At 40.8% G+C, this 72,089-nt stretch overlaps 2 protein-coding genes across 2 annotated transcripts; both read right to left on the minus strand.

The window, feature by feature from the left end:
- Window positions 1–1,046: 1,046 nt before the first annotated feature.
- Window positions 1,047–18,948, minus strand: MRPS6 (mitochondrial ribosomal protein S6). The gene is made up of 4 exons (XM_008701853.2): window positions 18,932–18,948; window positions 15,168–15,307; window positions 9,139–9,270; window positions 1,047–1,649 (listed from the first exon to the last, which is right to left on the minus strand). Exons 2-4 carry the CDS (start codon window positions 15,263–15,265, stop codon window positions 1,460–1,462), a joined length of 420 nt encoding a protein of 139 aa, XP_008700075.2. The 5' UTR covers window positions 15,266–15,307; window positions 18,932–18,948; the 3' UTR covers window positions 1,047–1,459.
- Window positions 18,949–31,085: 12,137 nt separating this feature from the next.
- SLC5A3 (solute carrier family 5 member 3) lies at window positions 31,086–45,358 on the minus strand. Its single transcript, XM_008701852.2, has one exon. The coding sequence runs from the start codon at window positions 42,302–42,304 to the stop codon at window positions 40,148–40,150; it is 2,157 nt and encodes a 718-aa protein (XP_008700074.1). The 5' UTR covers window positions 42,305–45,358; the 3' UTR covers window positions 31,086–40,147.
- Window positions 45,359–72,089: the final 26,731 nt, after the last annotated feature.

Below are 72,089 nucleotides of genomic sequence, written 5' to 3' on the forward strand. Positions count from 1 at the left end.
CGCTCTCTCCTATTAACTCCAGAGCTCTTCACGCTCGCCTCAGGGCCATGCAGTCAGCTGAAGAGTCAGGGTGCCGGAGGACGCGGGCTTCCCTTCCCTGAAGCTTTGGGGAGCAGAGCAGACCGTGTCTCGGGCTAGCTATGATACCGAGCTTACCACAGAAAACACAGAACACCCAGGTACATCTGAATTTCAAATAAACACCACATCATTTTTTTCCTCTGAGTATGTTCCACGCAATCTCTGGAGCATACTTATGGGAAAAAAATGCTTCATTGTTTATCTGAAATTCCAATTTCACCGGGCACCCTGCATTTCTATTTGCTAAATATGGTAACCTTAATTACACCCACTTCAAGCAAAGACTAGTTGGTTCTTAGTCTCAAAAGTATACCAACATCCCAAAACCAACCTCTCCCCTGCCAAAACAAAAAAACCCTCAAAACAAAACTTGTCTTTTTATGTCCAGGACATGTTTTTTTAAAAAGGAGGTCCCTAAGTATTTAATAAAAAACAGAAAACAGGAGACATCCTTTCTTGTAAGCCTCCCTACTGAAGGGCTCAGCCTGCCACGGGCCACGGGCTCTGGTGCCCATTGACTCTCAGGGCAACCCCAAGTCACAAGCAACTGGCTTCCAACTCATCGGGGTAGGGGACAAAGGCAGGAAGAGCAGAGTTCAAAGGTCTCAGAGAGGCCCATGGGGCAGAGGGACAGGAGAGGAGGCAGGTGCTGAGGGCAGAATGAGAGGAAGCAGCGCCGGAGCTCAAGCCACAGAACATATGTGTCCCTCTACACAGAACAACACCCACCCCGTGACAAGTGAACTGAGAGAGAAAAGAAAAAGTTACTGCTTTTACAGAATGCCCAGTAGCTGAGGGACAGACACATCCCTGCCCCACCGTCACCCCTGACTTCTCCCCCGTCTCTGCACTTGGGCTGGGACCTCACGGCCGGGGTTCTGGGCAGACGCGAGCTGCAGGGCCCCGGGCAGTTCACGGCGCTGCGGCAGGTGAAGAGACAAAACACCTCCCCAAGGTTTTTTTTAGAAATTATGTTTATTATTCTGGTCAAAAGTTACTCATATAATGCAGTGGTCTTAAAATTTTATTTTGCATGGTAATACAGTCTGAATGACTAGCTTGCAATCCAAAGCAGTTTTTAGAAGCTTTGCTCTTCAAAATGGTGCTAGTGGTGTTGTAGGGCAAAGTCCTCATCAATAAAGAAATGACATTAATGAGAGGAAATCAAGAATGATGTGCTGGCACCTCAGATTACAAAGTGGCTCTAAGCAAGCCATTCCCCAACTTCCCACAGCAAGGGGGTTCGTGAGCTAAAAATACCTTAGAAACATCAAATGGCACCTATAACACTCATGTAAGGGTCAAGTTTGTACATTTGTAATCCATGGTACTCAAAAGTGAGAGAATTAAATACAAAGCTAAAATCTGGTAAATCTTCTCACTTCCTCTTCTTCGTGGAATATAGTTTTTCTTCGAGTGGGACGGGGACAATCCCTTCACACTTTTTCACTTCCTGGGTTAGAGGGTGTTTTACAACATTCGGTCTAATCACATCAGTGTCTCGAGACAAATGTTCCATTATGCTCTCAACAGCTGTGGCTGGTGCATAAAAATCCACCAAGAAATACCTGCAATAAAATAAAAATTTGTGAATTCCTGCATCCTGAAATACAACACTTCCCCTATTCTGGTCAACGTTTTCACTTTACTCCTCTCCAGATAAGATCAGCTACAGAACACACACACACACCTTTGTCAAAATAGAAACTACCAGCTGTCCAGCTAAACAGAAGTGTTTGCCCAACCTCCCTCTTCCCTATGGCCGGTCCCCTTCCACTCTTGTGAAAATCTAATCCAAACAAATTTTGTGGTAGCAAAAAGCATTGTGACACTACGTACAGTGCAAAGTATAGAAAGTACAGTAAGATTATGGGTCTAAGGAACAAGAGTGTTCTATTCAACAAGGCTGAATTTCTCAAACCATCTTTGAGAAAACATCTATTAGGTAAGTCTCCTGATTTTCTAAAGGATTTTACAAGTAACTTAATGCACCCGAGAGGCAAAGTACATACCAACGGCCACACTTCACAAACAAGGGAAAAGATTCTGAAAGGCCTGGGACTCATCTAAGACTATCCTGCAAGTTAGAGCGGTGACAACAGAAAGAAAATCACAGGACTCTTAGGTAAAGGAAAGAACTGAACATTCCTCCACTCACAGCAGACTAATCCAGAAGGGCATCTCATCCAGCCCACTGTTCTTACCACAACAACAACTGCATCAGTCAGCTGGATGACACTGCAAAGGAAGAAGCATTGCTCCCCCCTGCCCGCGCCCTCCTCTCAATTCTGGAAGTGTAAGCCTCCCTTGTACTGTTTGGGTGGAACCACAGTGCTGTGAAAGGACGGTTTTCAGTGCAAGAGTTCAGAATTCTGCAATGCTCCAGCTGGCTAAGATGACCTCTGACATCGCTTACTTTGTTCTAGCCACACTCTCCTCCCCAAGCATATTCCCATCCTAGGTCTTTGCACTCACTGTTCCTTCTGCCGGAAATGTGCCTCGCCCGAGTTCCACCGAGCTCACCCCTCACTTCCATCATGTCTGTGTCCAAACGTCACTTTGTCAGAGCGGTCCTCTTTGATCACATCTCCTAAAGCAACATCCTCCTTGCTGGCCCACCCAGCCTCATTACTCCATCTGCCTTACTCAGTGCTTTGCTGCTTCCCAAAGTGCTTATCACCACGGATATAGTACATATTTGTTGTCTATCTCATTCTACCAAAAACATAACTCCTGTAAAAAGGACTTTGTTGCTCTATCCCCAGCACCCTGAACAGAGGCTAACATACACCAGGTCCGCAGTAAATATCTGACGACAGTGTTAGCATGAAACATGGAATTCTCACAGAAAGCAGAAGAGACCAAACTGAAAATGGACAAATTCAACAAGGGAGTTATGAGAAAAGGGATGACGTTTTGTGTAATTCTGTACAAAGAGAGTTCAAAACATATAAAACAACTTCTGAGGTGAACATTCACCCTTAGCTGAGCCTCACGGGAAAGTTATTCAAGTAAACAATTATTAAAAGTGAAAAACAGAAAAACATACACCATGCAAAAACACTAATCAAAAGAAAGCTCAAGCGGCTATAGTAATATCAAAGTAGATTGCAGATCAAAGAAAATTACCAAGGATAAAAAAAGATAATATATAATGATCAGTTTACCAAGAAGACACGACAATCCTCAATGTGTATGTACCTGACAACAGAACTTCATCATACAGGAAATAAAAACTGAAAAGAGAAATAAATCCACAATTATGGCTGGAGACTTTTAATATTCCCTCAGTAATTAATAAAACTTGTATACAGAAAAATCAGCAAGGATATAGAAAAAGTAAGCACCACCATCAACCAACTGGATCTGACATTTATAGAACCCTCCCAACAAAAAGAGCAGGATACACATTGTTCACAGTTGCAAACAGAACATTTACCAAAGTCAACCATATTCTGGGCCTTAAAATGAGTCTCAATTAATCTAAAGGGATTAGAATCTCACAGAAGACACTTGGGGAAATCCCCAAATACTTGGAAACTACACAAACATCTGAATAGCCTATGGGTCAAAGAGAAAATCAAAAGGGAATGTGAATTGAATGAAAATGAAAACAACAAATCAAAGTTTGGGGAATGCCACCAAAGCAGGAAATTTATAGCACTACACCCATGTAAGAAAAGAGGAAAAGCCTCAAAGCTCCTACCTTAAGAACCTAGAAAAAAGAAGAACAAATTATAAACACAAAAGTAAGACCAAGGGGGGGGGGGAGAAAAGGAAAGAATAAAGATCAGAGCAGAAATCTCTGAAGCAGAAAACGGAAAACAACAGAGACCATCAATGAAACCAAATACTAGTTCACTGAGACCAGTAAAATTGATCCAGCTCTGGTCAGACTGATCAGTAGAAAAGGGTACTATTCAGGAACGACAGAGATGAAATGGCTACAAATTTTACAGATAATAAAAGGATGGAAAAAGACTACTATAAACAAATTTTGCAATAAATTTGACAACTTAAATGAAATTCCTTGAAAAATGCAAACTACCAGAACTCCTCCAAAAAATAGATAACCTGAATAGCCCTATATCTATTAAAGAAATCAAATGTGTAGTTAAAAACCTTTCCACAAAGAAAACCAAAGGCCCAAACGGCTTCACCAGTGAATTCTACCGAATGTTTGAGGAAAAACACACCAATTTTGACACAAACTGGTCCAGAAAATAGGATAACACTTCCCAATTTGTTCTATGAGGCCAGCATTACCTCGATGCCAAAATCAGACAAAGACATTACAAGAAAAGAAAAAACTGATCAATATCTCTCACAAACATAAATGAAAAAAAGTTCTAAAAATTTTAGCTAATTGACTACTAAAATATATGCAAAGAATAATACAGCATGGTCAAGTAGAGCTTATCACAGAAAACAAGACTAGTTTAACATTTGAAAACCATCAATGTAAATCACCATATTAACAAACTAAAAAGGAAAAACCATAATATGGGTATTGAGGAGGGTACATGTTATGATGAGAACTGGGTGTTATACACAAGTAATGAATCGCTGAACACTACATCAAAAACCAATGATGTACCACATGCTGGCTAACTTGAACCTGAACATAATAAAAAAAGAAAAACCATAAGATCATTCCAACAGAAGCAAAAAAAAATAGCATTTAACAAAATTCCATATCCAATTCCTGATACACTCTTAGCAAAGTAGAGCTACAAGGGTACTTCTTCAATCTTACAAAGGCTATCTTTGCAAAACCTGTAACTAACATCATACCAACTGGTCAGTCTTAATGCTTTTCCCTGAGACTGAGAATAAACAAGGGTGTCTGTTCTCACCATTTCTATTCAACATTTTACTGGAGGTTCTTGCCAGTGCAATAAGGCAAGAAGAAAAGAAAAGGCATCCAGATTGATAAGGAAGCAGTAAAACTGTCTCTATTTACAGACGAAATGATTGTGTATATAGAAGAATCTAAGAAATCTACAAAAAAGATACTAGAACATCTGAGTTTAGCAACGTTGCAATCTACAAAAATCAACTATCTCTATATACTAGCAACAAATAATCACACCTTGAAATTAAATATGAAATACTTAAGGATAAATCTGACAAAAGGTGTGCAAGACCTGTACACTAAAAACCATAAAACATTACTAAAAGAAATTAAAGAAAACCGACATAAATAGAGATATATTTTATTCACGGGTAGAAAGATTCAAATTTATTTAGATGTCAATTCTCCAAAATTCATCTACAAATTCCTAAGGATCCCAATCAAAATCCTAAAAGATATTTTTGTTAGAAATTGATGAACTGATTCTGAGCTACACAGGGAAATTCAAAGGACCTACACAGCCAAAACAACTTTGATATCAAGAATAAAGTTGAAGGATTACTATCTGATTTCAAGACTCATTATAAAGCTATGATAATCAAGGTAGTATGGTATTTGTATAAAGATATACAAATAGATCAAGAGAACAGAGTCACAAGACACAGGAGGGAAATTGTGGGATGACCAATTTGTTTATTATCTTGATTGTAGTGATTTCACAGATATATATGCATGTGCCAAATCCTATTAAAGTGTATGCTTCATGTGCAGTTTATTGTATTGTTAATTATATCTCTATAAAGCTGTCGATTTAATAATGGTGCATGAACAGGAAGCAGGACTTGGTGAATGACTTGATATGGGTGATAGCGATGAGGGAGCAATTACAGATAATGAAGACTCCCAGAGTTTCTCAAGAAATGAAATAAAAATGGTGAAAACTGCTGCGCCCGGGGGGCTCAGTCAGTTAAGTATCCAACTCTTGATTTCGGCCCAGGTCATGATCTCAAGGTTGTGGGACAGAGCTCCGTGTCAGGCTTCGCACTCAGCAGGGACGTCACTTGAGGAGTCTCTCTCTCCCTCTCCTTCTGCCCCTTTCCTACTCTCACTTTCTCTCTAAAATAAATTAATTAATCTTCTTAAAAAAATGGTTTAGGGGCGCCTGGGTGTCTCAGTTGGCCAAGCATCTGCCTTCGGCTCAGGTCATGATCCCAGAGTCCTGGGATCGACCCCATGTTGGGCTCCTTGCTCAGCAGGGAGTGTGCTTCTCCCTCTCTCTGCCCCTCCTCCTGCTCCTTCTCTCTCTCTTGCTCACTCTCTCTCAAATAAATAAAATCTTTTTTAAAAAATGGTGTAAACTCCTCCATCATCAGGCAAACCTCTTGAGGAAGTAACTTGTGCATTTGCTCACTGATGAGATTACCATTTGGGCTTACTCTGAAAATTACACACCAAATGGCCAAATTTTCCAAGGCATGATTCCACTTGTTTATTTCTACTCCACATAAAAGGGACAGGTTTGCAATCACCCAACTTAAGAACTGCTCATTTGTTCAACATTTAATTATTGATTACTTACCTTGAGTAAGACTCTACGATAGAGCCTAAAAAGTTAGTGTGATCAATCTTAAATTACCTTCTCTTTGCCAATCCCCAGCCCTTTATCTAACTCCCCCAGCCCGCAATAACTATGGCCGCCTGGTGGCCAGGTCAGGGAACGCTCTCATTCAGCATAGCCCTGGCAAGTCTTTCTTCCCATTTCATTCATTTGTTCTTTCATTGTTCTTTCCTTCTGTATTCGTCAAAGTGTACTTCCAAAGTATGACCTCCATCCTCTGTTTACCAACATTCCCACCATACTTAGTTCTATAGCTGCTTCCTCTTCCCTTGCCCTTAGTCTAGTTTCCCTAAAATAGCCTTCCTCTTTTATTACACTTAAAGCCCTGTGCTGATAGCCTGAGGCAGTGTGCTGACGAAATGCCATGTATTACACATAGGATAATACGCAGGAAAGTACTTAGCAGAGGCCTGACATGCTCTGGGCACTCAATAACCCAGGCGATCACCACTGCCAGTCCTGGAAGTATTCCAAGTACCCCCCTCCCTCCAGAAAGTCCACATGGGTCTCCTGCTCTCCAGTTAAGCCTGCCCTAGCAGTCAAGTATTCAAGCTATTCAATGCCCTATCTGGGGCTCAGCAACAATTGTTTTCTCCCATTTTCCATTCAACTGTACCAGAGGCATTTTTGTGGGCTAGCCTCGGTGTCTAAACATGTTTTTAAGAGAAAGTGGGTATGCAGTTGCCAACGGCCAACCTAACTGCCCACAAATCAACTCTCATGCAGTCTTCCTGAACAACACTGTCCACATACTAGTACTCACCAAATCATCCTAAGAAAGACACCCAAAGTTTTTGGATACCATTTGTGATAAGGGTAAAAAGAACACCCAAGGATGGAAGCTAGATGCCTGATACTATCAGAAACCTCTTATTTCAGGAATTAAAAGGAAAGTGTCTTATACAGATAGAACTTCCTAATTTTCCAAGTGCTTTTACATCTTTTAAACAGCTTCTGAGGAAGAAGATGAACAGGAAGTGGACACTCCACTCCATGTGGCGATTCAGAAAGTGAAGAAGAGGAAATGGTGCTGCGTGTTGTTCTGGTCCAGGAGCCCTCTCCTAGCAACACTACTGCTCACGTAGCTTTTAAAGCGGTCCTCCTACACATTGCCTCGAGTTCTGTAATGATTAAGTCATTAGCTCAAAGTCACTCAGGTACTAAGTGGCCATGGCCAGGATTCTAACATAGCAGGTCTTTTGACTCCAGGAGAGAAGCAGCCACACATTGTAGCTTTGGGACCAATGGGTGACAGAAATCACAGAATGTAAGTGGTGGAGAGGACAAAGAAGACAGTGCAGTCCAACCCCTTCGTGTTGCTTATGAGGGAACTGGGGAATTGATCTGCTCCAGGTCACAGTTGGTAAAACGCAGGTTCCAGACTTCAGACCTCACTCACAGTTCCCCACTCTGTCAACCACATCTCTTGGTACCTGCAGCTAGCATTCTAGAGCTTTCTCAAGGATAAGAAGTCCTACCTAGAAAAAGGCCTGGATGTCCTAAGATTAGGCTGTGACTTCATTTCTGGAAGATCCCTGTTACTATTAGAACACTTCCAGCCTTTACCTTTTATCCAATGTGCCTTCCCTCCACCAGTCATGACACTCCCTCTAGCAACCAAACCTAAACAAAAGCATGGCCAGAATGCAAATAGGTTTGTGCCCACAACTACAGCTGTGACAGTCATTTCATGCTTATCACCCTGCTGATCTGTGCCTAGGGCTCGTGTGGGCATCAACTGCTTCTACTCCCATGTTCCTTATTATACTGTGGAAATTTCCACAAAAATGAAACACCACCAAAATAAAGAAGAGGGCAGGTAGCTTCAGAGATGGGCAGATCTTACTGTATTCACCACTCCTGGTAGAAAGCTGAAACTCTTACCCTCCCGCTTTCCTCCCAGGGCATTAAGTGGTCTCTCCCCACCATGAGGGAACCAAGCAGAAATTGAGGGCAAACTCAATCTCCATCTGCCTTAGTGGCCCAAGCACATAGGTCAACAGTCCATTATGGCTTTCCCATACAGAAAAGACCATGACCAATTCCTGGGTGTTGCCAGTATATATGTTGTTGTTGTTGTTGTTATTGTTTTCCCAGCAAAGTGGGCCAACTTAACTGGTCAGTGAACATCTATTATGGACAGACGTCAAAGAGAAGCTAAAAAGGAGGTACGTATGGCCTCGACCTCCCAGAACATTTAGTCCAGCTGGAGAGAGTGGTCACAGGGCTACTGTGCTGGCAGAAACCCAGGCTCCCACTATTTATACACATCCCCCAGTCCTGCAGGAGACTGTGGAAATGACAGTAATGGACATCCGACTCCTGGCTGTTGGGCTTTTCTAACAGAAGGATGACCCGAGGCATGACGGTGACATGAGAGCACACAGAGCACAGCACTGCCTTTCCATTTTTGCACACGAAAAAAGTGAGGCCTACAAACAGCCTACCTACAGTAGTAGGTGGGGCAGCTCCTGATGCCTGCAAGGATCCCTTTCCTGGGACCACACAGGTCCACAAGAGATCTATGAAAATGGGAGTTAGGTTGAAAAAATGACCTTCAACTCCCCTGATACCCACTCCTTACATCCGGAAGGCTGCCACAGAGAAGCCATTCCGAAATCCAGATGAGCTGCTGTTCAAGGAAGGGAGGCAAAAGAGGAATGTCTCAGTATCTCCAGAGGAATCCAAGAGCCTTCCACCCACCGTCAGTCTGGCCCTAGGAGGGGAGGATTGAGAGGATTCAATAACCACAATTAAATATCAATCTTTACTTCTACCCTAACCAAGCTAGGCAGAACCAAAAACAAGACTGAAGTCACAACCCATGTGGACTCTTTCTTACCTCCATCTTCACAATTTAAGCTCGAATAGTTCGGAATTGTGACTACAATTGCAAGTGCCTCAACATACCTCAAAGCTGGCTTTCCAAAAAGGAAAAAAAAAAAAAAAGTTCTCCAAAGAGTTTTTCCTTCTCTAATCAACCATTAAATCAGTAAATGGACAAATCATTTTGGAAAACCCAGTGTAGTCATCGAAAGTCGAATCAGATAATCCATCCCCAGCCCCTCAACCCTGTGCTGCTCAGTGGCACCGTGAAGTGCTTCCTCATGTCAGGTAGCCAGCGCTGACGTCAGCATCACCCCTGCCTGAAACACAAAGCCCAGCAGTGTTTACATTTAAAGGTGTGGTTTCCCATGTGTGGTTCTAATTACAGAATCACTTCATCTACAAGGTAGAAGGCAGCTTCACCCAAGCCTCTCTCTCTTCTACAGAATAGCACCGACCACTTATGCAGCATAACCCGGTCGAAGTGGAAGGACAGAGATGGCGGACAGCAGGCAAGGAGAGAGGGACGAACAGAGGTTCAATCCACTAATGCACCTCTCACTGCGGAGTCCAGTGTCCAAAAGGTGGAGGGAACGATTTCATAGGCAGAACCTGCCCATGTGGTGTTCAAGGTCATAACTGACCCTTCTTTGTACTTCTTAAGACACTCAACACTCCCAATCTCTCCACTACCATGACTGAAACCCCAGGGATCTGAGAAGACCCAGAGAATGCCTTCCCCAGGACAGACAGCCCAATCCTGGAAAACCCTGCCACCAGGAGCGCTTTATCCACAGCACTGGCTTCCCCAGGGAGCCAGCAGCTCTCACTAGCTTTTGGCTCCTCCTCTCTGGGGTCCTACCCCTAGTCTCACTCAGTCACCTTCTGCCTAAGCTGTCGCCACCCCCCACCCCCGCCTGCCCCCAGGTTGTTGAGGGAAGATATGTGTCTTCTTGCGGTGCTCCTACACGTAACGGTCATCATTTGTTTTTTTATTTCACTTTTGTCTTAATCCTGTTATTTACAAGTTTATCGTAAAAGCGCTTGCCTGAATTTGAGTTATATTCTTTGTTTCTGTTTCTCTCAGACACAGGCGCACACTCACAGCCTCCCCTTCCCCCTAGCAGACAAGTGGAAATTTCCACTGAAGCGCTCAGTGGCTCACGGTGGGTGGGGGGTGGAGGAGGGGGATGGCAGGGATTTGAAACCATGAAGCATCTCCGAGCCCTTCAGAGGGTAGGAAACATCCATCTGAATGCCAGTTTCTCGACTGTATCGGTTAAACCTTGCTGGATTCAGGCTTCGCTGAGACAGTGAATTCTTCACCTTAAAACCAAGGAACCCTCTGCATGGAAAAGCCCTATTTCTTTTTATATCTGTTGGGTCTCATACATTTTTAAAACCACTACACCGAGTGCAGGATCCTTACAAATCTCGAGACGCTGCCACTAGAAAAGAAACCTCTAGGCCACTGCAGCTCTGTCCTGAAACCCAGTTGTGGAGCCCCTTCACACAAGAACGGTCAGGATGCTGGCCTGGACTTGATGCTGGCAGGAAAGCACGAGAACATGGAAATGTTAGCTAACAGGAAAACTACAGAGAAGAATCAATCTCCTCTAGAGAGGGTGCCAGCTCTCTTGGAGTAAGCTGCAGACACATTTGGGGAGCGAGTCAGTAAAATTCCACTGATTCACCACAGAGCCAGTTATTTTTGTCATCCTGCTTACCCGTAAATAGAAGGGCATCTTATTTGTAGGCCAGCAGATCTTATAAGCACCTATTCACATTTTAATACAGATGAGAATGGAGAAAGGGGCAAAAACAGGCAAGAAAATCCTCCTTCGCCACGTAAGTGAGTTCCTTTCCACATCCCTTCTGGAGTAAGTCCTATCTCCGTGCAGTAAAATCAGACCTGGTAAAAAATGGGCAAAGCCCACCAGGGGCATCCTTCTCCAAACAAGCACAAGCCCAACACCGAAATATGCACCACAGTCTGTTCTACAGTTCTCTGGCCTCCACCAGAAAGCCCGCTCAGTCTCAGTCCGGCCCCATCTAGTGGAAAGGGAGCCTTACACTAGTACGTGCAGCCCTGGCGTCTGACATTGGAGTGTTTCTGGCAGCGGGCGCCTGCCACCACGACTCAGAAAATGTCTGTCCCTTTTTCGCAACCCTACCACTGTTCCCCTCTGTAAATGTCACATCACCGTCACCTTTTAGACTCTGAGGAATACAGTAAGAATCTTCTACACCAACCTTTCCTTTCTCAGAGTTGATGAAGGTATTAAGGTGAGCATCTGAAGGTACAAAGCAGAGAAAATCTATGGGCCCCCAGGAGACCAAAGCAAATCCAGAGCTGAGAAGGAATCTCAGAACTTGTAAGGCCTACCCCCCACCTTCCTCCCCAGCTGTGAGTCAGGCTCCAATCATTTCCAGACACTGCCTGCAGACAACAGGTGGTGAGTAAGGCCAGAGCCTCCATCTAGAAATCTGGTCCAGAAAACCCAAATTTCCCAACCACCCTAGTGTGGCCCAAAGAGCAATGGGGGCATCTGGTTAATTCCTTCCTGGTCTAATTCACATCACCTGGGAGACAATTTAACTAACATTTGGAATATAACAAGTGTACTTGATTTTTTGGCATATACTGGTCACAGACTTGATATAGTAATAATACCAGTACTACCTCCTCCCCTGGGGAGACTCCCCGGACAACCCTGAGGCAGCAGTATCTCTCCTACCGATGCACTTTTCTACCCTCACATCTTTCTTTTGGGCCTACTTGGCATGTGTGGAGCAGCGGGAGGGATTTGGCGGAAGGAGGCAAGGATGGAGAATGCTAGAGGAAATCACCCAAAAGATGGGAAGCAACTGTAGCAGAGACTGGTTGTCAGCCAGGCCAGGTGAACCCTGCTGTGCTAGGCCCCCGCCCTTGTATCTCTGGCTGGTGCCTAGGTTAGCAATGTGCAGGTAAGTCCCTGACTCGACTGAAAACTCCTTTTGACCAGGAACCACAACAATGACAAGAACCATCCCGAGACCTAGGAATACCACCAGGATATATACATTTCCTCCCATAAAATTTAAGAGCAACAAACACATAATACCAACAGTTACACAATGTGATGTGTACTCTTGGAGGGCATCTAGGCTCACTCGTTAGCCCCCTAAAAAATACCAACCTCAGGATTCAAACCAGCGCCTCACCGAAATTACAGACACATGCCAGGCATGCCTCCAAGGATGTCCCAAGAGTTAAAAACTTTTGAATGCTAAGTTCGTAACAAACAAGTCCACTGTTTCTTTATCACTTCAAAAAATTGAGCCTCTCCAGCACCCAGCACATAATCCCGGCACGTTTGTAACACCCTATGTGGCTAAGTGCAGCGCACACACAGACCTTATCAAGTGAACAAAAAAAGCCTGGTACAAACATCACTGCGGGTAGTGACCTGAGGGGAGGACTGGCTAAAGTCAAGAGAATATCAGACTACCCTTACGCTCGACACTACAGACACCTGAAACACCACTCAATTTTAAATCTTTATACCGGTAACTCCAAAATACATTGCCCCTCATCTCCTCTTTTACCAAAAGTTACTGTGAAGAATATTAACGAGGGTTACAAAAATAAAAGGTAACAAATAAAGTTGATAAATGAAGGCAACTTACTGAAGGGCTTCTCACCATTATTACACTCACGTATGCTGCGCATCTCTAGAAGGGATCAGACTGTGCAAAGAATCCCACACGTAACAGCTTGTGCGTTCTCTCTCTCTCTCTCACACACACACCATTTTTTGGTGGAGCTTATCTATATAACTAGTATTTCAAAGACCACACTTTGGAAAACATTACCTTAAACAAATACATACCAGACATTGATTAATCCCAGAAAAACACGTTTATACCATGAAACTCCCCAACTGGGAAGGAGGTTCTGTGTCTGTATACGACACACATATATGTTACACTTTATGAATGTTGCTCCTCCTTTGCTGAGGAGTCTGAAAGTAGAAGAACCAGAGATAAAATCTTCAAATGTAAATGAATGAAGTGACAGAAAAGAATCCTTGGTGGGGCACACGCACCGTGTCGGGAACCCGGAAAGTAGGGCTAAGTGTTGTCAACAGTTCGGGCTTAGTTCCAGGGCAGTTCGTCCAGGATCTGAATTTACTCCATGCACAAAAGAAAAACAGCACCACCCAACCCCAGCACTGCACACAAAGGCCTGACAACCAATAAGTTAATACAGCGGCTCTCAAAGTGTGGTCCTCAGGAGGCAGCATCAGCACAACCAAAGCACTGGCGAGAAGTGCAAATTCTAGAATGCTGGTCACATTGACCCTCAACAAATTCTCCTTGGAAAGAGGGCAGAAGAAAGCACCCCCAGTGCACAACCCTGAAAGCACATGGATGAAGGAACAGGCTTCTCTCCCTGTTCAGTGCCTTCTAACCAAGAACCTGGCTAATAATCCTTAGCTAAATTTTATATGCTCCTTTCTAAACAAAAAGGCAAAAGGATTCATAGCCTTGCTGTTAAAATGAAACCCCTTTGTGGTTAAGTTTAAAAAAAATGTTACACACCATCTCCATCCCTCTCCGCTATGACTGTGGAAGAGGAATCGCCACTGTGCATTTCACGTTGCCTAGCAACGCCGCAGGCACTCTCTTCAGAGGTGTTCTCAAGAAGCTCAACACCAGCACAAAACAAGGTGAAGCAATCAAAAGACGAAATCTGCAGTATGTGCCCCACCTCGGCAGAGCTTTAAATGCAGTAAGAAAGTCTCAGTGTGAGGCGTGACTGCACACAGGCCTCTCCCGCAGACAGCACTTGCACGAGACCCCCAGCTCTGCGTGGATAAGCGCGGCACCATCCACACTCCGCGCTGTCCACACAGCACTTCGAGAGATGATGTCATTTGATCCCCACGACAACGTGGATGGGAGAACGACCCCTGAGTTCAGTATCCAAGGAAGCAGGAATCAGAGAAGCTAAAGACTTGGTGAGGGCCACACAGCTGGCAAGTACCAGAGGGGAAGGAATGGAGTCTTCAACTCCTGGACTTTCCCACTACTAAAAACTGATTTCCATCTTCTCTATCACCACTTCTATGAAACTCAACAAATTCAGAAGATTTCTCCTCCAAACCAGAAATAATGAGTGTAAAACTAACATCATCAGGGGTCAGAGAAGCTTCAGATCAACTCAACAAGCAAACCGGTAACAAAGAATTTCTACAAGGATAGCTATTACTACAGAGTCAAATCTTCGACATGTTTGCGGAAGGTGCTATATACTTTTGTGAGAAAAAATTTCGTTAACAGAATTGTGATTATTGTTTGGAGTACATAAAACCATTTCTCTATTGTGGGTCAGATGCTGTTATGCGCATTACCCAGAGTACCTTTTGCTTGTTACCTGCAACCCACATTATTTACAAAGGATGCACCGAGCATGTGGACCACACATTGCTCACTGAGGCATTTTAAGGCAAAGCTGAAGAAATGTCAAGGGAAAACAGTGTTTAGGTCGACAAGAGAAGTTTCCCGCAATCAAAGGCTTATACACCTGTTGCTCCTCATAGGACTTGTTTTTGTACTGACTGTGGTTTACTATGGGCCAGCTTTACTGGAGCCCATGGAAATCCCAACACCGTGAGCATATACCCGCACACCACCTGGCGCAACGGAGATCTACTGAGAAATCACAATCATTTCTAAGATGAACTAAACAGCATTCTTTACCGCCTATCAAGGACATTTGTCGAGACTCATGAAGAAACTTACCCTCCTCTACTGTGCTGCCGACTGTGGGCGGAAATCTTATAAGGCAGTGTCCGGTCACCCAGATTTTCCAAGTTCCTCACTATTGCCCCTCTGTCCATCAGGGCTTCTATCGTACGTTTCAAAGCAGCAGCAGTCTCTGGCTGTTTTTTTGTTTTCATTTTTAAAGAGAAAAAAAAAAACATATCAGAATCAATATAAGAACTAGAACAATTAAGTCTGGCCAGTTCCAATCACAACAGCTCTACTGGCAGGGAAAAAAGCAACAGAAACTGTCCAGCTAACTTAAAATTTAAAGAGAGAGACATTTGGCGTAAGGATATGAGATAGCTCACAGATACGAAGGAAAATCTGAAGAACCAGGCCTTGGAGAGTTCAGGAACCAGAGCAGCTGCAGGGGTCTGGGAAGCAGGAACTAAGAAATGGCTTCTTCAGAGCACCTTGGCCAGGATGAATCCGCGCCAATCATTGTCAGTCCTCATATCCCATGACTCAAAATCCAAATTCCAGGGGAAGAGCATCCCATCCTCTTGGCAGGACACTTTGATTGACCATCCCACCAGAACCACAGCCAGTGGGAAAGGGGGTTGTCCCCAAAGAAAAATACGGAGAATTATAACCAAAAGGGGAAAAGGACGAGTAAGACCCAATCTCTGCTCTCTTGGAGCTTACAATCTAATAAAGGGATTAACACAAAAAGCCACCTCAGAAGAACCAGAGGGCAGAACACAGGAAGTGACACAGAGACCGGAGAGCTTGTGAAAGAAGGCACATTCAATTGGGAAAATGAATGCATTAAAGAAAAGTTTGAGAGGAGCCCTGAAAAGTGACAATGGGAGACGCAAAAAAACAATGTAACGGGCTCTGAGTAAAGGAGCAAAGGCAAGAACATATGAGTGCACTGAGGAAATAACTCGCAGGAGCTCCACTGGGTGACAGTCAGGACACAGGAGGGCTGAGAGGTAAAAGGCTGCGTGCGAGCACATATATACTAAATACCTGATAAAAAAAACAAAATTTGAACAGTACAAAATCCCACCACCCAGAGATCAAAGACTTTAAACACTTCAGTGAACTTCTTTGCAGATCTTTCTCTTTACATATGTATACACAAAACAACTTTGGAAGCAAAGATCCTTTACAGGGTAAACCTGCGAAGATGCAGCTAAGGTAACGTGGAGAACAAGAATGAGGCAGAGACGCAGCAAAGGAGAGGCCCCAAGACAGGGAGGCTGGGAAAATGGTACTGTTACCAACAGCTAGAGGGAAATCTGCAGAAGCTGGTTGGGGACAATAAAAAGATGATTTTGACATGCTGAGTTTGAGCTGCCCATAGCTCCTCAAGGTTGACGTCTCAAGATGTAAACCTTAAGCTCAAAACAACAGGGCGGGTTAGAATTACCCATTTAAGAATCATCTGCACAGAAGGGCTGTCTGAAGCCCCAGGAATAGGGAAGATCGTGGAGGGAGTGTGCAGGGGGAGAAGAGAGCAAGAGAACCTTGGGGGAACACAACCATGTGGGGGCTGACAAGGGAACTTGAAGTCAGAGAAGCAAACAGAAAAGGTAGTCAAACAGTACAAGGAAAATCGGGCCCACCTTGTCATGGAAACTCGGGGAAGACGCAGACTCCAGAACAATAGGGTAGAGGACGAAAAGGAAGCAAATGCCACAGTATGGTGGCGGCCTGGTCACACAGCAGGATGGGGCTAGAAGCTAGATGTCAGCTTTCCGTGGCAGAGGTGTGACAGCAATGAAGGGAAAGAAAAAGAACAGGGGCCCGGGGGACAAAGTTTGAGCAGAATGTCTTAGGAGGGGGCGCCTGGGTGGCACAGCAGTTGAGCGTCTGCCTTCGGCTCAGGGCGTGATCCCGGCGTTCTGGGATCGAGCCCCACATCGGGCTCCTCCACTATGAGCCTGCTTCTTCCTCTCCCACTCCCCCTGCTTGTGTTCCCTCTCTCGCTGGCTGTCTCTATCTCTGTCGAATAAATAAATAAAATCTTAAAAAAAAAAAAGAAAGAATGTCTTAGGAGGCAGAGAACGTGAGCAAGTTAGTAGTTAAAGGGGAATGAACCAGTCAAGAGGATAAAATGTAAAATGTTTTAAATAACAACAATGGCAATCTGATTTATTGTGTAACTGCTGTGAGCCCAGCACTGGTCTAGTGTTTTATTGTTACATATTTAATCTTCACGGGGGGGGGGGGGCGGTGTGGAAAGAGCAAAGACGGCTTACCAATTTGGAAACTGGGCCCCTGAGAGATGCCATGACTCTGAGAGGCCATGGCAGCTAGTAAGTGGAAGAGCCTGGTGCAAGGGAAGGAACACCAGCGAAAAAAATCAGGGGATGGGCAGAGGATGCCAGAGGACACCTCGGCAAGGAAAAGGGACACTTCTCATCAGACATAATTGAAGGGATGCAGGCAAAGAGATCACGAAGTGCAGGAGTGAACTTAAGGCTTCCTTCCAGTGACTCATTTAAGATCAAGTGAAAAGAATATTGGAGAATCATTTTAAGGGTGCATTTCAGTAACCAAAGAAAATCCACCATTTCTATAAATTTTCTTCCTGATGAATTCTGTTAAAATGCTGTGAATGCACAAAGTATTAGTTTAAGGTTGAGAAATAAAATTTTTACTTTCATCTCACACTGTAGCCCACTAGGGATTTTTTAGATTCCTACTAAAAATTATACTCATGTATTTAAACAGCTTTATGATAAAACAGACATTTCCCACCTACAATAAGAACAGGGGCCCAAATCACTTCACATTAACACTAACCAGGTAAAAAGTCTAAGGCAATTTCTTCTTACCATTGTATACAAACATATTTTCATATAGTTCTAATCAACATGGAGACTAAATTCTTCTCACATTTCACTAGTGCACAGACATTTCCATATTTCTGCAGAAGCCTCACTGGTAACAGCAGGGTAATATTTCATTTCATTAACAATGCCATTCCTTGACCTGGTGCTGCCCCAATTAACTTACGATAAGGCGACAAATAGTCTTTAAAAATAAAGATGTGGGTAAGGTTTTTTTAAAAAACCCAAACTTGGATTACAGTCTTCTGATTAGCTACCCAAATCATAAATTTTAATTTCAGTTTTGCCTGATTAAAAAGGTATATATCTCAATAACTCCTGTCTTGTTTAAATTCCAATTCAAGTGTTTACAGTATGAAACATGCAGCAACCCCCTCTGAAGAGCTTCTGAGATAAAAAATTTTCTTCTGTCCAAAAAAAGGGTAAAGCTACCTAACAAGAATGTAACTCTAGGTAAATATAAAAATACATTTTATTCAACTTTAGTATGTCAAGGTCAAATTGTAGACTGCTACAATGGCCACATTCATTTCACAGAACCTGAAAGTTTTAAAAGAAAGACGGAGGAGCAAAAATATTTCTTCTCAGGGTATCTGGGTGGCTCAGTCGGTTAAGTGTCTGCCTTCGACTCGGGTCATAATCTCAGGGTCCTGGAATCGAGTCCATGTCAGGCTCCCTGCCCAGTGGGGAGTCTGCTAGTCTGCTTCTTCCTCTCTCCCTCTGCCCCTGACCTTGCTTGTATGTGCGTGCCTAAGTTATTTACTGTCTGGCCAACCTCTGCTCTACATTGCAATGGATTGAGGGATGCTGACAAGGCCTCAATCCACTAACCCAAAATGTACCACAAATAAAAACCATGAGCCTGGGCCACTGAGGTATGCAGACAGAGAACGCCCCCTGGGATGGGTCATCAGGTAGACACACATGGCACCAACCTACCTGAACAACATCAGCCTGGCCGTGCACATCACCACAGGATTCACAGAAGTGACTACAGATTCACAGTCCAACCACCAAGCTCCTCATCTCCTAACCAACCCAGGGTGCCAACTTCAACTTTCCTCATCTGGTGAAACCTATAGCTCTATGAAAACAAAATTCTTTGGCTTCAAAACAAAACAAAACAAAAAGTTCTCCTCAATCCAACCCAGCACAATGTTCAATTTGTAAGAACATACAGCCTACAGGAAATAAATGATCTTGCTGCCATAATTCCCATTCACAAGGTCTCTGAGCCATTTAATTCCAACTATTCTAAGAAAGGTTGTGTGTGCTTCTCATAGGCTTCTCCCATCCCATCTAAAAGCAGCTCCTTAAGACTTTCCTCCAATCCACCATATGGCAATGAAACACAATTTTGGGAAGGCACAGACTGAGGGGCTAAAAACGTTCACTTCAAAAAAACTATGGAAAAGAAACAATGAATGAATGTGAATGGGAACTAGGAAAACTGGATTCCAGTCCCAGCTCATTCACAAATGAGTTACAATCCTGGATGGATTGTTAAAATTTATTCATTTTTAAACCTGTGCCTCAGTTTTCTCACGTGTGAAATCAGCGGTTCCCAACAAATTTTCTGACTCTACAAGATTCGCACAAACATTTATACTGTAATTCTCAAAATATCCTAGGGACATACAAAGTTTGAAAGTTGTCTCCCTCTCTTTCCTTCTGTGCTCCTCATCCTGATATCCTTATCACCAAAAGTGCCCCGCACACCCCAGGTACTCCGTCATCCCATTTCTGTACAGTACTTGTGGCAATCTGTAAATATTCTTTCATCACTAGAATGTAAGTTGCAAGAGAACAAGGACTTTTGTCCATCATGGACTCAACTGTACTCCCAAAGTCTAAAACACTCCACATATCAGGCAGCGGGCACTAGAACTAGTGGTTAAATAAGTAAATTAATATATCAATTCCACCTCTCTTGCTTGCTTCCTCCCTTTTTTCTCTTGAGGCACCCTAAGTTTCCTCCAATCTCTACTACAATTTGAAGCCACTTTTCATATACAACATAGCTTACTGTCACTTAGTAGCAGCAACACTGAAGCAAGCAAAATGACAATACTAGTTTTTTTATATTTATTTTATGTAGTGCCAAAATGCTGTTAATACTAATACTATAGTTTAAAAGAATCCAGAATTCATTTAATAGAAGTGAAACTAAATATTCATGTATTTCAGATAGCAAGCCCAAGTATATATGCAAATATAAATATTAAATTTAGACTGTTCTAATTATTTGCTGATAAGATAAAGTACTATCCAAAAAATTTACACTAAGCAATACTTAAAAAAATTCACACTGGACAAAATTACCAATTTTGGTCGTATTATTAATTACTAAAACTATTGGTATTCAGGCTGCAAAAGAAGACTCCGAGAAAATCCAAAACTTCATATATTTGCAGGGCTACTCTGGAAAAAAATAGGTCATATTTTGATCAGACCCTGAGGTTCAGACAGGAATCAAAGGGTACAAATTATAGAGAAACAGAGCTTCAATATGTAAACCACACACTCCTGAAAATTCCAGCTATATTAACGAGATGGGCTGCGACATGAAGCAGCGAGCCTCCCTCCCATCACTAGAAGTGCAAAGATACAGGATGACCACCGAATCAGTCTTTCCATCAGGTGGGAAACTGGACTGGCTAACTTCTAAAGCCCTTGCCAAGACTAAATTCCAATAATATTCTGGCACCACCCATCATTCTGAAGGACGTTTTGAAGTGAAATTGGGTTTTTAAAAAAAACTACAATTGCACAGTGGCGAGGAACACACTGATGTCAAGTAAGGTTTGGTTGTACTGCCTGGATTTATATTAAGGCCCCAGCTATTCTACCCACTACTGCTTTTGTAATGATTTCCTGAGAGGGTCCCTAGGAAGCCCAGGCTCCTCAGGCTACATTTTGAAAACTATAGTTCTAGAGATTCTAATGGACAAAGTTTCTACAATAAAGATGAGAGCAAACAGATAGGAAAAATAAAAGGAAGGACGACATCGCTACTTGCCAGCAAAATAAAATCCCCCTTCAGTAAGGTTACTTAAACTAAGAAGTCATGGGAGTACTATAAAGTACCATTGGTCAATAACCAATGTTTTATCTAATTAAACATATGTTCGTCCCAGAAGAGAAGCCTGTCAACAAAATATCTTGTAAATTAGACTCTGGCAACAATTAAGATTTTAAAGCCGGTGGCCCTCAGATGCACTCAGTTCCTACGACAGCACCCTCGCAGCTCAGCAGGAAATAAAAGGCACACAGAATGCACCCTGAACAGCGCACAGCACCTAGTACACCTCGCCTTTTTCACTTAACAAAGAGGTGTGCAACTCCCCGGAGCAGGGAAGATTTATGGAAGGTGGAGCCAGGTCAGAAAACTGTCAAAACCTGGGAAAATGTAAATGTGAAAGCCTTTCTCGTTCTCTGCTGCATCTTAATTCCAGGATTTATCTCCTTAAAAAAATTTCCTTGAAATTTTGCATTGAGATTCTGACAGCAATTGAAAAAGAAAACCTGTGAGCACCTTTTAAGAGCAGACCAGGCTTTAAGGGAAGTTCTGTCACTAAGGGACCTTGGGAGAACAGAAGGGACAACCATCTATCTCAAGATGTGTCAAGCGCCGGCCCTGCCTCACGACACCTGCAAAGGCCAACCCTGAAAATGGTTCCACGGGAACTGCTTTACAAAATATTTTTATGTTCAGAGAACCCCTTTTTTGCCCCACAATTTGAATCAACAGTTGCAGTCCTCTAGGTAATTAAGGATTAAAAACTATTAAGCACAGAAGCTATTCTAAAAATTAGTGTAAGATTCAGGAAGGACAAATCTAGAACACTAAAAAAATAAAGCGCTATATAAATGCACGTTCAGACGTGACGACATTGTATGTACTATTATACACTGTATAACTTATGGGTTAAGTGACCAGAATAGTAAATTTTATAGGCTTTTTCAAAGGTCAAAGATAGAAAATGCTTCTAGAAGTAAAACTGTACCGCTCTACTACTTTGCCCATGAATCATATTTACAAGACCATTTATAACAAATATGGACTAACTATCGAACAAGACTTAACAGGCCTTCAGAAGTGGGGAAGGATGGGAAAAGAGAAGGGAACCAACATCCATACGGTGCACTAGGAAAGTAACAAACAGTAGCATGCACTGAAAAACTTTTTTTATAAGCAACTGTCATGTGCTCTAAAAAGTACCTCAAATTTTAGATTAGAAACTGTGCGTTCACAGTACAGACATATCATGTGACCATTTAACAAAGTTACAGAGCCCTAAAAGTGGCTAAAATATAGAGCAAGTGAAAAGCACCCACGAATATGGTATTTAATTTACATGATCATCTTTATGAGACCACCTAGAAATCTTTATTGGGGAATAATTTTAAAATAATTTTAACGACACAAATCAGTTGTAAAGAGGAAGCATATTCCTAATGTCTGGAAAAGGAGGGAGAGAAAACTGAATGTGCATATCACATTCTGTGGGTTATCAGAAATACAGGTTGAACCTGACGAAACTGCCCATTTCTTAAGGCTCCACCTAATTTTTTTTGATCTGGAAACAGTCCTCTCAAAGGCCTCTTCAAGCCAAGTATCTTCTGGGTTGCTCACGGTGAAATCGACCTCCAAAAAGGCAGCCACAGGGATGGGAAACACGAAGTCCCAGCCCTTTAAAAGTTTGCGATACAGACATGAAGACAGACACATGTAGGTAAACTAACTAAAAAGGAAGTTAAACAGAGACAAGACTGACACAAAAAGTACCCATGTTACAAGAACTCCAAAGGAGCAGCTACCTGTGACTGGTGGGCTAGAGAGGGCGGACTGCGGCCGGACTGACAGCAGAATACTTCTTCCAGAGGCAGAAAGAGGGTCAGTTAGGGCGCTCTCAGAGCAGGTCTAGACTAACAGCAGGACAGAAGAACAGGAAGATTCGGATGGAATTTATATCCGGGGCAGAATCAACATGGGCACTGTGTTCGGTACACACAGAAGCCATCGCTTTTATCCACTCAAGGCAGGTTTTTTGTTTAGCACGTTGCGTTCAGTTTCCTCAAACCTTCACCTACACTACAGGTAAAAATGTTAACTTTCTGGGGGCAAATGGCAGGATATAGGAGTTTCAAATGTGTACACCTTTAATCCCACAGCCACTTCTAAGAATTTACTCTGAGAAAACTGCCATAACCATGCACAAAAACTTAGGTATAAAAAATCTCACCGTAAAGTTATTAGGACAGTGAATAAAAAGGTAGTTGTCCATTAATAGAAGACTGGTTCACTAAATTATTTTCAATGAATGAATCAGTATGATACAACCATTTAGAAAAAGGATGTTGATCCTTATATAAGACATAAAAATACTGTAACAAAATTAAAACTCAGCATACAAGGTCAATCCATATTTTTTTTAAATAAAAAAAATACTTATGTATACATACATGGAGAAAAGGTCTGGATGAATATACAGCAAAATGTTACTATTTTTCCCTAGCAGTAAGAAAAGAGGACTATTCTGTTTTTCTTTTTTCTTTACACTTTGCTTTATTATCTGACTTTTTACAATGAGCAATAAAAGGTGTTTTAGAAACAAACTTCTGTTGAGAAAAATTCAGTTTTGTTTTGTTTTGATTTTAAAAGGATTTCTTCCAAGGAAAAAATCAGAGAGGGAGACAAACCATAAGAGACTCTTGATCAAAGGAAACAAACTTGCTGGAGGGGAGGTGGTGGGGGATGGGGTAACTGAGTGATGGACATTAAGGAGGGTATGTGATGTAATGAACATTGGGTGTTATATAAGACTGATGAAACACTGACCTCTACCTCTGAAATTAATAATACATTACATGTTAATTAACTTAATTTAAATAAATAAATAAATAAATAAATAATAAATGGATTTCTTCCCCTTAATCTGTGCCAACTGTTTGTTATCTTACTATGGATGCCATAATTTGCGAATACTGTGTTGAAGTCCCAAACCTGTGCCTCAAACATTTGGAACTCATTTGCTGACTCCACATCCATATAGATTTTTAATAATACAATAATCAGAGAGGTATCGATGGATAGCTCAGTGGTTACTGGAAGAGACTTGCAAGCTGTACTTACAGCATATGAGCTGTTACACTGGCAGCTCCATTTCTTGATAATCAGAGAAAAACCTGAAATTTGTAAGATAGGGGCCTCGAGATCACCGGTTCTAGAATCAGAGCCAACCAAGGAGTTGTGACAGGACAAGGCTGAGTCTGGCCCTGAGAACTCAGTGGCCAATGAAATCAAGGGGATGAGAAACATAAGAAGAACTTGACCATATTCTACAGCCATGTAGCCAGGACTGAGATTCTTGAGACCTGGGACATCAGACATAAAAATGTATTCTTTGGGGCATGTGATGAAAATAAAAAGAACCCAGGGAAAAATGTTAGGAAAAAAAAAAAATCTGAGGAGCAAGAGTCCAATGACTCTTGAGTTCTACATAAATTACTGTGTGCCAGTAACAAAGGGCAAATAATAAAGCAGAGCCACACTTCATAGCTTGGCAGAATTTGCCAATGTAAAGGTAGCAGGATGACCAGTAAAGTGACTTCAGCTGCAAAATGCAGTAGGCATCCAAGGGACCCCTGCAGCCAGCCCACAGTGAGACATCAATACCAGCCTTGGTATCAAAAGGTTAGAAACGAATAAATTTAAAGAACTAACTCACAGAGCAAGAAGAAAGTCATGGTTACATGAGATCCAACTTTATATATGAATTTACTAATTGTCACTTATGGGCCTAGGTTAACAGCAATTCTCTGTAGTTCAACTATAATGCAGTTTTGCTCCTTAAATAATCCACTTGATTCCCAGGTCTCAAGTCAAAGAATATCAATCAGATGTTATTTAAGGCCAAATCTGGAGGCTTAACTGCATACAATCAACTATCCCTTTCACAATCTGGGTAAATCAAAGGAAAAGGGCAGTATCACCAAGGCATTCCTCTAGAGCACACCGGAATCATCTGAGGAACTTTAAAAACGAGAGGCCTATGTCTCATCTCAGATACTTTGATTCAAGTGGCCTGGGAATTTAAGAATCCTGGGCACTAGCGCTCCAGGTGCAGACAAAGGTAAGAACCACATTCTAGTATGAAGTTGGCTGCCTTCTCATCATCTCAAAAATGAGTGATTCGGGCTGAACTGTAGTTTATAAAGGATTTTCAGCAGTGATCTCCTACAACTCTAATAAACATAAAAGCTCCGCTTTTTCACAGTAATAATGGAGCTCTCCCTGAATGTGACATGGAGAAATGACAACCCCAAAACGGAACTACTTGTGGTTAGTATTACTTCAACAGCTGGAAACAATGCTAAAATTAAGATCTCCATGCTTCCTATTCCATAGACATTCGAAAATCCACACCCTTTTACTGTGAGATTTCCACTTCTATCTTCCCCATCCCCCCTCCAGATGCATGTACAGATGAATAAAAGATGGGAAAGAGGAAGACTGGCAGGAGTCCTGGTTACTATGGCAGCAAGTAAATGAAATGCCAAAGCTCATGAAACTGATAGTGAGAGCAGGAATCAGGTATCATCATCAAGCTACCTGTCTTGTTGATTGCTCCCCTTCATGCACAATTCAGTTCCTTGCCTTTGCCTTACAGGTCAGCCTCTTTAGAGAACAGGAGGAGGGCAGCAATGCAATGACATGGAGACTAGGGGAGGTAAGAACTAGCAAAAGATTTAGTGAGTGGAGATAAAAGGGTTATAAAAAAATATTTATATTCCGTGAATCTTCTAAACATCAGTATACAGTTTTAGCAAAAATGTGCTCGTTGACTGGGTTAAAAGAAGTATTTTTTAAAGTATGCGCTGACAGACTCAGAAACTTGGGCCTTGGCAAGAGTCAGATTTGCACACCCTACTGAACAACAGACCAACAGTGTGTCCACCAACCAGGCCGCTGCAGTGGTGCTTAGTTCAAGTGGTAAAAGGAAAGCACTTGAGGGATCACGCTCCTCTGAAGAGCAGGGAGGAGCAGGGTAATGGCACAGTGGAATTAAAGGAATAAAAACATCCTTTAGGATTCAGCTGCCTCCTAGGAGAACTGTGACTTTTGTCTGCGATCCCATGTGTCATCCCTCTCATTCCACACACACCTTGCCAGTGTAACTACGTAGGAGCAGGCCCCCTTCCTGAACCAAACTTCTTCAAGGCTACATCTTACTCATCTTTACTAGACGCTGGAGACGCAAAGAACCTGGCACACAGAATGTGTTCGATAAATGATGAATACTAAGTCAAAGAATAAATGGAAAGATGAGAGATGAAAGTTGTTGACTGCACTTAATTCACTGAAAAGGAAGAAAAGGTTAAGCCAAGTTATAAAATTCAAGGAGAAACAAGATCTTCAACTACAAAGAAGAAAACAGCACCATTTTGTTTTCAAAAGACAGAGATGCATTAATAAAGCTAAAGCGTATCCTGTTGGTTAAAAAAGATGCACCGTCAAGGAATGAGGAATAAACAGGTAAAAGAAACAAAACAAAGACACAGCCAGGCTCATAAAGGTGCCTCCAAACTTCTCAAGATTCTTGGGACATAATCAAGAATCAATGGACATTCTACTCCTAGAGTGTACAGGGAATAGGATACATCAGAACTCAGACTTTGAAAAGCTTTGAAAATTTCTGGAAACTGAGTCAGCAAGTCATGCTGTCTCTACACACAAGATAGAGGCAACAGGATTATACAGAGAGTCTGCCAGAGGGTAGGACAATGAAATTTCGTATTACAACTGGAAGGAGAGTGAAGGCAAGGAAATGGCAGTCCTCATTTTGTTGGGTTTACTTCCCATCCTACAGTCTAACCTCAGTGTGAACCCTGGAGTACTGTATTAAACTTGGAGGCCACATAAAAAAAGGGATACAACTGCCTCAAAGTTGTCCAGAAAAAAAATAAGACTGACAGGTAAAGGGTCTGAAACCCAAGTCCTGTAGTGCATACCCAAGAGAATGGAGAAGATGAAGCCTGCTTTTGAGACTTGAGTATATTTATCTTGAATATTTATCTTCAAATACTCAAAGAGAAGATAACACTTCAGAGGCAGAACCCAAACTATCAAATTAAAGAGGCAGACTGAAGCTAAGAAACCCCTTTAAAATCAGAACTTTCTGAAAGCAAAATGCACATTCTGGGACAGGGGACTGATGAAATTCTAGTTTCCGTGGGTGGTGGTTACACAGGTGTTTGCTTCACACGTACAGCTGATCCCCATCATTTGAGGGAGGCATATATGCCAGTTCACCTACGAGCTCACCCCCAAATCAACACTCCCACCACTTTCGCAGTCATTTGAGGACAAGCGTGTGCAGAGACTCGTGGAAAATCTGCCACCCAATACGCACATTCCCAGCTGAGGTCCAACAACCAAGGCTCTGGCTTGGTTCAGATCTCCCATTGTAAAGCAGGTGCTTTTTTCGCGGCCTACGTAGTGCCATGCTTTTCACATTTTTGTTGGTGCTGTTTAAAATGCCCCTGAGTGAGGTAAAGCGCTTAGGGTCCCTAAGTGCAAGAAGGATGTGATGTGCCTTATGGGAAAAACAATGTATTACATAGGCTTCATTCAGGGCATGAGTTAGGTTGCTATTATAGGCTTTGAGCTCAATGATTACGAATCAAAATACATATTAAATATGATGTCTTCATGAGAAAAAAATGAGGTTATGTATTGATCAGTTAATTAAAATGTGGTGACCAGCCAGAGGCTCACAGGACCCTAACCATGTGCTTCCCCAAGGGGCAATGACTCAGTATTCACTAACTCAGTGTTAGAGGCAACTTTACGGAACATAACTCTGCAAATAACAGTAGCTAACCATATTCACTAAGCTGTACACCTGTTCATGTTTCATGGACTGAGTATGTATGTTCAATTTCACACACAGAAAAATGTTTTGATAGGTGGGCTTCATGCATTATACAGAAGAATCAAATATGCAATTTCTCAGGACCCTTCAAAATGTAAACAATCATTAGCTTTGCATTTACAAAGATAAGCAGAATTTTAAAACTCCAACTGTGCTTCTGGCTGTCAACATGTTCTTTTTGGGAAGGGCAGAAATGGGCTGTAAGCTCTGAAATTTCAACTTTCAAATGCTAAGTGAAGAGGGGATACCAGGACTTCCCAGGGTGCTGGAAGATTCAACACAAGCATCTAATTATACTCCCTCCTGAAAACCTACTAGAACTACACTAAAGGGATTTTTTTTTTTTAAGGTACAATTCTGCAAGACCAAGGAAGATGGGAAAATGGCAATTCAATTTTAGAAGCAAGCAAGTGGATGGAAGAAAGCAGCAACATGGAAAACCGAGAATCAACCACACTTACACTGGAGAATTCCTCAAAAGATCCGAGAATTGGCAACAGTGGGGTATACCTCTGAAAGTGGGGGGGAAGTGAGAGACTAAAATAAAGTTTGCAAAAGTGTAAGGAAAATTGGATCCTTAGATGCATGTTTGGAAGTTTACTCTTGGGACTGGACAAAACAGAGAAACCTGTGGACTGGAAGACACACACACAGCTGTAAGGGGGGGCTCCATACCAAAAGAGATAGAAAAAAAAAAATGCATACTGAATGAGACCCCTGTGCTCTCTCCCCACTTAGTTCCCAGAAGAATGGCCCAAGGCCTTTCATCCTTCAGTCAAAAACTCAAAGAATATTCTCTGGGGAATATGACCTGTTCAAAAGATACCTCAGGAGTCATCCAACAAACAGCCAGGCCACAAGGCCAAACAATGAAGCTGACAAGCTCCACCCACACGTTCGGTAGTCCATCCTGTTCGTTATAAGCCCATACCCAAAGACCAGAATACATTTGAGAAAAGCCTTTAACATGAGGGCTCAATATGGGAGAAACTGGAATAAACATAGCAGGAGGAGAAAACGGTATCTTCAGAGATAAGAAGATACGGCATTCATGGGGCGCCTGGGTGGCACAGCGGTTAAGCGTCTGCCTTCGGCTCAGGGCGTGATCCCGGCGTTATGGGATCGAGCCCCACATCAGGCTCCTCCGCTATGAGCCTGCTTCTTCCTCTCCCACTCCCCCTGCTTGTGTTCCCTCTTTCGCTGGCTGTCTCTATCTCTGTCGAATAAATAAATAAAATCTTAAAAAAAAAAAAAAAGATATGGTATTCATGAAATAAGAGACTATAAAAAAGAAAGATTCAGGGAACAAAGGAGCACTGAAAAATTAAGCATCTGAGAAATTCTTTTTCAACAGAAAGCTTGGAAGGTAAAGTTTAGAAACATCCTTAGAGCAAAACGTCAAAGATAATTAAGAAAATTAAAAAACAAAAGACTGTATGAAATTAACTGGACCAATACATGTGGTCCAAGAGTTGAACAAAAGGGGCTCCAGAAAGGAGAAAACGGAGAATCATCATCCTAGAAATGAAAGACATGGGACTGCCGAATTGAAAGAGCCCCCGAGGGCCAGGACAATGAATGAAAAACTTTCAAGGCATATAATGAAATTTCAGAGCACTGAGATTAGAAGCTAGAAAAAAAATGGTCTTATGCTTACAAATCTCTGAAGAAAAATACTTTCCAATCTATAATTCCATATTCAGCAAAACTTTTAAAGATATTTATTGACATGCAAAAACTTTAAATTCTAAGGATTTGTAGAATTGGAAAAAGAAATGAGTTAATGTGTCATAATTACCTGATTTCTTGCAGTTGGAGAAGTGTGATACACAGAATGGGAGAAAGCTAAAAAGAACCCTCTAGTGCTCTTTTAGAATTGGGAGGCATTGGTAGGTCTGTACGAATTTCCTACCTACGTATACTGAAAAGAGCCAGGAAGAATTGCCATGTTTACCCCTGTAAGAATGAGCACACACAGACCTTGGTTTCTAAATCCCATTCCCTACTTAAATGCCTGATTCCGACGGGAGCAGGGAAAGCACAAGATAACCATGAAAACACCTCACTGTTTTAGGAAATAAGGAAGTGTGCGTGTGATGGAAATGTGTCATAAGGGACACAGAAACTGGCCTGCAGAGTGTCACTGGCTAAATCTGGAAACATTTGAGCAAAATAATGACAGTAATGGATTGTAACCCAGTAAATGAAATCATACTGATAAATAAACGGAAAAGAGGGAAACTAATTTCAGTATAGCAAAACAAAATAAAAACAAAAACTATCACTGTTTTGCATCATCATAGCAGTAACTTTGCTCAGGCAAGAACTACCTATGGATGCTGAAATCAGGGGTTCAAGCTCGATGAGGAATAAGATATTTATATAATCTCCAATTATTTCCCCACAAATTAATGAGCAGAAAGACAATCAGTAACTTGACAGTGGAGAAACCTGGCAGACACTATCTTAAGTATCAAAATTAGTGTGAACAATAATGGGACCACACATCACACACCTCCCGATATGAAGCTCTGAGGACATATTACTGCTTATGCCGTATTCCCACCAAAAATGCATAGTATGAATCTAATCATAAGAAAAAAACCCAGCTTGAGTAGGGGTGTTCACCAAATGGCCTCTAAACTTCAATAATGTCAGTACCATGAAAGACCAAAAAAACTGAGGAACTGGGGAGAGACATAAAACCCGAACTTAAAAAAAAAAAAAAAATGCTAGAAAAGGATACTGGAACAGCAAAATTTGAATTGAAACTTCAAATTAAAATATTGTGTCACTGTTACTTTTCAGATTTGGTAATTATATTGTGATTTTATGAGTGACTGTCTCGGTCTTAAATATACTCCAAGTACTTAAGGAGTAGAGGGGAATGGTGTCTCCAACTTCACACTCAAAAGGTTCAGAAAAGCGTGTATGATTAAGAGAGAATGACAAAGCAAATGTGGCAAATGAACTGGATGAAAAGGATTCTGGAATTCTTCATACTATTCTCACAATTTTCGTGTAATTTGAAATTATTTCAAAATAGAAGTGAAAAGAGAAAAGGCAGTAAAGGACAAGCTCTCCAACTCTAGCACAGAACCCTGTAAATTTGAGGGCAGACGTGTTCATACTGAAAATACTCAGTCACAGAAATGTAAATTTTTCATTTTATTCAAAGTTGGTACAGAAGTGCTAATAACATTTCCATAAAATAATTACTATACTTCAGTTACAGGACAAGATACCACAGAAAGGAATATACTTTGCAAGAAATGTAGGTTCATCTGAAGTTTCCAAATACTTTTGAAGGCTAATGCAGCAGCCGGCAAAATAACACACAGCACACAAAGAACAGTGTATTCTACAGAGTCAGTAATGAAGACTGACAGCTCTTTAGCAGATCTGTTTCATTGTTTTTCCATTTTTCAACAATAACACTTTTAAAAAACACATTAAACCAAGATCATACATGTCTACAATTTTAAAAATCAGATTGTATACAGTAGGTTAGAGTAATAGTCAAGTTAGAATTGTCATGTATGGTTAACAATCCTAAATCTACAATTTCAATTGTATTCCTTTCAATACGGAAATAACCTGGTTTATACCAAATTCTACTTTCTGCTTGCAACTAAAACATTGTACAATGTGAAGATAGACCCCATCAATCAAACCTTAAAAAAACAAAACAAAACAAAACTGTGGACAATAAAGGGTACACTGGAAATCAGTTTACAATTCCAAAAACTCACCAATAACTCAACGGCTTCATTTATAATCACATTTGGTCTACAATGCATAACTGACGAAATGATACATGTACACGATACACACCCCCAGTGCACAGACTGGTCTCTTACAGAAAATATGAACAAAGCAGAATGGGGAGGACACTGGGAAAAACAATTTTCAACGAAGACATCTCTTTAAAATGCAATACTTACGTATCAAAAGTACTAGATAAAAGCAGCAGTACTCTGCTGACATTTGGCTTAAAAATAAAGAAATGAATGAAGCGATTTCACAGGATATTAGAAAAGGAATTGGTTTTCTTCTTGAAGAAGACTACTAACTTTTGCACAGCAACTATTTTTGATATCCACCTTATCAAAAAAAAAAAAAGCACTGAGAAGCATAACGCAGTTCATATGTGATTGCCAACATAGGTCTGGGCAACAGAAAATGGGATGTCCAAGCAAAGAATGGGTAGATCCCTGCTGTATTTCTGAACTCTGTTGGCAATCTATAAACCGAAGCAATATTGGTGGGGAAAGCAGGGAACAGATTCCATATCATCATCTGACATTAATGTAATATGTCATTATTAACAAAAATAAAGCTTTTGCATTTTAACAACGCCACAGAACAGTCCATGAGCAAAAAAGACTTGTTGATCTGTTTTTGCCACTCAAAAGTTAGAGATCTCAAAGTGAAATTAGAAAATTCTAATTATACATATTTACACTGCTAGGACGACTTTCACCTAGACTAATTAAAGCAATTTTCCATGGAATTATAAATGATATTTTGCCAAAGGAATCTTCAAAAGCATTAAGTTCTTACAAAGGACTTTAAATTTAAAAACAACATTTAAAAGGTACAGACGCATACTATATAAGACTAACAGGTTGTAACTGCTTTGCCTTATCACACATTGCTAAGCCAAAGACGTTCCTCAAAACTTTCTTTTTTTTCCTGCATTTCTGGCACTTCTCTGCCCTCATCCCCCCAAACCTGAGGTTTTACATTCTAAAATACTGAGGGAACACTTTTTTTGCTAGAGGATCGATCTCTCCCTCAAGGTGTTCTGGTTAACCCTTCTAAAACATGTGGTATTAGTCTACACGCGCTTTAATCTTCATCCCGTGTACTACCAGAGTTGACCAAGTCTTTCCTTAAGAAGATAAATACACAAAATAGAGAAGAGTGGGAACAAAGGTAGTCACTTCTCTCCCATTCTGAGAGTACAGCTTTTGACCTATGGGCAAAATCCAAGACAAAGACTATTTATTCATTCTTGATAAACTGGGACTATTCAGGTAAAGATAGCAAGCGGTAAGACAAGGGCAATACGGAGTGCAAGAAAATATTTCTTCACACATTCTGATTTCATCTAATCTAACCATGAAGCGGGGAATGGGACAGGTAGAAGAATCCTTTAGACTCTCATTACCACGGTGAAAAGCAAAGTAGCTCATTTGGCAGATATGTCTCAGATTTAGTTTGATGCTCAGAACACTTGGGTCAAATTCTGTATTAAAATGAAGTGCAGTAAAGCACATGAAAAAATAAAGATACGTTCACCTCTTACAAACCTACACAAAGATTAAAGACAAGTAGTATTTGCCCTGTTAAAATGTGAAATTTCTCCATGTTTTCAGGGAACTACTGATAGCAGGTAAAATTTCCTAAAGATTCAAGATAAAAAAATAACACCAATGGCTCTACAGCTTAAAGCAAAAGTTTGTCAAACTCTTCTACCCACCAAAAACCTACAAGTCTGTCCCTGTTTTGGTTCCAGATTGTAGGAAAGAACCCAGAGACCCCATTTTTGCTAGTAACCCCCAAATATAATTGCAACATTCTTAATAGCTGTCTTTTCTCCCTCTACCAAAGTAGCACAAATTTACTCAGATTATTACACTGAATCACTTATCATTTAGGACCACAACTCAGGATACCCCATTGTCCAGGGCTTTGAATACTGTGGTCCTCCACAACTCCCGAGACAAACACCTGGTGGGCTGTACAACTGGCACTTGTGGGATACTGAGAAATACTGTTAGTCTTGTGCTTTCTACATGTGGAGATACACACCTGCATGAACCTGATTTGTGCTTTCTATGGACTTTTACTTTAAGCTTTTTACCTATCATGGAATGTGAAACTGTTGCCACATGTATGTTCTCAGATATGCCTATCAAACCTACACTGGAAAAACAATAGTTAAAATATACTCACAGAATTAATAAGTAACCTTATAGTTTTAATTAAGGATATAAAACAAATATAGATGAATAAATACCATTTAAACTGCAACAGGAATTAGAGCTACCTGGTTTCCTTGAACCTAAACAAAGGCTGCATATAAAGTATGTAAATATAAATGTGTTTTTTTTATTTCCTTGACTAGTTGTAACAAAATTTAAAAAGAGAAATTGTAACAAATAAGTATATTCTACCAAGAAAGGGAAATGTGTAAACTAGCAGAGTCAATATTGGCAACCGGAAGGCACTAATCAAAACACATAAATTTCAGAAGCTGATTATATTACCAAATACCCTATATATTGGCCTTTGCCAATTTGGGATTTCAATAACAGTAATGAGCTTAATTTCAGTTTTCAACTATTATAACCAAAAAGTGAGTTATTAAGGAACATTCATTCCACTTACAGAAGTCTAGGCTACAATGATATATTGAAAAATTATCCAGACTAGTTTGTCCAAAGGCAATAAAAAAAGTAAACACTCCTTCCTCCAGCAGCACTGGGGTACAAGGTGAATTTACCAAGATAAATATAAATCTCCAGTAAGGTTGTGGTTATCTACTGTCAACTTGTGCTGTTGCGGAAATCACTGAAATATCTATTTCCCTTATTGATAGAGTTCGCAGACTGTAAACCATCTCAAACTTGGGGTAGAAGGAGAGGACAGAGTGGCTTCGTTATCTCATGGGCGACAATTATGATAGAGTGCTTTTCTGAGAGCAAAGCCACTGCTCCTACACGAAGGAAAATCTGAGAGCACTGTGCTTTTGTCCTGTCTTGCTCTTCATTTGCTTATTTGTTCTAGCACCCCTCTCTTTAAACATAGTATGAATCCAGGTAACCAAACCACACTGCAAAGTCATTACATAAAGTAAGGTTATTGGTTGAAAATCAACAGCTTCAGATTATGGTCCTCCCCTAAAAAGTAAAGTGAAATCAGTAATGATACAGATATATCAAACCTTTTTTGTTTATTTCTCAGTAAGACAATATATCCATGGTTAAGGCTGTTAGTTACCAGATAAATGGGGCACTTAACCCTAAACAAAAAACTAAATCCTATCTTTTATAAAGGATTTGAGATGGAAAACAGAAACATAAATTACATCAATTTTCACAACGTTCCTTTAAAGGTGAATCAGTAGTTTAAAGCTTTATTCCCAGCACTAGAAAGAAGTTTTAATAAACATATTTATAGAACTCCATGAATAATGGTGTGGGACTCAGTGCTGGCAAAGCCTACAAGTAGTTTGAACCTAAGCTAAATTCAATTCTAGGAGTGAAAGAAGTTGAATACCTAGTCTTCCAATAGAGGGGAGTGTTTGATAAAAAGCATACGAAATTAAGAGAAGTGACCTTAATGGAGGAAAAGGGGTTTGCAGCCCTGAGTTAAGCCAACCAAGTCTAACCAAGTGTAGTAATCAAAGCTTCTTATATAATCCAGCTTCATACCTAACTAGTACAAAAGGGCTTCTCGATATGCCAACTGACTAGTTTCAACTTTTTACCCTTAAGTACTGCAAGAACAAGGCTTTCTGACATCAAAACAAACTCCATTCCTCTCTGCATTGTGATACAACCATTTCAAAGGGACTGGTATGAATTTTAACTGTTGCTGCCTCCCTAATTTTTGAAGAAAAGAGTTTTCAGAATACAATAATGATGAATTACTAGGGCTTTTATTGTTAGTGAACATTAGTCTGAGAAAACCATTCTTGAGAATTTAACAGCTTAAGCTAATAGAAATTTAGTATATTTAAACACAACTATAGTTAATGAGTCATTATTTGGATCCAAGTCTTCAAAACTGGGGCAAAGCGTCACTTTTGCATATCATAGCAGTAAGCCTGAATGTGAATTAAGCTGATAAAAGATCAAAATAGGAATTTGAGAAGTGTTAAAAGAAAGAACAGGTGAAGAATTAAAGCAATGTGAGGGAAGACAAATAGAGGGAAAGACCAGTCTCTCTGAATGGTATGTGGCTATACACACAAATAGGAATATACCCTATTTGTAAAGTATGTTCAAGCTAATGTCAACATCGAATGTCTGAATGCAATGTAACACTTCGTTAATGAGAAATCTTATGAATACAAGCCTAAAAGCATTTTTTCTATTAAAGTATCACTATCAAATATCAGTCCTTTTAATCTCAAATATGTTTAAAAACTCCTACTTCACAATATTTAACATCAAACCAAGGTTTAACAGGCTGGATCTTTTTCATTGGTATCCTAATCTATGTGGGGAAAGGCTTCAATGAGCCAATAGCCAAGTTGCTTCTAGTTCTAAAAGTCACTGAACAGAATTCTACGTCTGCACATTTTATAAGCTAATGTTTGCCCTTTGCCTAACTTGTTAAGTTTGTATCACCCAGGTATTTCTCAGCATCTCATTTAATAGTTTTTCTGACTTCTTAGGAAAATTTTGTCCTGGCAAGTCTCTGTGGTCACATAACGTAACAGGATTGGTCTACATACATCTCTCAGTCCAAAACTGGGGAATGGTGGTGAGGTGTCACTACTCCATACCCACGTGGTCCTTTCCAGCCATCATACCTCAGATGAAAACACTACAGCGGAGTAAAAAATGTAAGGAAAGTAAGTAAGCCAAATACTGCCAAGTGGGAACACTGACGTAGGTCTAAGCCTTTTAACAACATAGCCAGTCTGTAGGACTGGTAAAGAATGAGAATAACCCATAGGCTGCACTAAATGATATCTGAAGAGAGAGGGGAAGATCCATGCACCCTGTAAGTACAGGGAAGAAACCAATGGACTGAGAAATGGAGACACTTAAGAGACTCTCAGTGCCCTGGACAAGACTTTTCAGTACCCCCACTCCCAATTAGCCTTGGGTTAAAGGACTGATTGACAACCTCCTCATCAATTCTTAAAATGTGAAGTTTCACATGTGATAGTTCTCTGCTAATTACTTGATGAGCTAATAAGAACTATGACCCTGGCCAGCCTCTTTGTGCAAAAAGACAATGGATCCTTTCAGCCAACTGAAAAGGAAGACTTGGAGAGGAGATCTGCTGAATATAGGCCAAAGGACACAGTACCACCACTATTGCTTGACGCTTCCCTTACCTAAAGATAAGAGTGTGATAACCTCACCAGGAAAAGAACGGCTGTGGAAAAAGATTGGCTCAGCTATTTCAAAAGCCACTTACTATCTTGGGGCAAAAGGACATAATATTTTTGGAGCCAGTAATTCTTCTGAATGCCGGAGCATAAGCTCTGCTCATCAGATCTTAAGACTGAGATTGCTTGAAAGGACAAAAATCTAAGAACTGGGGATACCATTAACAACAGATCAGACAGTATTTTTCTCTACCTTTGAAGACCAGGTAACTATTTTAGTCAGTATCACTCTCTTTCAATTCTGAACCTTAGCTTGAGCCAATATCAAAATATATACATATCAATGTCTACAGATGAAATGTCATTTAGGACCCATTCTGTTAGTGTAAAGTATGAACATTTTGCTAGCTTAACACAGACCAGGTATCACTCCATGAACAATCATTCTAACAAAACATACTGAACAATAGTCCCCTGAATGAAGCTGCAATCGGCAATTCACATACTTATTCAAGCACATTATCTACTAGTGGAAAGCAAGAAGAAGGGCAAGCTTCAGGGACTTCAGTCTTAACAGAGTGATGTTTATACTGGCTAGAATAAACATCCTAATGGATATGCTAATAGTCATTCCTTATTTACAGACATTAGTACTCTAAACTTGACCTACTGCTATATACACACAAACAGACACAAGATGATGTATTTCATGTATCGTACTAAGACAGCAGCAAAGAGAAGGGGGGGATCGTAATACTCCAAACTATTAGGACTCAACATTAAATAAAGGGGAAAAAAACTCACATAAACACCACCTATTAATTTATGCTGTAAGAAGAAGGGGTAAGAAGGCTGCCCAGCAATGTGTGAATCCTCTTTGCTGAGTTACACAGCAATGTGTTCAAAGTCAAAGAAAATTTTAATTCCTACAACTTAATGCCAATTTGAAAAATCTAAGGTTCTATTATTTTCCCAAAGACCAAAAGGTTGTCTCAAAGGAAAAACAGTCCCTTTGAGAAAAGAAGAGGACAAACCATAAGCCCAGCTTTGGCTACATGGTTTTTCTGTTCTTCCCAATAGACTTTTTATAACCTGGGACATGTCACAGCCACAGCCTCATCCATACAAGAAAAGGATGGTCCCTATTTATTTGGCCCCCAGCTTATAAACCGTAAGAATGAAATTGAGAAAAAAATTCTACAAGGCACTCTAAGCTCTCAGAAATCATGCTATTCATTCATGAATTATTTTTTCATCTACAGATTCAGTTCATCAGAAAGCCTCCTGGAGACGGGAAGACATTATGCTACCTGATAATTTCTAAAATCAACTTTGGACTAATCAAGTCCATCATAATGAAACTCGTTTATAGAATACAAAAAATTTAAAGTCATTAGGACTGAGTTTTGATTCAAAATCTACAAAAGTATCTAAAAAAGTAATACTTTTCCCTAAAGAATACAAGCTTAATAAAATCATGCAATTTAAAAAGTATCAGAGATTACAGGAAAGTCAAAGAAAGTAGATACATAATTAGTTTCCTTCATATGTCATGGAGGAAAAAGGACCATGTTGAGCACACAGACACAGAACTTCGTAATCTGTAGAGCTTTTCTCTAATATCTTTTGTATCCTGTCCTCAAGAAGGGGAATCAGCCTGTGAAAAAGATTCCCATCCATGAGGGTTACAACACAGTGCCATGCCATGTGAAGACAGAGGGTCCTAGAAGCACACAAGTCGTAGGATATCCTCCACAAGACATACTACTAAACCCAGAAGTTCTTATCATGACACCTCTTTAACATGCTATCCACTCTACAGAAAGACGTATTATACTGACAATCTACCAATGGCAAAGCATGCACTCAGTTTTCTGTTACTGATGCCCAGTTTGCACTGGAACCTCCTCATGCTCTAAGTCAATGTAACTTTTTTAAAAATATAGAGGCGTGTACAGATGGCAAGTCTTTCAAAAAAAAAAAAAAGTAAATCAGAAAAAAAAAAAAGCTTATAGGATACAATATGATCTCAGAATTATATTTTCCCTTCAGAAGTTCAACTTCAATGTATCATGATCTCATCAAGCAGGGCAACCCAGAACAAAGGCAGTGACAATTTTCTTCAAATTTCTGGACATATCTTCCAACTGAATCCACTTGGAAAAGGTGTGGCTAATGAAAAATGTTACCAAATGACAAGAACAAAGAACAAAGCTAGAGAATTAGTGGAGTATGAGTAGTCACCTGTTTAGCCTAAGCTGATCAAACACTGCTTGAGGACTGCTAATTCCCAAACTATATAAACAACCTTAACTTGGTCAATGAATTTGGGGATCATCAGCAATGTTTGCTTCATTTTCTCCCCTAATCGTCTGACAATACAATCATGACATAACTTTTTATCAAGACAGAGTTGGTGGTCATTTGAGTATGATTCACTTAAACTTCAGTCAAAGTAGAAAACAAAGAAAAAAAGGAACTGGAACAAACTTTTTACCAACATTCCATATATTGGTGGTGCAAGAACAGCTACAGGAAAACATTCTTCTTCCTTTCTCTTGGCAATCAGAATTCACACAGGCTCACGCTAGCAAAATGAACCTGGCCAACAAACTAACTTGTCCTGACACAAGGACCCCACAAGCACATCAGTTAGGTTTTCAGTACACAACTGATTACACAATGTCTACGACTTCAGTTTTAAATGGTAGTAGGGATTACAGAGACAGAGAAAAAACTTTGAAATGAGCAAGTCTTCTACTTCAGGAGAAGAAGGCCTACCAAGATTTGGCAGTGCAGACAGTATACCTTATTCATCATAATGTTAGCCTATGTTCTGCTCTACACGTTCTAGGAGAATAATTGGTCTCTCCTTACTTTGGTATGGACAATTTTAAACCACATTTGCACAATTCAGTCCGTTAAACAAGTTTTACTTCATTTAGGTTGAAAATTTACTTTCATCCATCTCTGGGAAAATAAAGTCTTGCAAATAGATGATTTTCTGCTAAGTAAAATTTGGCTAAAACCTATAGCGTAAACAATGCCTGAGAGATGCAACAGTTACATAAGTTTTGTTTTTGTTTTTTTCCAAAGACCAGTATTTTCTTAAGTTAGTGTCTCATCATATCCTTAAAAAGTTCATAAGGAGAAATAAACAAACATGAAAATTCCAAGTGAACACACAGCAAAAAGTCCGATATTCAGTATTAGTTTAACTTGTGGAGGCTCTTCCAACATTTGTAAACAAACAGCCTCCTCCTCCATCAGGTCTCTGAGACTCCTCTTGCTGAGGCTCTTACTTTTAAAGCCACAGAACCAATCTATGAACTTCCAGTACCGGCCTCCATCCTCTGTTTCCTTCTTTCTCTCCTTCTCACCCATAAGAGCTGCTTGCCCATTGGAATAAGCATCTACTGGTGTTTCTGCCTCTGAATGCCCTAATGAAGCCACTGGATTGCCCTCTTCTCTGCAGGTCACCAACAGATTAACATCTTCCGGCTGAAGGCCCTTGATGCTATCTTCAGATTTCCCATTGGGAATGATGTGGTTGATGGCCTCACTGTTCTCACTGCACCTCAGAATGCTCTTCTCTTGCATTTTGTATGGTTCATCTTTCGGGGAGCAGCTTTCCTTCACCACCAGGCTCTTCTTAGACCAAAAGGTGGTGGTACGAATCTGTTCCTTTGTGGGAGGTGGTGTGAGAAGGCTAACAATTACAGTAATGAGTCCTGTAACCCAAAACAATGCTGTGGCCACATACATGTAATGGATGTCTTTGATGAAGCCTGGCCTGTTATCGGGTTGGTCACATTCTGGGGCACGGTATGCAAAGGCCAGTGTCAAACGGACTGCTCCAAGAACAAAGCCAGCCATTCCACCATAGAAAGCCCCTTGCTCATTGCAGCGCTTCCAGAAAATTGCCAGAAGGAACAGGGCCGCAACTGGGGGTGTCAGGTAATCTGCTACCTCCTGAATATAAAGGTACATCTGGCCTCCTTGCATCTCCACGATGATTGGCACCCATGCAATGCTGATCACCACCATAAAAGCCACAAATATCCTCCCCACAATCATTAGTTCCCGGGAGCTTGCGCTCCTGCGGATGAGTTTGTACACATCGAGGGTGAATATGGTACTGGCACTGTTAAAGATAGAGTCCAAGTCGCTCATCAGAGCTGCAATCATCACTGCCATCATTAAGCCACGGAGACCCACGGGAACCAGCTTCATCACCAGGCGTGGGTAAGCAATATTAGAGCACCCAGCTCTGCTTCCACATACTTGCATGCAGTGCTCTGGGTTGATGCAAGCTATATCATCAGCAAACAGTATCCTGGAAATCATTCCTGGGACAACTATGATAAACATTGGCAGAAGCTTCAAGAAGCCAGCCATAAGAGTAGAGCCTTTGGCATGAGCAATGTTTTTAGCTGCTAAGACTCTCTGCACGATGACTTGGTCAGCACACCAGTACCATACTGAAGCTGGGGTCTGCCCAAGAACAAATCCAGGCCAAGGAACATCTTCATCTGTTGGATTCCGCAACATTTTCAGTGCATCTTTCTTAGGGTGAACATTACAAGAATTTGTGTTGGAAAGGTTGTATGTCAACAAGATGGAAGTAACATTGGGTGAGGCCAACATGTACCTTCTCTTAACTTCCTCAAACCCGCCAATCTCCATCATGCTAATAATCATAAGTGTGAGTGCCCCAACGATCATAAGCAGAGCCTGGAGCGTGTCTGTGTAGATCACTGCAACAAGGCCTCCGGTGACAGTCAGCAAAGCAGTCATGCCAATGAGCAGGATGACAGACACATAGAGGTTCCAACCCAAAGACTCCTGGATAAAGAGGGCACCCGAATACAGATCCACTGAGAGCTTGGTGAAGATATAGAGAATCAGAGACAAGGCTGCGAAATAGACCTGAATCCTATGGCCACCAAATCGCTTGGACAAGTATTCAGGCATGGTGTATACCCCTGACCGGATGTAAATCGGGATGAAAACCCATCCCAGAAGTTGCAAAAGCAGTAAGGCATTGAATTCCCATGCGCCCACTGCAAATCCACTTGCAGCTCCAGATCCTGCCAGCCCAATGAAGTGCTCACTCCCAATATTGCTCACAAACAGAGAGGCACCAATTGCTACCCAGGTCATAGAGCGCCCCGCCAGGAAGTATCCACTCACGGTGCTTCTATTAGATTTCCACATGGCAAAAAAACCAATGCACATGACCAGGATAAAATACAGGGCCACTATGGCAATGTCTGCTGTCTCCAGTACAGCCCTCATTTTGGTAACTTTGTGACTCAAAGTGTCCAATGACAGAAGTGTCCGACTTTTATGTACTCATTAGTAACCCCAGCCAAGTCTGTAAACCATACGTGAACTGGACTACACAGAGCAACACAGGAGGTCAAAGTCTTTGTCCTTTGGTTTGCTGTCTTGATGGTGGTGGTTGTGATAAACTTTGAAGGAGACAGTTTAAATTTTCCTCCGCTTCTTAATTGGGATTGAGAACTTAGCTCGTACTCTTAATCCACTCTCCACAAGACCATCAGCATTTACTCAGGTGCTGGAGGAGAAATTCTGAGTTGCAGCTAAGTTAGTGAAGCCTACTGTACCAACCCTGCAAGGCAGCAAAGACAAAAGACAAAGATTGTATTAGAGGAGGGTCTCACCAAGGGATGAGGAAACTTTCAGTCTAGCAAAAACGGCGCAATAAGACATTCTTTATTATAAGAAAAAAAAATTTTTTTAAATATACTTCAGTTCCACAGGAAAAAGAAATCTAAACTAGCACATCGGGTACTTAAAGTCATGAGAATATTTATCATTTGAACTAAGAACAAAAATTCATTGACCTCATAACTAAGTGACCTAACTTCTCTAGCACCTAAGTACTGCCTACCATGACATTGCCCTTTTTTTGTCTTGCTGTGGTTGTCTCAGATTGGAACAGACACCAAGATCTTAAAGCACCTTAAGGGAAAAGGTCAGGGGAAAAAGCTCTAATTATTCATAAGGGCACCAGAATGAATCTTCAAATGTTATGAATCCTGAATAACGCACCTTATAGCCAGGTAGGGGCCTGAATGGAACAGGCAGGTAGACGCAACTCCGTGTTATCATCTACCCCCAAATGCAAATCAAGCATCACTTAGTCAACACGAATTTATTATTATAAAACTTTTCCTAAATTCCTACTGCAAATGTGTATGTGATAGTTATCGTACAGTAACAGAGAAATCGTGAGAGGACTCCTGCCCTAAAGGAAAACAAGACATTCCACAGACAAAAAACAAAAAAAAACAAAAAAACAAAAAAAACAAACTAGGATCACACAACTTATAAAACCCTAAAATTTTATTATTTCTCCTAGCTAGAAGGAAGACATCAGAAGATTTTTGAAAAACGTTCAAAAAGGTAATTTCCTTCCCTTCCTTTTCATCAGGCAATAATTCCAAGAAAATCTCTGAGAGGATAAAGGCACAGTGACACAAAGTTTGATTTTGTTGAGTAGGTTTTCCTTTTAATAATGCTTTCCTGTTGAAAGGTATAGAAAGCAAGGAGAGTAGGAAGGAGAACAAAATTTCTGAAAGACTGAAAAACAATGTATCATATCTTCCAAACCTCAATGAAACAAACATTGATCAACCATTAAATAACAAGTTATCTTCAATTAGATCAGTCAGATATTTTTCAGTCCTGGATTAAGGAAAAAAATCACTGCAAAACAGACATTTAAATCCATCTAAAATCAAGTTTATGAATCTGATGGTTTTCTCCTGAAAGAGACAAATTCTAAATCTACAAAGTTAATTATAATTGTAGCTGAGAGATCAACATGAAGAACATTTTGTTATCCATCCTAATGCCTGCCGCACATCGATTTCTATTGCGAGTTTTCCTTTTGTGGTAAAGCAACCTCAAAGTGAAATGGTTTTCTATACTGGACAAAGTAGATGCTTTTTGATGAATCTACACATTTTCCTTTAAAAATCAGTAAGAAACTTAAGACCTATAAATGATACTAAAGCTACTGCTTTCCAGAACTGTTCAAAACAGACCACAGAATTAAAAAAAAAAAAACACAAAAAACAAAAAACTTTCAAAAACACACCTCTCACTGACCAGGAAAGGCACTGGAAATAATGGCTAAAGATAAACATTCTACTGAATTTGGTTATTAGGTCTAATTCATAATGCAGCCTAGATAGAAATGTCTTAAACCCATCTTTATGCCTTTTTACAACACTATAATAATTATACTAAGAAAATGGATTACTATCCTTCCTCCTAGGAGCCAGTGTCACTAATGACTGACATGAATAAAACTCCCACACACAACAGCATCAAATACACTAACAGTTGGGATTTGTATCACTTCATACTTGCCAAATCTTGAAAGCTGGTCATATTTCTGTGACCACTTTCCCACCCCAAAAACTTTCTAAAGAAACACTTGGACAGTATCTAGAAGGATCACCTAAATTTTTAATAAAATATGTCCAGATGACTAATAAACATTAACTACTTAAAAGGTGCCTTTAATGTTTCAGTAAAACAGGCAGGTCCTTATTACAAAGAAAATAGCTGTTCCATTTGTGAAATCCTGCCTTGGACAAAGCTCCCCACCATTCATCATCGAAGCCACTTGTTCCAGCTTACACAGAAAAGCCTAACTTCCCGGGCAGAACAGTCTTTCAGGTGCTGCTCTTCTCAATGGCAGCAGCTGACCAACCATGTGTTTCCCCCAAGAAGGGACAAACAAAACCCTCGGTGTTTCTGCTGGGAGGGGAGGAGGGGAAGGTACACACTGCAGCAGCCCCTGCCAGCAGCTTGTTTGTTCAGAGAACCAAGGGCTCAGAAACAGAACGAGCAAGCACCTTCTTCAATCACTGGTAAGCACTGCTAACATCAGTAACATTGTTCTTCTTGTCAAATATGATCTATACAAGTCTAATCTCTGAGCCATATTCTGTTCCCGAAGTTCAGACTGGTCTAACCCCTAACTTCTCTAGAACAGCAGGTAAGCTAGAGAGAAAAAAACATCCTGCCCACAGCAGAGGTAGCAGGGAGCAGCCAAGCACCAGCTCAAGGCTGACTTTTCTCAATTCTGTCTGCCTATGCTTCCTCAGACCATTCGGAAGCCACTGCTGACAGTCCCCATCTCACTGGATACCATACCAGTCTGTGGGCAGGTTTAAGATTTTTCCAATTTAAACAAAAAACATCCAGAGACCAGCACCTGGTAAAGACTGGAAAAGGGAAAACAAACAAAACCAAAAATAGGTCAATTTAGTTATAGCAAGATATAAAATACTGTAATACAATGCAGCTAAATTTCACATTCTAGTCATGAACAGATTGTCACAGCCTTGAACTTTACTCTGTTAGGAGATAAGTTATGCATTCCTTAAAAATGGTTCCAAATAAAATATACAATATAAATTCTGCATATTTTTTCTTTCCTTTAAATAAGTAAATATTTCTAGAACAAAAATACAATGAACACTAAGCAGAATTCCTTTATTTTCAGAAAAAATATACATGGAAAACTTTTTCATCAGCTAAAATGAAACTTTTATGTTTTTATATTACTAGGACTAAGCTGCTGCACAAGTCAGGTAAATCCTGTTAAGGGAGAAATATGAGACAAATAATAAAATAGATACAGGAATGATAAAATACATGGGCTGGTTCCTTGGTAGTACATTTTTAAGAAAACAAGTATTTCTATAATAAGAGTATTATTTGTGGAACGTGTAAAGTTGTCCCCTAGTGGTGATGGGCAGTATAATAAATTTTGCCAAATCTCAAAACATAAGGGCATTCACTATGAAACAGAGCAGAAGTCCCCAATCCCCCAAAGGAGAGAGCTTCCTTCTCATAAAGTGTTTTGTTGACAGTTTTGCACAAAATTAGACTACAGTTTTGGTATTGTTTCATGCACCTAGATGAATTAAATTACAACTGAAGATTTAATCCAAATAAAGAAGTATACCTAAGTATTTGCTGTGTTTGAACTAGAAAGAGGAAAATAGGTAACACCAAATTAAATCAGCTATTAACCCCCCTTTAGGTAATATAATCAAAATATAATTAGTTATAATAATCAAATCCAACTTCTATTATCTAGGGTGACCATATAATTTATCTTCCAAACTAGGAAATTATTCTGGGACAATCTGTAAAATCCAGGACATATAGTCACTCTAAAAAGAGAGTCACTGTCATAAAAACCCAACTGAGAACAAGAAAAACAATCCCTAAAGCCATCAGGGCTCCAAGTCATAACAAATTCAATCAGGCAAGGGGACTAACAAAGGGTAGAAAAGTGACATGAAAAGTAACCAAACAACAATCTTTTTAGCTTTAGAGTCACTTTAAAAACCACACACTCAAAGGACAATCAAACAGGCCAGCCCAGCACTGTCAATTGTAGGCTTGCCAGATCTTGCTTCTATTCTGATCCAATGAAAAATGTTCACTGTACCAGCTATTAACTTAAGGATTATGGAACACATGGACACCTTTGCAAACTTACACATATGGGTGGCATGATCAAGAAAGCAGACAAGCTTTAAAGGGCTGGAGACCAAAGTTGTTACTTCCAAAATGCAGGATCTAAGCAATAACAATCTATGAGCCTCAACGGTCCCATCTGTAAAATGAAATCATCATCTGGCTACTAATGGTTTAGTAAAGAATAACTGACATACAGAAAACATGTAAGACTGCCCAGTGCAACGAGCAGGTACTCAGCAAATGTTGCTTTACCTTCGACAACTTGTACCGACTAAAAGTTATGATATCAGCTCCTTTCAAATTAAACTGTCAGCTACATGCCAGATATATTAGGTTCCTCACAAAAGTTACTTAGAGATAAAAGAAGTAGATAAAATATTAAATATTCAGTTCCCTCACAAATAGTTTAAAGAGGCTCTCAACCATCTCATGAACAATTAGCTCCTATTTACATCACTTCAAGTAAAATAAAAAAAAAACACCCTAAATTTATACAAAATTCTACTTATGGACTTTTCATACACATTTTCACTTTTTGTCCTCTTGATTCAAGGTTCAATAAAGCAAATTCCACTAGCAGGGTAGATTAATGGTGCATGGTACAGAATATGTATGTATAGATATGTATAAGACCTTCCTCAATCCATTGTTACTTTAAAAATGTAGAAATGGATATTGGTAGCAGTTTATCAGTGACACTTAAAAGCAAAATGAGGGTTTCTAATACAACTCATATGAATTCCAGCCAGTTCTAAACTATAAGTGGAGCTAAAGTAACACTATATGTAATCATGATACGACAGTCCCTAAAACATGTAAGGAGTTTGCTCTTAAAACTTTTTGGCAAAACATTTCTATTATACCTACAACCTCAGCTATTCAAATTTCTAAAAGTACGTAAGAAATGCATGAAACCCTGATTGAACTCAAATGGCGTTTAAACCATATTCTGGGGATTTCTACTCCCAGTGTCTCATCACAGGGGTGGGAGGCAAGGCAGAGTGGGCAGGGATTTGAGCCTCCCTCCAGCAGCCCTCCACCAACCAGACCAGCTCTACTTTTAGCGAAGTATAGGGGAGATGGTTTAGGAGAATGGTTTCCCATGTAAGTAAACCATTTCTTCAAATAAAATTTTACTCACCTAAAAAAAATCATACACTAGTACTAGATTTATCATTTCATCCACATACACACATCCCTCAAGACACATTCATTTTATCCTGCTTCTATCAATATAGAAGTCTGGCTCACAATGTTCTGTGGTTTGGTTTTTGTTTTAAGTCTCAGAGAATGAAAACCGTTTGGGGAATGGGGACAACTTTCAAACTATCACTGGTTTCAACTTTAATGTGGGTTATACCAGATCATGTACATGGAACAAACTCCAATAACGTTTTTGAGAGAAATGAAAATATGAGCAGAGAGACTAGCAGTGCCTATGTTTGCTTATAGGTTGTCAAGGATGAGCGAGTTATAAATGATGGAGATTAAAAAAAAAAAACCTGACAGTTACTGCCCTAAGTCCTAACACCTTACAGATACTGAACCCAGAGTGCCGTGTGTACTCCTCACAGCAATCATGGGACAAGTACGGTTACTACGATCGTTTTATAGATGAGAAAACAGAAACCAAGGAAGCAGCGTAACTTGCCCCAGGACAGTTATCTGTATTTACATCAGCATCTACACTCACATCTATGGGTCTACATGGTTTCTGCCCTTGTAATAATCACTAGGCAATACGACCTTCAATGACAGGAACACATCTTTACTAATAGATAAAAACATAAACAACATCAATTAATAAAAGATCATCCCGTATCATCCATGTTTAAAAATCTGTGCTTGTAGAGAAAATACCAGATTTATTTATATATATATATATATATATATATATATATATAAAACAAACACAAAATAAACTACAACAGCACACGGGATAAAATTCAACTGAAGTATTTATGTATGGTCATTCATAAATAGATATATGTAAGGAGAAACTGAAGAGAATCAAAACAAAAAGAAGTCCCAGGCACAGGCTTCTTAAATAAGTAAACAAATAGAGCTGAAAAACCCTGATGAGTCAGCTGTAAGACTAGGGCTTATCCTGGTTCTCACCAACCAGACCCAAGGCTTGAGCCTTCATTCTCTGCCGTGTTAATCAGCTCCTTCACCAGAGGAGAAAAAAATCAGATCTGGTGCTTCTACACCTAACTGTTACCAAGGGCTATCTGAATCCACCCGAGCCGGTCTTCCTTCACTTGCTAACTCCTCTACCCTCAAGACATTAGCTTAAAAGAATCAGCAATGTATGATCTACAGATCAAAGAGTTCTCATAGCAAAATCTATGGACCGTGGCTCTTACTCAATAAAGTGTTTGTGACCACCTACCGTTGCTGGGGAATGTGAGTAACTTGGCTCATATCCCTTAAAGCTGTCTCGCTCCCAGTCCTCCCCATCTCAAGGAAAGGCCACTCCGTCCTCACTATTGCTCAAGTTCTAGCATATCAGTAGTATCAGTCATCCCTGACTCCTTGCTCACTGTCTCTATCAAGCCACACACAATCAATCCATTAGTCTGCTGGATCTACCTCAAAAAATGTATCTAGAATTGGGCCACTTGTCATTTCAACCGCTAGAACTCTGGTCCAAATCACCATCCCATCTAGTTAACCAACTGCCCTCACCTCTTAACTTATCTGCAAGCTTTGGCTCTTGGCCCACTGCAGGGTATTAATCAACACAGCAAGCAGTTACTCTTTTATTAACAATTCACAACACACCAAACCCACCTCTGGGCCTTGACATTTGCCGCTCCCTACGCAAGGTACGGACACTCAGCACTCCTAGATTTTCACAAAACTTGCTCCCCTCTCATTTACATCTTTGCTCAAAAGTTACTCCCCTAACCATCTCAGCCCTTTATTCTGCTTTATTTTTTTTAATTTATTTACTTTATTTTAAAAAGTAATCTCTACACCCAACGTGAGGCTTAAACTCACAACCCCGAGATCAAGAGTTGGATGGATGCTCTACCAACTGAGCCAGCCAGGGGCCCCATTCTGCTTTATTTTTTTCCCCGTAGCACTCAATACCTTCTTTTTGTTTGTTTGTTTTGTTTGTTTTTTTTTCACTCAATACCTTCTAACATACATAGAACTTGTTTACGTTTATTGTTTCCTCACTACAAAATGTAACCTCCATTAGGCCAGAGATTGTCCATGCTGTTCAGTCATGTGATCTGTGTCTAGAAGTCTGGCACACAGTGTAAGCAAGTATTTGTTAAATAAAATGTTAATGATGAAGTACCCAACCGAGAGTGTTAAACTTCCAATATCCTACACAATCCTCAAGAGCAGGGGTTTTTTTTTAAGCAGTAAGGGATGGCAGACTAAAAGGCCAAAAGGGAGTACGGCACTTCCTCCCCTACCAAAGTGATCAGCTACTGCCAACAGTTTGGAGGGTGTGTGTGTGGAATGACAAGGCAAATCAAACTAGGCAAGCAGTCTTTTGTTCAGATAAAAATCTCAATGGGCCATGACACAGTAAAACTTTGTTATCTGGAACCACTATCTCATCCTACCCACCCAATAAAAGAGTGGTTTACTTACTTCATTGTACTAACCCCACTTCAGAGCGTGCTCTAGATATCAGCCCTGCAATTACCAACATCCACCTCACAGTGTGCAATGATACCCAGGCGCTTCTTTACTATGGTTGTTTCCTTAACAAAAGGCAGGTCAGTGTGGGCAAGCAGCACTTTCCTTCAGCCCACTCTATACAAACCCAGCCCTCTTGCTGATCTCGGCTTATGAAGACTCTCCCCACTCCCCCTCCAGCTCTCCATTACACCTGAAGCATTAAATGTTTCCACAAAACTGAGCAAGTTACTTTAAGAACTACCATTTACCAACACTAGCGCCGGGCACCATTTTTCCACTACATGTACCAGCTCATCCAATCATCACAAAAACTCCAGGAGGAAGGCATGATAATTATCCCCAATTTATAGATGAGAAAATTAAGGAAATATCGGATGATCACTAAGGAAGTCCAAAAACATTGCTCTGTGAAGATCAAGAATGTATTCTTTTAACACTCCCCAGGAAGATACACATAAAAAAAAAAAAAAAGGAATAAACACAAGTCGGAAAAACATCTCACTGATAAAGAAGGAATAATGCAATTAGAAAATCACCCTTTGCAGTCCCTAATCATCAACAAAGTTTAACCTTATTTCTAACTATGAGAAAGCGACTACACGAATCCTAGGCAATGATTACAATGGATGCTAGAATCCTTAGGTGAAAGGTTGATGGGGAACTTTAAAATGGATGGATGAGGCTGACAGTATTTGCACCCACCAAGAATGAATCTTCTCGAAAAGGCAGACAGGTGTGCAACCTGATGGGATGCTACATCCAGGATACTTACATGCTCTTGCAAAACAAAATCTGAAAACTAATCAAATTTCTACCTGCCAATTTACAGAAAATACCTGGATTAGATGAACATGTAAAACATCAGGAAATGATCAACCAAATTCAGAAAGGAAGAAAGGGTGGGGAATCAATTACAGTAAAGACTCAAGGTGCCATTAAGTAAATGTAGCCTGTGGACCTTGTCTAGCTTCAGATTCAAGCAAACCAACTGGGGAGAAACACTTAAGACAATTCAGGGATTTGAACATGGAGACGTTAAGGAATTCATTTGGTGTCATAAAGGCACTGTGCTTGGGTTTTTTCTTTAAAGCCCTTATCTTTTGGATACGTACTATTCACAAGTAAAATTTTATATCTGCACTTTGTGTTAAAGTACTCCAGCAATAACAGATTCAGAATCATCAACAGATGCTAAAGCCAGTAGAAGACTAAAGAAAAGAATACTCAGCCTCAACTTTGTCACTATATAAATCACTGATTACAACAGGAAAAAAAAGGCAGTTTACAATGAGCAATCTGGTGGTTATCACCTAAACCGAATGACTGCTTGACATCAATAGTGAGACAAACTGACATGCCTCCTGATACAATACACGATATCACTACTTAATAACCTGTCTCTAATCATGAGAAAATCAACTAGACAAATCCAAATTGAGGGATTCTGCAGACCAGTGGGCCTGGACTCTTCAAAGTGCTACTGTCATTAATGACAAAGACCAGGAATTATTCTAGACTGAGGAGACTAAACAACTAAATGCATGATAGTTGACTGAATTCTGGATTAAAAAGCTAAAGAATACTAATGGAATAACAAGATAAATTTGAACATGTATGTATTGAACATTTTATAATAGCACTGTAACAATGTCAAAATTGGGTAATGGTTATGTTGTGGTTAGGAAGAAAACCACCCTTATTCCTAACAAAGGCATGTCAAGATGGAGCATCTCTCAAACACTGCAGATTTAAATAAATAAATAAAGCAAATATGGCAAATTTTAACAATTGGTGATCTAGGTGAAAAGCATGCAGGTGTTAAATGAACTGGTCTTGTAACTTTGTTAGAGAAAATATAAAATACTCCAGGAAAAAAACCAAGGGCAGGGGTGGGAGTGTAGATGAAGCAAGACTGGTAAATGCTGACTGGTTGTTGAAGCTGGGTGATGGGCACGGTATGGAGAATCATTAAGTTCCTTTTACGTGTGCCCACGTCTGCATCTTAATTCTCACTTCTAGAAAATGGGAAAAACAGGTATCTCGAGGCAACAACTAGATTACTAAATAAAAAAGCCCTGTGGGGAAAAAAATAAGCATTAAACAACTATTATGCACTTTCAGGAAAGGCTTGAAGATGACCTATAAAACAAACCAAAGCCTGCTGAGCTGAATGCAAGCTGACATAACTCTAAGATCTCTGCGCGGGTTTTTGCTCTTCTGCCCCAGGAATGGCAATGGCCTCACTTAGGTCCCTCACTTCAGGCTCTGCCTCGCCTGAGCATTCTAAAAAAAAAATGAAATTTACCACATTGGTTTCTCATTACGCTTTTGCTAGCATTTGCTGGTTTGTCTCCCTTACTAGAATGTAAGCTCAGGCAAGCTGGAACTCTGTCTTACAGTTTACCACTATAATCCCCCCAAACATGGTAATGCTGGTACCCTGTAGGCACTCAAAATAGATGGGAAATACTTCCCTCAGTCTAAAGGCACTTTAACTCTACTACCCCACTATATTGTACACTCTTTTTACAGATGTAGAGCTTCTAGGTTGAGACTGCCCTTGGAATGCTGGCCCAGCCATTTACTGAGCTATGTGACTCTGGCTCCACACCTTTCTGCTTCAGTTTTTTCACTTGTAAAATGGAGTTCACACTACCTAACCCCGAAGATGGCTGAATATTCAAGGGGAACACACATACACACACACACCCCCCGCTTAAACTACCCACTAAGGTTTAGACTATAAAGCATAGGGTGTCAGAGGGAGAGCATCCAACCATGTCAACCTTGTGGTTCACCTTCACGTTTTCTCTACTCATCCTACTTGGTTCCAGTCTTAGGGTCCTGGAAAAATCATTCCTAGAAGAACAGATGCCAAAACGTTTCCTGTTTTTCCGTGTGACTGGGGCCAGAAAATGTAAACACAAGCCTTCTTGTAGACCAGATTCTAATTCTCCCAGGAGGCCAAGTCATAAATAGAAGATCCTGACAGTGGGATGTTTCCTCAAGCAGATACACTTGGTTGGAAAATTTTTAAACTTTCTAATTTTCCTCAAAGTTTAGGGAATGTAAGATTTTTAAGAAGAAAAAACAAGACCACAAACAGGATAACTTGACCAGTATTTGGAAGGACTGATAGATATTATGGCCAGAATTGAAAGTAAAAAGTAGACATAAAAGTGAGGTAAGATGTTAAAGATAATGAATACAGCTATATTTTCCTCTTGTATTTCAATGATAGGACAAGTAGACTGGTCTAAAAATCCAGAGGAATAGGATCACAACTGCTTTTTGTGAAGGTTAAAAGACAGGAAGATCCTGACGTTACAGGTTCCAATTATTTCATCCGAATCAGATAAAATATTTAATAAAGAAAATTTTGTTAGGACTCTTTCTTCACCTCAACCTTCTTAAACTGAATTTGCAAAAGCTCTTGACCCTCAGTCCACACATGAGAACGGCTTTCCTGAGACCAGCAGCACTACTACGGACTCAAGATCGTCCCTGGTGGAAACCTGGTATCTTAGGTTTTCAAAACAGTATGCTTCACACAATTGCTTTCTCATGTAATTGCTAACAAAACAGAAGGCAAAAGTACACCAGCAAAAAAATGAAAATCAAAACAACATACTACTGGGTCATATATTTACTTAACAGGTAAAACCAAATTTTTTTAAAGAACACTTAGTACATCTTTTCTATATGTAACATATGCCTGACAAAGACCCTACCCTCAAATATAGCTGTTCGTTCAGCGTAAGAAACTCACCTGTATCTGAATCAAACCCAGAACTGAATGTTTTATACTCACAATTTACCCACCTAACCGAAGCAAAGACTGCACGTGGGTTCCCACACAAGGACCTTCCCAGTACCTGAAATCCAAGTGCAGCTAAGCTCTTGCTCACCACAGTGAGAATTCTCCCATACTGGACTACATCCACAGCAATCTGGCTATGATAGCTGCACTTGGGTTTCTTCACTTGACAAGATTCAAGCATTTTAAACAGTAAGGGTAGTTGTCAACAAGAACATTTATAAAAACTAAAGTCTAAACAAAGACAATACCAGCATATCTTGATTCTTGGGCAGAAGCAAGCAAATGCCAGTTTACAAGCACTGAGGGCTCCAGGCTGAGGTTTAAGGTTTTGTTAAGTCCAAATTTTCACTTGCAATTCCATTTTTAAGTTCTCACCCACACCAGCCACTCCTGAAGTGTTCCCAAAGTGGGTAGGGATTCCCTTAACTAGAATGCTGCAATCATAGCAAAAATGCTTGGGGGGGGGGGGAACAGCACGAATCAATTATACCCTGGACTTGAAAGGTAGAAAAGAACTGAACCTGAGATTTTTTTTTCATTTGCGATTTGCTGTTATGTGTATGAAGTGAGAATGGGGAAGTGAGAAAGACAAAAAAGGAAAGTCAGTCAAGGCAATAGCTCAGCTTCCACTCTATGGAAACATGAAGCCTAGTCAAAAATAAAAATATGGTATCACCCCCTTGTTCTATACTCTGACTAGAAGAGCACCCACATTTTTTCATGGTAATACTATGTTCCAAAGATCATGGGTCATATAAGCTAACGTAAACTTCAAAAAATTTCATTTTCTAGACAAGCAGTCTGTTCAGGACAGTATTTCGAACCCCTAAGAGGTTAGTACAATGGGTATAAACCAAACTGCACTAATGCATGTTTAAATTAAGCACTCACCCAGACATAAAAAAAAAAAAAAAGTGGACTATGAATACCAATTTCTGACAGTTTATACGGTCATACTTCAGTCCTTGTGCTAGTCTCTGAAGACTGTACATACACTTTAGCCTATATGGACATGCATAATCCAACAGTCCAAAACTAGAAACCAGTATTACTTTTAAGAATGGAACACGTTTGCCATTTACTAATTAACTATCAGTCCTATTGTAAACCAATGACTAATTAACAAAGTGGATTTTATCAACACGTGAGCAGCAATTTCTGAAACCTAAATGCTAAAGAGGTCCAAAAGCAATCATGGACATCTTTAAAAAATTGTCTAAAGCCAACCACTTCAATCAGAAATTATAAGGTGGTAGCGTATCTGACCAACAGATATATTTCATTTGGTCCATGATGCTTAAATATTTGAGTTAGCTGCCAACATCTTAAAAATCGGATTTCCTGAAAAATCTGGATTTCTGGCTACGAACAGGAGAAAGAAGGATGAGCTGGTGAACCAGGCCCACACTCCCAGGCAACAGACTGGGTTAGTAAGCACCAGCACTACCAGCACACACGCTCTCCACCCAGCAGCTCTTCCATCTCGCCACCGGCCCACCCACCCCTTCACAGCCATGAATTAAAACGCTCAAAACTATGACAAAGTATAATCTAAACTGAGGACAACCCTTTATACTTACCCAGTTTTAAAACAAAATAGTTAGAAGAATTCAACACACGTCCTGGCTATTTCTCAGGCAACTTTGTTAAACAGCTTTTATTAACTCATGAATACATTTACAATTCACATTGCCATCTCCCAAACAGAATGAAAAGGACTTCAGTTACCAGCATTACTATTCCTCTTGGTCACATTATACGCTCACACACACACATTTCTCAAGTCTGCTCCAAGAGGTGCCCAATACCTTATACCATTCCCAAGCCCATTATGCAACTTCAGGTAAAATAAAATAATCAGGTACCAAGTCACAGATTAAGCCTGAAATGAAGTTGGATTTAGAAGACTGACAGTTAAGTAAACACAGAAAAAAAAATGTATATTCTCTTGTAGAAGGTCTTATCTTGGACTTGTTAGATCACAAGTATTTCTGGCTTACAAAACAATTACTAAAAAAAATTAAGCGTATTAATGAAATATATACACTCCAGCAACATGTGCTATAAAATAATACTGTTTTAATTCCTTTATAAAAATAAAATCTGTTGTTACCAATAGGAATGAAACAAATTCTTAGAATCACCAATAAAAATAAATATGTAGTAAATATGTAGTTTTATAATACATCACTGCATAAAAAATGAAAAGTAGAATACTAACTGAAAATACTATGTAGCAGCAGAAATCAATTAGGCTACCATCTATCTGCTACAACTGTTTTTCCTACTGAAAAGAGGTCATCCTTACCGCTTTAGCAATTTGCCCATTAGCAACCAAACATTTACTAAATAGATTAAAATACTAAGTTTCCCCCTACACTTGCCTCAAATCACCTTAATAATTAACAGCCTATCTAAAGTAATTCTTTAGATTTTCCCTATTTTTCACGTTTCCCAACTTCTCACCTAAAACACACATTAAATCTTACGAGTACTACAGTACTAGTTATAATAAAGTTGGATGGGAGAGATAAACACAAAGACCAGATGCAAATAGTTTAGTTCTTGATGAGGAGTCCCAGTGCACAGCACCGGCAAAGGCCAGCAGTTGTTACTAAATGACAGACATCAGTCTAACAAAGGACGTTCTAAGCTGGTGGAGTCCATGGGAAGCCTCATACACACACTCTACATCTCACAGATGCAGAAGCTTGCCCTTGCTATTATGTAGTAGGACTCTTGTTCACAACTTCAAATACTTACTGAGCAACTACTATACTCCAGGTCTGACTAACCCTCAGATTCTGATAAAACAACTTACGTATAAAAAAAGTTTACCTTTTGGAGTCTCTTCATCATTAAGGTAGTAATAATGGAAAACTAGGCAATAAAAGTTCAATGACTTGCCTGATATCACAAAGCTATTTTAGTGACATACTGAACACCTATTACGTCCAAGATCATGTTACCACTTTATCTTCAGACTCTCCAACTTAGGGATCACTCCCATTTTACAGTGAGGACATGAAGATCCAAAAAGGTTAAGATCCCTAGAAGGTAGGTGTCAGGAACCAAAACCAGGTCGATCTGTCTCTAGCTCTTCCTAGTTTCCCAGTGCCAGTTCTTTTGTTTATTCCGACATAACACAACCAGTATCTTCATTGAGGATCTTACGTTCTTCTATTCATTTAGAAAACAAAAATCAGAGCACTTACTGAAGCAGAAGCTTTCATAACCAAAACAATCATATCCAAAAATAATAGGTAAAAAAATGGATTAAAGCTAGAGGAGGAAATCAAAATATCATACATACGTACCTTAAACATTTTATTTAAGTTTAACACATAAATGTACATTCATTTGCCAATCTTAATATGGGGTGAAAGCACTTGGAGACTAGGATCGATGATGAGGAGCTCCTTGCTGATTGAAGTTCCTTCTGCTTGATCTAAACCATACCTATAAATGCATCATCTACAATTTTCCATTTTTAGTTTCATTAAAGTGGAAAGCTTTAAGAAATCCTTGGAAAGCAATCTACATACAGAATCCTTTGGGACTAATGCTCTTCCTCCACCCAAACTTTTAGATACTGCAGCCATGTCTAATTCTACAGCCATTACTTTAGTAACTCACCTTTATCAAGTCTTTCCAAAGAATCCAACTTGGTTTTCAGGGAAAAAAAGTTTTGCACTCATTTCATCAGTTTACAGGATATTTAAATTATTTTTATTATAAAAACAAGATTACCTGCCATGAAACAGTCTTGGAAACCAGCACAACTTCTGGAAAGCATACACCTTGCCCAGTGCAAGCCAAGGGAACGGACTTGAAAACAACTTACTAACACAAGAGGTCAGCATGAGATCACCCATAATGTTTCAGGGATGAGAGTAGGAATCCTTGTAAGGTAGCTAAGTGAACATGGATGGACATGTGCAGTGCAGAGCAGAGGACAGAAATGAAACAGGCTTAACCCTCAAGAACTTGTAATCTAGCAAAGGAGATGAACATCACCAATTAACTACAGTACAAAAGTGACCCATGTGATAAGACACAGGAAAACACCACGCAAATCCAAAGGAAAGGTTATAGGTTATAGTCTGTACTCCTAACAGTGTAGGTCCTCAATATTTTTTTTAATGATCTAAAAGAGATAAAATGGACTTGAGGCGAGTATTCATGTAGACCATGGGTAATATGGAAAGAAAGGGCATTCCAAGAAAAGCAGTATGACACAGGCACCAAAGAAAATGAAAAGCAATGGTATTTATGGGGATCTGCAACAGGTTGTTTACTTGGTATATGGAAAAACTGAGATGAAGTAAAAAAAAAAAAAAAAGTTGGGGTCCCATCAGAGGTGGCCTTAGATGCTAGACTTGACTGTGTATCTTTGTGAAAACAAAAGGTGTGCTGGAATCTGGCAACAGTGTTGACACCATCAACTATTACAGAAAGGTAATAATCAGAAAGCTACCACTATACAATGCTTTGTATTATTTCCTTACTAAAAATGAATATCAAATGAAATCTCAATTTAATTGTCTTAATGTATCTCAAGAACAGCTATTTTTGCACTCCAAGAAGCATATTTACTACAGGCATTAACTATCCTTCTCCCCTAGGCAGTGCATTAGAGAGACCAGCTAAGAAACTGCAAGAATCAAGCTAGAAATATTAGTGGTTCAACCAGAACAGAGAAGACTACATGGGATTGGGATTACAGGAATATAAGGAGTTGAATTTGTTCAGCCACAGGTGACAGAAGACAGAGAAATCATAAACAGACTAAGTTAGACAAGTTTTAGGGTAGGGAACTCAAGTTGGAACAATATTGAGTTTGCAGTGCCAAGGGAACATCCAGGAGGCTATAACCAGCACACAGGAGAGTACAAAATGCCAAAGTTCTTAGCTTGTTACCAAAAAAAAAACATCCATATGAAGGTGAAAGGTATAGTAATACAAGGAATCAAAGCAGAAATGTCAGAAAACAGCACCATAAGCAGCCTGGAGAAATACGGAACCTATGAAATTTATGTGTCTGTATGTTCTAAATCAAGGGTCAACAAATTTCTTCTGTAAAGGACAAGAGAACAAATATAAACAAACGAACAGCGTTATGTTCCTATATACCTACATTTATGGACTCTGAAACTTGGAGTTTTCACATCATAAATTATCCTTTTGATTTTTTTCTCCAACTACTTAAAAATGTAAAATCCTTTCTTAGCTCACAAGCCATAAAATACAGGTGGCACGTTTAAATTGGCCTGTAAGCCACCATTTGCTAACTCCTGCTGTAACATAGAACAACGAAGATAAGAGAACTGGATTAACTGTCCTTTCCAAACTTCTGAGGGCAGTTTTTCCTTTAAATATATTAATAACTTACCAGATGTTCATTAAATTTGAATGATTTACTTAAATTTGACTAATTCCTTAAATTTGATTCCGCTAAGAGATAACTACGTGTGTTGACAATAATCCCTGTTAAGAATACTGCCTTCCACTAAAAAGAGGTATTATCTTGAACAGAAAAATCACACTTGTACTACAAACACAGCAAAGGCACTGGATGAAAATTATTACCTTAGCGTTTGTCCCTCACTGCTTTCATGCTCTTAGTTTTCTTTAAAGTGATTTAATAATCTAAGGGTGAGAAGATTCAATAGCAGTCTGCATATAAATTCCTAGATTTAAAAAACCTATAACATGAGTAATGAATGTATGAGTCATGAATAACAATTAAGGGAAAAAAAATCAGCGCAGAATGTCAACTTCTGAAAGGCAGTCTTAATGAATACAAACCATGTCTGGTGAGGAAGGACTCCTTACCCCCAAGCCACTCCTTGCACCTTAGCTGTAGCTCAGGGGCAGGAACAGGACTCCTTCTTCAATCACTTGCTGCGGCAATGAGCTGTAACCCAAGAAAACTGTAATACCAAATGAGAGTGTAACATTGCCCACAAGGCTCAAGTCTTTCATTACTGGATAACTATTTTAAGTTGTCTGGTTTCAAGCAGACAAAACACAAAGGGTGATTATTAAAGATACAAGCTAAGCTATTCACGGAGGGCCCATGAGAAGAAAAAGACTAACGGAGCCATCTGACAGCTAGAACAAAGAGGTTTCCTTTTGGACTTTGGTCTGCTACCATCTGAGAGCAGAAATGTCCCTATTTCCTCGTTATCAAATGTTGCCAACAAGTGGAGCTAGAATGACCTAGGTCTGGCTAGTCCCATACTTGAGTTCATCTACGTCTCCAGAAGTTATCTAAACTGTAAACATTTTGTAGGTATTACTTTCAGAAGATCCTACCCTGGATACAACTCTAGAACAAATACAAAACTGCTAGTTCTTCTAAGCAAAAAGGCTTGAGTAAAGAAAAATAGACTCTTCACCGCAGTCAGAAAACCTACTGCTTTCTATGTTTCAAGAACTATGGTATCACTACACTTCTATTTCTAAACTTATAAAACCCAAGTTATAAATTAAACTCAGATTACAACATAAAACGCTTTACCTATGAAGAACTATTTCGATGAGTGATTTTAAAATTTAAAACATAATCTGCTTTTCAATGAAATTTAAAAGACTATTAAACATAAAGTAACTGGTGAACTCTGTTTTAATGAAAAAGAACTCAAGATTTCCAAAGTACCTATCTGCTCTTTTATTCCTATTAGGAAAATATATACAAGAAGACCTATAAATGCTTTTATCAAACACATGCATTCATTTAGCAATTAAACTAGTTATTACTTAAACCATTAATCTTTAATTCCTTCTGTAAAAATTCCTGAGTAGCAACTGAGAAAACTTCAGGAAAAAAATATTTGCCCAGGGCTTTCACAACTCTAAAAATGCCAACTCTAGGCAAACATTCTAAGACATGATAATTAAAATGTTCCTAAACTTCAAAAGTTCCTAAACTAAGTAACCACAGAATATAAATGTTCTGCATAGATCTTTCTTTCACCTCAAAATTCCTCTTTCTGAACCCATCCTAAGAATAAAAATTTTATACAGTTTATACAGCTTTTCCTAGGCTTTTCTACACGGTATGTGGCTTTATCATTCATGTATTGGCAGTTCTGTCTTCTGCCTAACTGAAATTAAACGCCAATCTTTAAAATCTAATTTCAAGGTGAAATGAAAGGACATCAGCCACTTCCTCAGACTCGCCAGAGAAGGGTCCTCAGAAATCAGCATCGACCTTACCCACCAACGCATGACCCCTCTTCTCCCTACTTCAATGTTCCCACTGCAACAGGACAAGGTGGAGGTGAACAGAGAACTCTTCATCTCACAAGCAGCTCAGTTTCTTTTTCAGCTGTTAGAAAACTCCGATGTTATCTGATACAGGTGTAACACGACTCAAATCCTTTTATTCTGGAGACCCTTCTATAAATATGGTCTAAGACTGGTCTAAACAACAACCTTTTCAAACGGCTTTAGTCATCACCTCTGAAGGCCTGGTTTCACAACATCCATTACTTGACCATGCCCAATTTCAGAATCTAGCCACTTTTACCTACTTTTCATACTAAAAGTTGGTTAGAAACCAAAATGAGACAACTTTTTGAAATACACACACTAAAACAAAATTCCAGCTAAATGGCACCTGCAAATAAATTTCTTCTTGTGAGAATTGGTAACTACGTTCAGAAATGCATGAACTTGGAAGTGCGACAAAAGCAGACTCATTTAACTCCCAGTTGCAAACTGAGAAAAACATAGCACTGGAAATTCTAAGTGACTAAACACCACAAAATTGTACAGTTCAAGAACTCATTTTGTATACTCCACCCTGAAACCTTTCAACGGGAAGCCCCACAGGTGACTGTGCTACAACGCAAGGGGTCTCCCATACAAGACATGCTGAGAGCCTCAATACAGTTTCTGCATTTTCAATTTAAAAATTCGTGTATGTTCGTTTTTAAGGAGCCCAGCTAGGGGTCAAAGGAAATAAAACGGGATGGGGGGAGTAACACACTCCGAAGAGACCAGGAATGTTCTTCAGGCTTCTAGAGCAACTACAAAAAAAGAAACAGAAAGGAAGACACCTCTGGGAATCCAAACAAAAATGCTGGAAAAACAACATCAGTCTCAACTTCCATGTCTGCTCTAAGAGTTATCAACATAAGCCTATTTTCCTCAATTTCAAGACACATCAATGACTGGTTGGAGGTTAAGGGGGGGTTAAACCATTCCATTAAAGGGGGTGTACACTTCAGGATCTAAAAATATGAAAAACATGCCACTCGGAACTGGGACGTCACTAGTGGCCTCCTGCAGACGAAACAAACTGCCACAGACTGGAACTGGGGTTCCCCAGGCCTGCCAAAGCTCACAAGTGGCATTTTGCATCACATAAACCCAATGTGAACTTTTTCACTCATTTTTCCCAAGTATTGATCCTATTTTAGAATCCAAATTTCCTAAGGTGAAAGCAAAACTGTTCAAAACCAGGAAGTCTGTTTGTTATACAGTTACAACCTACTCCAAAACTAGTTTTATGAACAGAAAAAAAAAGAGAGAGAGAGACAAAGTTTTTATTGCTGTTTAATCTGACTTTATTCAGGTCAAGAACTCTTCAATACAACTTCACCATTGTTACAATGTCCTATCTGTACCCATGGAGGAAGGACTCCACCTTCAAGGAGGAATTCACCTTGATTATCTGCTAACCGGCCACACCCCCCACCTCAGGGATTTCAAGGAACATATTGAATTATCATTTTCACCAAACTGTGCTATGTGTCTTACCTGAACTAAAGTAAAAAATGTTTGTGCCACATACAGGAGCATACAAAAAAGCAGGATACAAAGAAATACAAGTAACATGGTAAAGCAAATACATTTAAACTAATCTGCTTGGAGCCATGTTAACTAACCGATATACTTGGAGGCTATGCTAAAAACAAAGTGTGGAGTTTCGTTTCAAAGGTTTATGGAATAAACAAATATGCCTATACTCTGACTAATGCTACCCGTTTGGTCCCTAAAACAAGGTACAATAAAATTCAATGACCACATTTCCAAGGCTCTATGGTTTCACCTGAAAAGCACAGGTTAAAAGGAGGGCTTAACCAATTTCTACATAATTAAAAATGTTTCCTTTTTAATAATGTGCTACTGGTTTTTCCTTCTTCCTATTCTCCTTAAGCAGTAATATCTTAGCGTGGAGGGAGAAGAGCCAGAAAGGGGGAATACTCCAGAGGCTAAACAATACAACCTTATCTTCTCCCAAATTCTGGGAGAACAAGCTTGGGGACACAATGGCACGCCTGACCAGCTCTCCAGACCTGATCAAGAGGCACTGGTGTCCTCTCTCCCACTTTGTAGTGTGCGCTGACGCTCCGTGACCGCCAATTTTTCTATAGAGGTTGGACCGTGATCCCAAGCTTAAATTTAAGTTCAATCAAACTTCACTGAATTGCTACTCCTCCCAATTGACCCAAAGCGTGATTCTAACGCTACAGAAAGTTCTGCTTGCAAAGTTCAGACATAGTCGAGTTTTTATTTTTTTTTTATCATACCTGGGCGGGGGGTGGGGGTGGGGTCACACACCACGCTCTACGTTACCGAATTCACGGGAAGAATGGGGATTTCGGCGAAGACTTGTGGAGTACCTGACCCAGAACAGAGGACGAAGAGCTGCCTCCGGGCCGCGGGGCCCTGTCCTCGGCCACACCATCACTTGCAACGAACGGGCGGCAGGTTCGCTTAGCATCCCTCCAAACCTGAAATCCCCTACCTCAAGATCAATCAAAAGCAGGGGGAGAAAAGTTTCTTCCAGAAGGCGCAAAAAAGGCCACAACTTGGATGAATGAAACTGGGCTAAGGGCACCCGGAGCAGGATTTTCGCTGAAGTCAGAAAAAAAGAAGTCAAAGATTTTTTAACGTGAGATCGGTTATGAGCGCCCGTAGTCCAGAAAACTGCACAAACACTCTGTGTTGAACGTTTTATTGAGCGCGGACGGCTCCGGGGCGGCCGGCGGGCGCTAGTGTGGAGGCGGAGCGGGCGGCGGCGGCGGCGACGGCGGCGGGGCCGGCGACGAGGCAGCTTCGCGACGGCGGGAGCGGGGCCGGGCGCTCGCGCGTGTTCTCCCGCAGACCTTCCAGGGAGTCCCGCGGCCGCCCCGCCCCCCGCCCGCCCCGCCGGCCGGCCGCGTGCGAGGCACACCCTCCCGCGGCTTATGCCTCCCGCGCGGGCAATACCCCCGCCTCCGCTGCGCGCACGCGGCCTCGCCGCGCGCGCCGGCCCCACGCGCGCCCCCTCAGCGCGGACGCCCGCCGCCCTTCCGCCGCCTCACCGGCGTCGCGGGAGGGCGGGGGGCGACTGGGGCGCAGCGGTAGGTAGAGGCGCCGCGCGCGGGAACGGCGGCTCTGGGGGAAGGTCCCACTCCTACCCGTGCTGCATGAAGCTTTCAGATCAAAGCCAGTTGTAAGCGGCAGCATGCTCGGTCGCCCTGCGCGAGGTCCGACCGAGCCGGCTCCCGGGACGCAGGAGGGGCGGGAACCGCGGGGGCCTGACGGACTGCTAGGCCGGAAGGCTCCCGGGCGGCGAAAGCACGCTCCGGCCGAGTGAGCCCGGGCTTTAAGGCTCTGGCAGCTGCGCAGACGGCCCGCCACGCCCCACGCGCACCTCCTGGCCTCCGCGCGCCCTCGCCCCTGCTTCCTCCCTAGGTGGCGCAGCGCGCCCCACGGACAGTCCAAAGCCCCGAAGCGCCACCCCGCCGGGACCTCTGGCCCCGCTGCCGCTGCGCGGGGGCGGCGCCGCGGGCTCGGTCAGGAGGGGCCAGCGCGGGCCGCACTCCGCCTCCGACCCTGCCGCCGCCGTTCCAGCTACCTACGGTTCTCGAACCAGCTGGAACTTTCCATGCCTCCGTCTCATCCTGGGCGGCGGGCGAGCGTGCGCCCTCGTGTGCGCGTGCGCTAAACAGTGCGGTCTTGTCCGTGCGCGCGCCCCTCGCCCGCGACTTGTCGGCGCGAGGGACCTTCTAAGGCGGCCACGCTCTTCCGGGTGGGGTCGAGGCCGGATTTGGGCTTTCCCCGCCCCTGGTTGCGCAGGGGAGTTCCAGAACGTTCCGGCTAAGAACCGCGCTTCCGCGCGCAGGGGATGCCCGGGGCAACCTGCTCCTCGCGCCCCCTTCCCACGGCCGTCCTCGCGCGGCTGCAGGCGCGGATTCCCGGGGCCCCTTCTCCGGCGGGGTGGGCGCAAGGCGCAGGCTGTGGGCCGCCGCGCGCGTGGTCGGGTCTGGCCTCATCCCTCGGCTGCTGCCTGACCTTGGCAGTTTCCTGCAGAAAGGGGATGTGAAGGGCACCTACTTCCCAGGGCCGCGTTGCCTTTGAGTGAGCTGATGCACGTAAACCGTTCAGAATGGTGCCTGCACAGACATAGGCGCGACACAGTCATCTGTTGTTGTGTGAGCCCGGCCTGCCCCACGTGTAGTTGCCAAGGGCAGGCTAATACTTTGGCTCTAACCGATATTCTTTAAATGTTTGCTCAGCGTTCATTTAGAGACCAGCTGAGAACTTGGAAAGCCGTTTAGTAACCGTCTGGGAGTATGAGCGTGCCCTGGAGGAAGGAGAGTCTCGTGGTACATTCTCGTTACCCCCCAAACAGGCACACAGGGCTCACCTTTCCCTCCAGCCATTGGCTGTACTTCTCCTGGCAAGCCTTGTACAAAATGCATTTTTTCCAGCTCCACGCCTTAGAGGCTGAGCCCCCTGCGGTTGTCCCTCTTGCGTACTCAACTTGCCCCGTTAAAAGGGCCTGTAAGTGAAATGTTTGTCTTTAAAGTGCTTTAATGCTAATAAGTAAAACTTACTGAGCACTTACTGTGTATCAGGCCCCACACTAAGAGTTTTATGTGCCTCTCCTAAAATTCTTACTTTGTGAGGCACGTACTATTATTAACCCCCACTTTAGAGATTCAAAAATACAGGCACGCAAAGGTTATGTAACTAGGCCCAGGTCAAACAGTAATAGAGATAAAATTTGGACTCAGACTATAGGAAGGCTGAGCCCATACTTAGTCCAGCTTCTGGTTCTCTCCACCACGAGGATTAAAGTGCCATTAATATTACTCAGTAGATTTACCACATATTCCATGTAAACCAAGAATAGAGTCCCTTTGTCACCTTATCTGGAGACCTTGGTATTTCTCAGATCTTAACTTCCCCCATCAAAGATAAAGATGATTTTTGAACACATCTACTCTGTGATTTGGGGGTTTTAACATTTTCTATTCTTGGGCTTCTCCACAACCCCTATTCTTCCAAAGAAAAATTACACAGGTATTAACACAAATTACCTAGTTAGTATTGACTCATTTCACTTTTGTTAAAAAGAAAAAAAAGTAGAATATTATAAATAAATAGAAGAAAGCAAAGACTTTCTGAACCTTAAGTTAGTTACAGGTTTTCCAGCATGGTTCCTACTTGAACAGTCCCTCCTGTTATCGACCACATATCCCAGTTTGGGAATGAGTAAATATGGACCCCAAAGTAATATGCCAAGCCAAAGACCAGGGCAATACCACCAGTTGCCTTTTAACTTTTAGCATGTCCTCTTGGAAGCTCCATAATTTTTCCCTAATGGCCAGGGACAGGTGAAGGGTCTAGCTTGTTGATAATTAGTATAAGGAAATCAGTCTGATTGCATAAAGCCTCAACACAGGACCCCCAAAGCTCCCAATCTGGTGGCTGCCCAGGAGGCTTTCTCCATTTCTTCTGAAAGGGAGAGAAAGAGCAGCTACCCTCATTTTCCTGCTTCAACTTTTTTTTTTTAAAGCACAGCACCAGGATGCTCATGGGTTCCTTAAAAAATAATAAAATCACAAGGAATGCTGATGCAAAGTTCATGTCCTCCTGTTATAACCACATATTTAAATTCACCAGAAAGATATTTTGAATTTTAAACTATGCATGTAAGTCGGCATTTAGAATTATAAAATAATACTGTAATATTTAATGTATTAGAATTACTCCAGCTACTTAGGAATAAGCTTAACCAAGGAGACAAAAGATCTGTACACTAAAAACCATAAAACACTGGTGAAAGAAATTAAAACAGTCATGGATGAAGAGATATCCATGTTCATGGATTAGAAGAAGTAATGTTAAAATGCCCAGACTACCCAAAATGATTTAAAGATTCAAAGCAATCCCTATCAAAATCCCAATGTCATTTTTTAGAGAAATAGAAAAAAAAATCTTAAAATTCACATGGAACCACAAAAGAATAATGAAAGCTTTTCCACAAGAAGAATGAAGCAGGAGGCAATATGCATTGTAATTGCAAACTATATTACAAAGCTATAGCAATTAAAACAGTAGGGTACTGGCATAAAAACAGACATATAGACCAGTGGAACAGAACAGAGAACCCGGAAATAAACACACATATGTGGCCAGCCAATGGTCAACTGATCTTGACAAGGGCCTAAGAATACACAATGGGAGAAAAGCAGTCATTTCAATATATGGTGTTGGGAAAACTGGATATTCACATGCAAAAGAATGAAATCACACCCTTTTCATACACCAAAATCCACTCAAAATTGGGTGACTCAGTTGGTTAAGGGTCTGACTCTTGATCTCGGCTCAGGTCATGGTCTCAGGGTGGTAATATCAGCCCCGCACCAGGCTTAAGATTCTCTCTCCCTCTCCCTCTGCCCCTCCTCTTTCTCCTGCACTCTCTCTCTAAAATAAATAAATCTTCTTTAAAAAATCAACTAAAAATAAACTAAAGACTTGAGCATAAGACTTGAAGCCATAAAACTCCTTGAATAAAACACAGGGAAAAATCTTGATATTGGCCTTGGTAATGATTTCTTGGCTATGACACTAAGAGCACAGGTAACAAATGCAAAAATAGACAAATGGGATTGCGTCAAACTGAAAAGCTTCTGCACAGCAAAGGAAATAATGAAGAAAATGAAAAGGCAATCCACAGAATGGGAGAAAACATTTGCAAACTATATGTCTGATAAGGGGTTAATATGCAAAATACATAAAGGAACTCATACAATTTGATTTTTTTTTTAAAAAAGCAACAAACACAAATAATTACCTGATTTAAAAATAAGCAAAGAAAATAGACTTTTGTACAAAGAGGACATATAGAAGACCACCAGGGACACAAAAAGATGTTCAATATCACTAATCGTCTGGAATATGCAAATCAAAACTACAATGAGCTGGCGCCTGGGTGGCTCAGTTGGTTAAGCATCTGCCTTCAGTTCAGGTCATGACCTCAGGGTCCTGGGATCAAGCCCTAAGTCGGGGTGCCTGCTCAGTGGGGAGTCTGCCCCTCCCCCCTGCTCATTCTTTTTTTTTCTTATAAAGTGGAACCCAGATCTGAGCTCCCTCTGCCCCTCCCTCTGCCCCTCCCCCCTGCTCATTCTTTCTCTCTCCCTCTCTCTCTCAAATAAATAAATAAAATTTTAAAAAAATAAAAAACTACAATGCGATATCACCTCACACCTGGTAGAATGGTGTCAAGAATTAGCTAGCATTTGCAAGAATGTGGAAAAAAGAAAACACTTGTCACTGTTGGTACAGATATAAATTCGTGCAGCCACTGTGGAAAACAGTATGGAGACTCCTCAAGAAATTAAAACTAGAACTACCATATGATCTAGCAATTCCTCTTATGGTTATATATGTAAAGCAATGGAAATCAGATCTTGAAGAGTGATTTGCACTCCCATGTTCATTGCAGCCTTATTCACAATAGCCAAGACATGAAAGTAATCTAAATGTCCATGGGCAGATAAAGAAAATGTGATGCAATGGAATACTAGTCAGACTTAAAAAAGAAGGAAGTCTTGCCATTTGAGATAACATGGGTGAAACTGGAGAACAAATATAGACACAAAAGGGCACATGCTACATATCACTCACAAGAGACATCTGAAATACTCAAACTCCTAGAAGCAGAGAGTAGAATGGTTGTTGGCAGGATCTGGAAGAAGGGGGCCATGGGATGGTATTAGTGAAAGAGTCCGAAACTTCAGTTATATAGGAAAAAAAATACTCTGTAACCTAGAGTCTCCAAATATTTAATGTGGTATATATTGAAGATTTGATTAACCGGAAATCTAGATTCGTTTTCAAGTAAGATTTTATGAGAGGCCATAGAAAAGAAAAAATAAGTTGAAATCCAGTCCTATTTCAAAAAAGTAACATCGGTGTGTGCCCTGGGGCAGCTTAATCAGCTTTACCTTCTTACTTTATATTACTGTATAATAAGGCTTTACCTTGAGCTCACAGAAGGATGTTAATTCTCAAAGATATGTCACGGACAGGCCTTGTGCATCTAAAGACAACTGTCAAAAAAGTGAAGAAATGGGAATGTTTTCAATGAATAGAGAAAGTAATCCCACAGTTGAAACAAGTCATATTTTCAGCTGTCAATCATCACTCTCCTCAGCCTACCGTCCTCCCCCTAAGGAAAGTACACCTCCATTTCTTGCTCTGACTGCTCAGCCCATGGCCCAGACCCAAGTCACAATATTTCACATTCACTCTGTTTTTAAATGTCGTACCAGTGAACTCACTGGTATTTCTAAACCCCCTTGCGCACACTGTCACCCACCCTTTTAGAGACTCACTGGGTCATCTCACAGTGCTGTTGGCTGTGTGCCTTGCAGAATGAAACACGGTGTGCAACATAGCCATATTATTAGGTCAGGCATTTGGGGAGCTCTTTTACTCCACTAATTTCCAAATCATTTTGCTAATTTTGATTATGTTTTTTGGGGGGAGGGAGCTCAGATCTGGGTTCCACTTTATAAGAAAAAAAAAAGGAAAGCAAAGATTGCCTAAAGGAAATGTTTCCTTACTTTCACCTCTGCCTACTCTCTCTGGCAGAAAAAAAAATAAAATATGGGGTGTTTGTGGGAGATGTTCTTTTTACCATAATATCTTTTTGAGGAAAAAATACTTAATATATTTTGTAACATTAAAAAAAAAAAAAACCCAAAATCCTTCCTATATCTTCACTTATCGAAGGACTTAGCTTTCCTTCTGACATTGTTAGAAAGTGTCGGGGCGCCTGGGTGGCTCAGTCGGTTAAGCATCTGCCCTTGGCTCAGGTCATGATCCCAGGGTCCTGGGATTGAGTCCCGAAATGGGCTTCCTCCTCAGTGGGGAGCCTGCTTCTCCCTCTCTCTCTCTGCCTGCTGCTCCCCCCTGCTTGTGCTCTCTCTCTCTCTGTGTCAAATGAATAAATGAAATCTTAAAAAAAAAAAAAAAAAGCAAGGAAAGAAAAGAAAGTGTCTCCAACAGCCTATTGTGGGACATTCATGTTCAATGTCAATAATGTTGGAGGTGTTAAACAGCTGTATGTTCTTCCACAAGTGCAAAATCCAGAACGCATGTGGAAAGATTTTAGATTTAGTAAAAGGAACAAAGGCTGTGAGCTGGAGAGGGCGCAGGAGGATGAAGCAGTGTCTGAAGGGGGCTGAAGGGGGCTAGGCGCTAAACAAAAGCCAGTAGGAGCGCCTGGCAAAATAAACTAGTGGGGGGGCTCCCTCAGGGTGAGGCCTGAGAGGTACACAAGCCAGGCCTGCTCAGCACAGAGCAGTTTTCACGCTGGATGTGAAAGGGCCGAACGATCCGGCCTGAATGGATTCAAAGGAGTCAAGTGCACAAGCTGGGTCAAGCCCCGAGGGCATGGTGCTGGCCCTGGTTGAAGGAAGGAGTGTTAGGAGATACAATCTGTAGGATCTTGGTGACTGATTGGATATTTGAGGGGCAGTTAGTGAGGCAAGCGTCAACAGTGGATACTGGGTTTCTCTTCAAGAAACATTCCGGACTGACTTGCCTTTGTTCTGGTCATGCCCCTGTGTGGCGTCTCCTCAGCTCCTAAGTCATAAAGCTTAAATTACAATTAGTATTTTTTTCTCTCTCTGGATGTCTTATCTTCGTAAACCTACATAGCAAGATTATGATCTTCTGAAGAACTGAGGTGATAGCCTTTATTTCCCTAAAGAGTCTCCCTCTTCAGGGTTTCAACCAAAGGAAAGAAAGTGGTAGTCCTAAAAGCCCGCCCAGATCTACCACCTAAATGATCTGGCCACCCAAGGACTGTCAAAAGTTGGGGGTCATGACACCACCAGTCAACACTTCCTGGTAAGAAGGTCAATATCCGCCAGTATCATCTCAAAATCCACACCCTCCGTAAGGATCATCTCACCCGTGTTGCTAGGGCTCCGTTGATTCATGTCAGGGAGAATGCCCTCGTTATAATGAGAAGGGGTTGCGTGGATTTGGTACAAGGAGCAAAGCCCATAGGTACTACATTACATCCAGTAGTTACGCAGCCACCCCCATTGACTCAGGGTCAAAACAGAGTCGTGCCCTTGCTCTGAACTTCACTGGACTTTCCTTTTACTAAGGCAGATGACAGGCAGGTAAAGAGTGTGTGGGAGGCAGAGGGGATTCCAACGGAGCCCATATTCAGGGGAAGTAAATGATCTTTTGCAGCGGAGAAGGTATCTGGTAGGAAGTCAAACTCCTCAAAAGCAGCTGTGATTAAGATTTTATACTTTAGAGTGTAGCGCAAATTAGGATATAGTGTTTTAGTATTAGATAATATCTATTTTTTTCAAATTGCCCGTATTTTTTTAAAAAACCAACTTCCTGGCAACAATAACAGCGGCTATCTATGCAGCCAAAAAGAAGAAAAATCCTTACATGCAATTAAAATTACAAGATGATTGGGAGCTATCAGGGGATCCCTTCTACAATAAATCATCTTGAATTTTCAGCCTCCAGTTACCAAGAGTTTAGGAGAATATGCAGGAAATATCTTGGGGATTTAGCTCCCAACTTGAATAAAGAAGTCCACGACTGACCTTAATACTAAATACATAGTTACTAAGAAAAATTTAAATAACCATGTTAACCAACTGCTCCTCTATATTATTGCAAATGAACAAGTCACTTAAGCGATTGAATAATCATTACATGTAGCGCTATCATTAACCGACTCCCACTAGGGAATTCCCAAGGGGTTCACTTTGGCAATGATCGGTTATCTACAAG

The sequence above is a fragment of the Ursus maritimus genome, unplaced genomic scaffold, assembly GCF_017311325.1.
Source record: "Ursus maritimus isolate PB19 unplaced genomic scaffold, ASM1731132v1 scaffold_4, whole genome shotgun sequence".
Classification (NCBI taxonomy): Eukaryota; Metazoa; Chordata; class Mammalia; order Carnivora; family Ursidae; genus Ursus; species Ursus maritimus.

Coding starts and splice junctions, on each gene's coding strand:
- MRPS6 (XM_008701853.2), bottom strand. CDS start 15,265: ATGGACAGAGGGGCAATAGTGAGGAACTTGGAAAATCTGGGTGACCGG. Junction 9,271..15,167: donor CGGCAGCACAGTAGAGGAGG/GTAAGTTTCTTC, acceptor CTCCCCTCCTAG/GGCCAGACTGACGGTGGGTG. Junction 1,650..9,138: donor TCTGTGGCAGCCTTCCGGAT/GTAAGGAGTGGG, acceptor ATTTTATTGCAG/GTATTTCTTGGTGGATTTTT.
- SLC5A3 (XM_008701852.2), bottom strand. CDS start 42,304: ATGAGGGCTGTACTGGAGACAGCAGACATTGCCATAGTGGCCCTGTAT.